This window comes from Sus scrofa, chromosome 7 (genome assembly GCF_000003025.6).
Source record: "Sus scrofa isolate TJ Tabasco breed Duroc chromosome 7, Sscrofa11.1, whole genome shotgun sequence".
Taxonomy (NCBI): domain Eukaryota; kingdom Metazoa; phylum Chordata; class Mammalia; order Artiodactyla; family Suidae; genus Sus; species Sus scrofa.
The window spans coordinates 7297994-7369501 of NC_010449.5; the positions used below are offsets into that span (position 1 = coordinate 7297994).

At 47.3% G+C, this 71508-nt stretch overlaps 2 protein-coding genes and 1 pseudogene across 2 annotated transcripts; all 3 read left to right on the forward strand.

Moving 5' to 3' along the window:
* On the forward strand, positions 7873-30800 carry LOC110261698 (annotated as a pseudogene).
* Positions 29654-31799, forward strand: LOC110255306 (N-acetyllactosaminide beta-1,6-N-acetylglucosaminyl-transferase-like). Its single transcript, XM_021100001.1, has one exon. The coding sequence runs from the start codon at positions 30846-30848 to the stop codon at positions 31797-31799; it is 954 nt and encodes a 317-aa protein (XP_020955660.1). The 5' UTR covers positions 29654-30845.
* Positions 61434-63736, forward strand: LOC102157807 (N-acetyllactosaminide beta-1,6-N-acetylglucosaminyl-transferase-like). The gene has a single exon (XM_005665563.3). It carries the CDS (start codon positions 62810-62812, stop codon positions 63734-63736), a length of 927 nt encoding a protein of 308 aa, XP_005665620.1. The 5' UTR covers positions 61434-62809.

The following is a 71508-nucleotide window of genomic DNA, read 5'->3' on the forward strand; positions in this document are numbered from 1 at the left end:
CTACAGCAACACGGGATCCTTAACCCACTGAGCGAGGCCAGGGATAAAACCTGCATCCTCATGGATATTAGCTGGGTTCATTACTGATAAGCCACAACGGGAAGTCCTCAAGATTCGCTGGAGGACGGGAACAGAAGAAACTGTACCAAGCCAGCTTACATTGCTTCAAACAAGGGATGTCCTTCTCAGCCCATAATGTTCAAGAGCCTCCATCATCAAATGAACAAATAATGTTACATACCTCCTTAGAGAGATGGTTTAACACAGGACCAGAACTGAAACATTTGTTGTCAAAACAGGGTGGGGCGGGGGCAGGGGCAGAGTTCCTGTCGAGCCTCCACTGAAGCGAATCTGACTGGCATCCCCAAAGATGCAGGTTCGATCCCCGGCCTCACTTAGTGGGTTAAGGATCCGGCGTTGCTGTGGCTGTGGTGTAGGCCAGTGGCTACAGCTCCGATTCGAACCCTAGCCTGGGAACCTCCATATGCCCCTGGTGCAGATCCTAAAAGAAAACAAACAAACAAACAAATAGGGCTGCAGAGTTCCTGCATGGCTCAGCGGGTTAAGTATCTGGCATTGTCACGGCTGTGGCTTAGGTCGCTGATGTGGCGTGGGTTTGATCCCTGGCCTGGGAACTTCTGCATGCCACGGGCACGCCAAAAAACCCCAAAACAAAACAAATAATACAGGGGGGGAGATAAAAGCATGAAGGGCTGGCTTACATGCCTTCCCGTGTCCACACTCAGCAGGAGGGTGCCTCGGGCAGAATCCACACCGCAGAGATTCCTCCACTCTGGGGGGAATATGGGGGAGGGGAGGGGGGAGGAGGCTGGTGCAACTATATAATTCTTCCCACTGTCAGCTCAACTTTTTTTCCCATTTGAAGCCGTGGTCCAAGGATTAGGAATGCAACTGCAGGTGCTAGAAGCAAGCATGTTTCTTGAGCAAGAAACGGTATCTTTAAACCTGTATATCAAATTCCTAAAGGGCCGATAGTGTGGATTGTGCCCCCCCCACCACCTAGAAAATTCAAAGTGACAGCGAGTGCTGCTCTGTTGCCTCAAGTTCTGCCTCAGTGTCCCCCTACTCTATATGAATCTCTCTATGACAGGGAGGGGACTGAGGGGGTGGCCCTAGCTGGATGAGTATTGCTGCCAGCCATCGGGATCAGCACAGAGGCTGAAATGAAGGTCCCTTCCAAAGGTGAAAACGTCTGGGTAAAAGAAATGCCAGGAGTTCCCGCTGTGGCTCAGCAGGAATGAACTTGACTAGTATCCATGAGGATGCAGCTTCAATCCTTGGCCACGCTCAGTGGGTTGGGGATCTGGCGTTGTTGTGAGCTGTGACGTAGGTCGCAGACACGGCTCAGATCCCACATTGCTGTGGCTGTGGTGTAGAGTGGCAGCAGCGGCTCCAATTCCAGCCCGGGAACTTCCCTATGCCACGGATACAGCCCTAAAAAGCAAAAAAAGGAGTTCCCGTCGTGGCGCAGTGGTTAACGAATCTGACTGGGAACCATGAGGTTGCGGGTTCGGTCCCTGCCCTTGCTCAGTGGGTTAACGATCCAGCGTTGCTGTGAGCTGTGGTGTAGGTTGCAGACTCGGCTCGGATCCCGCGTTGCTGTGGCTCTGGCGTAGGCCGGTGGCTACAGCTCCGATTCAACCCCTGGCCTGGGAACCTCCATATGCCGTGGGAGCGGCCCAAGAAATAGCAACAACAACAAAAGACAAAAGACAAAAAGACAAAAAAAAAAAAAAAAAAAAAAAGAGGGAAATTCAACTTTGCATAAATACTTCTAAAGAGGCTCAGAGCAAGGGATTAATATCATCTCTTAGCACAATTACACCTTGTAAAGCTATGTTTGCCAGGACCAGCTCAGCTTTTGGAAGCTGACAAGGTCAAAGACAGCCTGCGATCCTGAATGGCATCTCTCTGGGAGACGTTCTGGTCATAAGACGTGATAACGACCTAGACCGATGGTTAATGACTAAAGGGACTCTAGTTAATGACTAAGTGGACATCACCTGAGTCCATTTGTCACTAACAGTCCAGTTTGGACTCCAATTTTTTGACTCTCTTTTTTTGCTTTTTTAGGGCCATACCTGCAGCATATGAAGTTCCCAGGCTAGGGGTTGAAATGGAGCTGCAGGGGCTGGCCTACGACACAGCCACAGCAATGCCGGATCCAAGCCACCTCTGCAACCTACACTGCAGCTCACGGCAATGCCAGATTCTTCGCCCACTCAGTGAGGCCAGGGATGGAACCCATGGATACTAGTTGGGTTGGTTACTGCTGAGCCATGACAGGACCTCTCTGACTCTTCTTTTTAAGCCTACACTTATAAGGAATTTAGAAGCACTGCTATCTTCTGGGATTGCAAACCATGCGGTGTACGGCTCCTACTGGGCTGATCTCTGTAACCATGACCCTTGACGATCGAATCCTTAGAAAGGTCCCTGGTTAGAGTGGACACAATACGAGGGGCTGAATCTGAGCTGCAGCTACAACCTATGCCACAGCTGTGGCAAAGCTGGATCCTTAACGCATTGCACCAGACTGGGGATCTAACCAGCCCTCGGCAGCACCCATGCTGATGCAGTTGGATTCTTTATCCACTGGGCCATAGTGGGAACTCCAACACTTTGGGGTTTTTGCGGATGGAAAATGATTGAACAGAATAGGGAAAGCAGAGGGGAGTTCCTGTGGGGGTTTAGCGATTTACAATCCTGACTAGTATCCATGAGGATGTGGGTTCCATCCCTGGCCACGCTCATTGGGTTCAGGATCTGGCATTGCTGTGAGCTGTGGTGTCGGGCGCAAATGCGGCTTGGATCTGGCGTTGCTGTGGCTGTGGCGTAGGCTGGCAGCTGCAGCTCCGATTCAGTCCCTAGCCTGGGAACCTCTATATGCAGCAGATGCAGCCCTAAAAAGAATAAGAAAGAAAGAAACTTAGGTCCAGACAGGTTGAGGATGAGTGAATGTTGTTTTACGCTGCTACATGTTGGGGAGGTTTGTTCTGCAGCCGAGGCTAACTGATATCAGAGCTTTCCAAAGGACTCTGGGCCCCGGCTGTGGCAGGAAGGCACATTGGCCAAAGATGGCACAGCAGGTAAATGGCAGAGCGAGGCTTTAAACCTGGGAGTCTGATGGCTGAGCCAGCTGTGCTCTCCGGAGTCTGGTATGGGGTGGCCTGTGCACCTGTGCCTGGCCTCCATCCCACTCCCCTGCCTTCCCACATGCTGTTTGCACCACGTCCTCGTTCTCATTTCCAACCTCACTGCGGGTCATGCGCAGAGCCGTCCTCTCCCCGCCATCCTCTCATCAGTATCTGCCCCTCTTCTTGCCATGATGGGGCCAAGAGGAAAAAGAGGAATCTCAGAATAGTGGAGTCTGATTTCCTCCACGGGAAAACCTCCACCTGACAGGGCTGATGGGCGCTGAAGGAGTCGGGGCCAGTGAAGCTGAAGGTATATGGCAAATGGCCCCAGATCACAGGCAGCCGATCCCAGGAGTCCTGGGACCTGGACCTCGGAAGCAGGATGCCACGGAGCCCTCCCGGAAGGTTTGAGCATCAGGGAACTCCTGGTGCAAAACTCAGCGCCCTGAAACTCAGCAGCTTTGTTATCGCACACAGTCCTGTGGGTTGGCTGGGTGGCCCCTGACTGGCCGGCCCTGCAGGGACCAGGATTGGCTCACTCACGTGTTCAGGGCCCAGTAGGACTGTTGGGGTGATGGGGTTCATTCTCCACGTGATTTCATCCTCCAGGAAGCTAGCCCAGCCCCCACGTGGCAGGGGAAGGGTCTTTGGCAGCAAGAAAAGGCAAAACTGGGTACACAGACTCATTTCAGACTTCTGATTTGGCACATTGGCTAACGCCTCATGGGCCAAAGCTCATCAAGGGGCCCAGTCCAGGTCCAGGGGTGGAGAAACAGTCTCTGTCTCTCTCTTTTTTTTTTTCTAGGGCCACACCTGCGGCATATGGAGGTTCCCAGGCTAGGGGTCGAATTGCTGGCCTATACCCCAGCCACAGCAACACCAGATCTCAGGCGCGTCTGCAACCTACACCACAGCTCAGGCAACGCTCAATCCTTAACCCACTGAACGAGGCCAGGGATCGAACCCGCAACCTCATGGTTCCTAGTTGGATTCGTTTCTGCTGCGCCACGACGGAAACTCCCAAACTCTATCTCTTGATCAGAGGCAGGAAGTGCAAGGCCACATTGCAAAGAGGCATCAGTGTCCCCATAGGAAGGAAACTGCACCCTGTTTGCAATCTACCACAGCTTCTGCGCTGAACAGCCACAGCCAAGTACTGCACAGAACCTGGCAACAATGCCATATTCTGATTACTTTACGTGGCATTGTTTTCCTTTAAAGTGGGGAAATAGAAACCAATTCTTAAGCCTGAAATACAGCCACTCCGGAATCCTAGTTCCCTTGATGGGAGATTTGGGTGGATGTGGAGAAGGAGGGGCTCACAGTATCCATCTTAGAAAGAATTCCAAAGCCCATGAACTTGGCAGGACCAGCCAGAATGGCAAACGTTCAGTCCTCCAGGTCGAAAGAGAGGATGAAGCCCTGCGAGGCGAGCCTGCTGGTGAGGGTTAGGATGGGCGCTCCAGTTAATTGGCCTCTTCTTCCTTAACCTCTTCTGAGCATGTAGCCCCTGTAAGGAGCAGCCTGGGGAACACGTGACCCCATCTCCCCGTCCATAAATGACTGGGTCAGAGGCAGATGCCTGACACTCAGCCTGGTCCACATGCAGCTGAACTGAACCAGGGAGAGCCACAGAGAATCTGAACCCAGAGTTCCCATGTGGTGCAGTGGGTTAAGGATCTGGTGTTGTCACTCCAGCAGCTCAGGTTACTGCTGTGGTGTGGGTTCTATCCCTGACCTAGGAACTTTACATGTCACAGGTGTGCCCCCCCCCAAAAAAAAAGAAAAAAATCTGAACCAAGAGACAGAGATTTCGGGCAAATGACAGGGAACATTTGGAAGAAGGTGGCGGAGAGCTCGGTCCGAAAAGCTATAAGCAAACTCAGATGGTGTGGGATCAGAAATCATGAGCAAGCCTAGCACATGGGTGTTCAGAGAGGAAAATGCATTAGCTGTGCAGCAGTGAGCATGTTTATTTTCTGCTCTGCTGCCCTTCCTGGCCAGCTCCTGTTAGCTCTGCTGTGGACGTGGCTTTCGTGGTTCTGGTTCCAGATCCACAAGACCTTCCAGCTCTAGCACCTCTGAATTATGGATTTCGTGCCTCCATACCCCTGCTCCACATTTTCAAAAGACTCTGGTCCAGTTCATCTTTCAAGCCAGGTCACCATTGCCGTTGGACAGCCAGCTGCGGCTCCTGGCAGCTCTGACCACGGATGAGGCTGGGGCTGAACAGACGATGGCAGGCATGTCAGGTGGATGGCTTCGTTCATAATTGTATGCTCATTTACATGTCATTCATACATTCATTTCTGAAATAAACATTTACGAAGCATCTTTCCCAATTCTTCTACAAATTTCCAAGACACCCCACAACCTCACAACCATGTTAACATTTGTATTCCTAAGCCCGGGTTCATTTCATAGAGCTGGTCTGCCTGGAATGTTTCTCTTTTCCACAAGCAAAGCTCGAAGAGGGTCGCTTCTGTTGCCCCACACTCTTAGGAGTTTCCCCTGACACACTGTCCCTCTGTAGGCAGATGTATATTTTATAAGCCAGTCTTGGTTTTCTTAACCTCCAGGTCGTGATATCTTAGCCCATGTCCCAAGCCCCCACATTAGCAGCCAACTAGCACCCCCCCCCCGTGTGGTCCAGATCCAGAATCCCTTCCCCTGTGCCAGCAGCTCCCAGAAGGGTATTGAAGCCTATAAAGAGGAACCAGAGGAGTTTCCGTCATGGCTGGGTGAAAACAAATCTGACCAGTATCCATGATGATGCAGGCTCCATCCCTGGTCTCACTCAGTGGGTTAAGGATCTCTCATTGCCATGAGCGCTGGTGTAGGTCGCTGATGTGGCTCAGATCTGGCGTTGCTGTGGCTGTCCTATCATCCGGCAGCTGTAGCTCTGATTCTCCTCCTAGCCTGGGAACCTCCATATGCTGTGGGTATAAAAAAAGAGGAACCAGAGATTCTAGCTGCTGTATTAAATCTGTGTTTATTCGAACAGATAAGACCTCCATCAATGCTACCTTTTCATTTCTTCTGTGTCTGCTGTTCTTGCTATTGAGTGTTTGAGTGTCCATTTCCTCTGTCAATTTCATCAGGTAAAAGAAGTTTGGGAACGGAGTTCCCTGGTGGCTCAGTGGGCTAAGGACCAGCATTGTCACTACTAGGGCGCAGTTTCAGTCCCAGGCCTGGGAACTTCTGCATGTCATGGGCCTCGCAAAAAAAAAAAAAAAAAGGTCTGGAGGAGGAATGAATTCAGGCTGGGAAGGGAGTGCTGCTCATCACTAATGTTGTTATCTCTGTTCTAAGCGTGCTCAGCTAGAGCATTCTGGAGGTAAACTTCCCTCGAGCACTGTAGTCGACAAACTGATGGATGATGGTCCCCCTAAAAGTCCTGGGACCTTTGACTGTGTTACCTTTCACGGCAAAAAGGACTTTGCAACTGCGATTAAGCTAAGGATCTCCAGGTGGGGAGGTTATCCTGGTGGCCCAGTGTAAACACAAGAGTCCTTTCAAGAGAAAGAGGGGGGGTCAGAGTCAAAGAAGGAATGCGATGAAGCCAAGGTTAGATCGATGCTCTTTGAAGATGAAGGATGGGGCCACAAATCAAGGAAATGGGCGGCCTCTGGAAGCTGGAAAAAGCCAAGAAACAGATTCTCCCCTGGAGCCTCTGGAAGGAAATGATTTGTGCTGTGAGTTCATAAGATCGTTCAGAATTCTGGGCCTCAGAACCGTAAGATAATGAATTGATGTTAAGTCACTAAGGTTGTGTTGATTCGTGTAGCAGCAACAGGAAACCTATACACCAGCAAGGTGTCAGGACAGAGCATACATGTAGACATCTTTTTTTTTTTTTTCCTGGCTGTGTCCACTGAGGTTCTTGGTGGCCAGCAACGAAAACCCTGCTCACCAGCACAAGCAGAGCAAGAATTCATTTGTACACTCTTGGGAAGTCCACAGAATTGATAGAAAATCCAAAGGTCCAGGCTTAAAACTAGATGAGACTCAAGGGAGGCCAGGCAACAGGAGTCACGGCCAAGGTCATGATACAGAGAGGATCAGATAAGTGCCCTGGACCAGAACACAACTGCTGCTGCTGTGAACAATTTCTGATGGTCTTTGCACTAAGGATTCACATTACTCAGCGGGAGCATCGAAACCGAAGCACTTGAATCATTTGTGTGGGCTCTGGCTGACACAATGGGCGTCAGAAGCTGTCACACATCAGTTTCTGTAGTGGGTGGCAGGGCATCGATGTGTCAATGCCACAGAGAGTGTGCACAGTCGGAAGGAAGTTTGCCCCAGATGGCCAAAGCATCCAACAAATTCCTGATGCATCAGCCTCCCTGACCTGCTCTCATATTTTCTTTTCTATGTTTCTTTCCTTTTTTGGTCACCCTACAACAGATAGAGTTCCTGGGCCAGGGATCAGATCTGAGCCACAGTTGCAACCTATGCTGCAGCTGGGGCAATGCCAGATCTTTAACCCACTGTGCTAGGTCAGGGATGGAACCTGTGTCCAGGTGCTGCAGAGACACGTCTGGATCCTGTTTCACCACAGTGGAAACTCCGCTCTCATATTTTCAGTGCACCCAAAAGAGAATTCTGAGGGTACAGATGTAACCAGGTTCTGACGCCCAAGGGAGTGAGCCTAGGCAGAGGGCAGAGGTAGGTGGGAGACAGTGGGGAGCAAGGTGGGCACCACCGCTTGATGGGGGAACAAGCCCAAGTGGATTTGATCAGACCCAGCTTAGGTGTTGCTGCAAAAGTATGTAATGATGTGATGGTCCCTGATGTCGTCAAATCAGTTGACTTTGCTTGTTGGAGAGCATCCTTCGTAGGGTAGGTGGGCTACATTTAGTCAGATGAAGGCCCCCAGGAGGAAAGAGTGAGGTTTCCAGAAGAAGCACTTCTGCCTCCAGACAGCAGCATAGAAACCCTGCTGAGTTTCCCACCTGCTGCCCTGGAGGCATTCAGACTTCAGACAGCAACTCATTTCTTCCCTGAATTTTGTATCCACTATCAAGTGAATCTTCAGCCCGACAATCTGCCCTACAAATTTCAGACTTGCCATTCCCCACAATCATGTGAGCCAATTCCGTAAAAATAAACCACTTTCCTCTCTCTATTTATTTTTATTTTTATTTATTTATTTATTTTGCTTTTTAGGGCCACACCCGTGGTACCTGGAGGTTCCCAAGCTAGGGGTCAAATCAGAGCTGCTGCTACCACCTTACGCCACAGTCACGGCAATGCGGGATCTGAGCTGCAGCTGCGACCTACACTGTAGCTTGCAGCAATGCTGGATCCTTTAACCCACTGAGCGAGGCCAGGGATCAAACCCAAATCCTCATGGATACTAGTCGGATTCTTCGTCTGCTGAGCCACAATGTGACTCCTCAGTCTCTCTTGATATTGATCTATCGAAAGAGACAGAGAAGAGAGAAGGGGGAAGATACTATTGATTCTGTTTCTCTGCAGAACCCTGGCTGATACACAGAGTAAATGAAAACTAAAGGCATTAACAGTTTGTTCCAAAGACCACAGCTTTCGAGGGCCAGGGATGGGATTCAAGCCCAAATCTCTTTGTGCCTTGCTGCCCAGCCCTGAGCCCGTCCTGTGCTGGGGAAAGAGAAACCCAGGCTGTCATCCCTGGCCCTGTACTTCCGAGAACCACAGCGTCTGGGCACCCACTTTAGGTCAGGGTCAGAATGGCTCTTCCGGGCACCCATTCAAATACGTAATACACATAACAGCACATGTACTATGTACACACGCTCCGTGAGCTCTCTGCCCGTCATCCCCAAAGCCAAGTGCAAGGGCTTGTTCCTAATTCACACAGAGATTCACCCCCCAGGGAGTGATGTGTCCATTATTTTCCTTTCAAGATCACTCTCAGAGCAAGATCCAAATGAAATCACAGGTTGGGAATCTGTACTCATGGGAGTGCAAATCAGAGTCGGCTTCTCCAGTCTCCTGCTGTGATCGGGAGACTGTGATGCGTTCACAGATGTTCTTGCCAGGCGCTCACTAGGCTCTGAGGAGGCTATGATCCTTGATGCCATATTTTTGCCCTCTTTACAAGGATGGGCACTACCCTCTGGCTGCCTGATGTTTCCATGCAGAGGTTGTGACACCTCCAGAGTTTGCAGCCCTGCAGAGGCTCGGCTGAGCCAGGAGGGCAGCAAAAGCCCTGAATGGGTCCAGGGCCAGGCTCAGCCCCTTTCCTTTACTATCTCAATGTCTCAATATGTTGACCTGACGTTTATGGAAAATAAATGATTCCAGAAACAAAGACAACAGAACATAGGCCTGAGAGGCCTTTGAGAACCTTTGGTGCCCCTTCTTTCCCAGGCCACCGATTTTGATTCTGATTCGGGAAGAGAGGGTGAGCGGGCCAGGATTCTTGGTGGCCGCCCGACCCAAGAGGCAGGAGCCAGTCAGTAATTTTAAGAGGGAGAAATGTAAATGAGTGATTGTTCCCAAAGGCAAGGTTCAAACTGGGGCAAGACCCAACTTCCTCCAACTCTCTGCCCTGTGACTTCCTCCGCACCACTAGGGGACAAGGGACCGTGCCCTGCCACAGGCTCTGGGAGCTGGGGCTGCTCCCCCGGGGGGTCTCAGAGAGAAGTCCCATCCAACCACACAAAGGCAGGGGACCAGGGTTTGAGTGCTCCTCGGCCAGCGCGAACATCTGTCTCCATGCGCGACGCAGACCGCCGCCGGGTCTGCTTCCTCAGCTCATTAGAACTGCTCGCTGGAGTGGCATTCCAGACCAAGACTGCGAGATCATGATGGTGCCAGGGCCACCCAAGACCAGCTTGTCCCCCCTTTGATGAATAATGGTTTTTTTCACTCCAGAGCCAGTCCCAGTGCAGTCCTGGAAAATTCTGCAGTTCTGGAAAATTCTGCATATCACTAATGCAGGGCGGGAGGTGGGGGCTAGCTAGTAAGGAAAGATAAAGGAGGGAGTTTGCCCGGAGATTAACCCACGAGGACTATCTGTGTGTGTGTGTGTGTGTGCGCGCGCGCATGTGTGTGTTTCTGTCTCTCTCTCATCTAGGCTTACCTCTGAGTTCAGAATCTTGATCAAGTTCACACAATAAGGACCAGCATCAGAGCTCTGCTCTTCTTACCAGAGCAGCAACTCAATAAGAGGATTGTGTGTGTGTGTGTGTGTGTGTGTGTGTGTGTGTGTGTGTGTGTGTGTGTACTTTATCCCAAACTTTTCCGGAATGTTATCAAATCAGATTATCGATGGATGCCACCATTAATGAAAGAACACGTACCCGTATTCTCGTTAGGGACACCTAGGACCCGAGGTCACTTTTCCACTTAGCGCCGGGTTAAAGCTGTCAATGTTTAAGCTCCCCTAACAGAGTGTTAAAGTTAAGCCAGTTGGCACTTTAGACACTCAGGGCTCGTGCCGGCAACGTGGCTGCAGGAGCAGACTCCACCAGCAATGCAGGAAGGTCCAAAAGCCAGGCTGCCTCCCCACCTCCCCAAGTGTTTCTTCCTGCACAATAAGGGTCTAAGCTCTGCTTTTTGCCTGAACACGAGCTGTGAATTAGATATTTTTCCCCAAAGGCTTTTTTCTTTTTTTTAATGATTTTCATTTTTTTCCATCATAGCTGGTTTTCAGTGTTCTGTCAATTTTCTACTGTACAGCAAGGTGACCCAGTCACACCTACACGTATACATTCTTTGTTCTCACATGATCACCCTCCATCATAAGTGACTAGATATAGTTTCCAGTGCTACACAGCAGGATAGATTTTTTTTAAAGTACATTTTATTTTGGAATTATTTTAAATTTACAGAAAATTTGCAAGGAAATTACAGAGAGTTCCTATATGCCTACCATCAGGGTGGGGGAAATACCCTACCTCCTGGGGCGGGAGTAATTAGGTGTGGGTCTTTTTTGTTTTTTGGGGTTTTTTTTGAGAACTGAGGCTCACTCTCCTCCATGCCCCCCCCCCATTTATAATTTGCTGTTTCTTTATACTGAGTGAAGGCAAATGTGTGTCATCTAGTAGCTGATTTGGGGATTAAATTGGGGACATGGGACATAGTGGAGGTTCCTAGAATGGGCAGATTCAGAGAAACAGGGAGTTCCTGTGCTGGCTCAGCAGGTGAACAACACGACATAGTATCCACGAGGTTGTGGGTTTGATCCCTGGCCTCCCTCAGTGGGTTAAGCATCCGGCATTGCTGTGAGCTGTGCTGTAGGTCATAGATGCAGCTCTGATCTCGAGTTGCTGTGGCTGTCGTAGGCCGGAGGCTGCAGCTCTGATTCGACCCCTAGGCTGGGAACTTCTATGTGCCTCCGTGCAACCATAAAAGGAAAAAAGAAGAATATTCAGAGGGACAGAAAGTAGACTAGAGGTTATCAGGGGTTAGGGGGAGGGGAGAGTGAGGAGAAATTGTTTAACAGATGCAGAATTTCTGTTTGGGGTGATGACAAAGGTCTGGAAATACTGCTGATGGTTACACAACTTTATGGGTGTACGTGTTCCGGGGAATCATCCATGAAAATGATACGTGTTTATGGCCATAATAAAAAAAAAGTGCCACAAAAATGAGTTTAGGCAATACCAGATTAAAGAAAGCCAAATGGATTTCTTTACTGATGGCATTTAAGAGTCTTCAATGAGCTAGTTAGAATTGCCTTCGAGGAGGAGGGAGAGGTTAGTATTCTCAAGTTTTCGTAATGAAAGTTGATCCATAATGAGTAGACATTAAAACTTGAAATTTAGGAGTTCCCTTTGTGGCTCAACGGTGGTTAACGAACCTGACTAGTATCCATGAGGATGTAGGTTCCATCCCTGGCCTCACTCAGTGGATTCAGGGCGTTGCTGTGAGCTGTGGTGTAGGCTGGCCAGTTGCAGCTCCGATTTGCCCCCTAGCCGGGGAACTTCTATATGCCATGGGTGCATCCCTAAAAAGAAAAAAAAAAAAAAAAAAAAACCCTTGAAATTTAAGGCGTTCCCACTGTGGCCCACTGGATTAATGATCTGGCTTGTCTCTGTGGCAGCACAGGTTCAATTCCCGGCCTGGTGCAGTGAGTTAAAGGATCTGGAGTTGCCGCACCTTCAGAGCGGGTCACAGCTGTGGCTAAGATTCGATCCCTGGCCTGGGAACTTCCATATGCTGCTGGTGCAGTCAAAAACTTAAAAAAAAAAAAAAAAAGGAGTTCCCGTCGTGGCGCAGTGGTTGACGAATCCGACTAGGAACCATGAGGTTGTGGGTTCGATCCCTGCCCTTGCTCAGTGGGTTGACGATCCAGCGTTGCCGTGAGCTGTGGTGTAGGTCGCAGACGCAGCTCAGATCCCACGTTGCTAGCCTGGGAACCTCCATATGCTGCGGGAGCAGCCCAAGAAATGGCAAAAAGACAAAAGTAAATTAATTAATTAATTTAAAAAATTTGAAATTTATGACAATGAAACAAAATAGAACAAAACATCGATCTGGAATTCTGTTTTGATTAACCTACTTATGATGCCATTTTATAAGCATCTGGCCCCGGGAAGCTGTTCAGTGGGGTGAGGGCCGTGTATTCCTTGCTCAGGATCCCGGAGGAGGAGGAGCAGGAGGGCAGATGGAGCATCCGGAGGACGTGATGCTTTCTTCTCCCCGCCAGTCTTTCCTGGGTCTGGAAAGGATGTATTGACAGCACAGTGTTTAACTTCTTCCTGACTAATCACTTGATTTCATTAAACTGAATCAAATTATCCAGGACACAGAAAAGCACCTCATACAACTATAAGCTGCCATTTCGTTTTTCTTTTCAGTAACACAGGCCGCTAAGAAGTCAGCATTTCTCTTAGGAATTTCAGATCTGCAGTCGTTTTCAAAACGCTGTCCTTCTGCAAGATGCCCATGTGTGGCTTCCACTTGGACACGTCTGAATTCCAGGATTTACTGCTTGAAAATGAGACTAAACAAAATATTTTTCCCATGAATAAAAGCAGTGCATACTCTGGGGTGGCGTGAAAGTCATAAAAATAATTCATAATCTTGCAACGCAGAGGTAACCACAGTTAACATTCTGATGTATACTTTCTAGTCTTTTCTGTGTACATGAGAGAGAGAGACAGAGTGCGCGTGTGTGTGTGTGTGCGTGTGTGTGTGTGTCTGTGAGTGTGTGTGTCTGTGTGTGTCTGTGTCTGTGTGGCAAAAATAATTCTTTCACTCCTGTATCCCAAGCTCAATCCCTGGTATAGAGAACGTGTTCAAAAAATAGAACTAGGAGTTCCCATCGTGGCTCAGTGGTTAACGAATCCAACTAGGAACCATGAGGTTGCGGGTTCGGTCCCTGGCCTTGCTCAGTGGGTGAAGGATCCGGCGCTGCCATGAGCTGCGGTGTAGGTCGCACACCCCGAGTTGCTGTGGCTCTGGCGTAGGCCATCGGCTACAGCTCCAATTCGACCCGTAGGCTGGGAACCTCCATACGCCGCGGGAGCGGCCCTAGAAAAGGCAAAAAGACAAAAAGAAAAAAAGAACTAAATATTTTGGCCTGAGTGATCATCAAATTACACATATTAAAATGTATATCATATTCCATTTTTGCCAAATGCACAGAACAGGAAAATTTATAGAATCAGAAAGTAGATTAGTGGCTGTCAGGGCCTGGGGAGGGGGAGGTTAAGGCGGTGACTGCTAATGGGTCGGGTACACGGTTTCTTTGGAGTGTCATAAAATCTAGTGAATATCCTAAAAACCACTGAGGTATGTATACATTTTAAGTGTATGACATACGAATCATAGTTCATTAGAAATAGTACTGAAAAATGTCTGTCATAATAACAGTGAGCTGCACGTGTGACACGTTCATACTTTCAAAGTACTTTTCTTTAATTATATAATTTTTATCTGGTTAGAACCCTGGAAGGTACACAGGGCGGGTTTACTGACCTCTCCCCTACAATGGATGCACTTGAGACCCCGAGAGACCGACTCAGTGATTTTGTCGGCAAGTCAGAGGTGGAACCAGATTTAGAATAAAAACGGTACGCTAGGCATCCAGTGACTATTGTCCAAGACCCCGTGAGTGAGTCATGATTAGTATCTGTTTTATCAACATCATATCCTTTATATAATATTATTAACAAGCAAGAACTCATTCATTAAGCACTGGTAAGGTGCCAGAAATTAATTTATACATTAATTACTAGCTATTATACAAACCTTATAAAGTGTATGCTGTTAGCTTCATTTTACTGCTTTTAGAAGTTAGCTTATTTGTCCAAGGTGGGCCCTCAGGGGACATGTGGCAAAGTCTGGTGACAATTTTGGTTGTCACTACTTGGGGAAAGGGATGCTACTGGCATCTGATGGGTAGAAGCTGGGGAGCCTGCTAAACATCCTACATCGTTCAGGGCAACCACCACAGCAAAGAAGGTTCAGCCGAAATGTGAGCAACCCAGCTTTAAATGATAACAGAAGGGGAGTTCCCATCATGGCACAGCGGAAATGAATCCGACTAGGAATGATGAGGTTTCGGGGTTCGATCCCTGGCCTCGATCAGTGGGTCAAGGACCTGGCATTGCCACAAGCTGTGGTGTAGTTTGCCGATGTGACTCGGATCCTGTGTTGCTGTGGCTGTGCTGTTGGCCGGCAGCTGCAGCTCCAATTCAACCCCTAGCCTGGAAACCTCCATATGCTGCAGATGCAGCCCTAAAAAAAAAAAAAAAAAATTAAAATAAATAAATAAATAAATGATAACAGAAGGAATAGCTGTGAGGGGTGTCTACAAACCCAAACTAGTTTTTTTTTTATTATTTAGCAAATAGATTTCCTGCCAGAGTAAGCCAGCCCTAGGCCCTCTGCTCAGTGCAAACACCACCATGCCGAGTGAAAGAAGTCAGCCACAGAAAGACAGATCCTGCCTAAATGCACTTGTATCACAGTCAAAACTCGGAGAAAGAAAAAGCAGAATGTGTTGCCCAGGGCTGGGGCTGGGGGACATGGGCGTTGGGGTTCACTGAGTAGAGACTTTAGTTACACAAGATGAGAAAGTTCGAGTGCTCCCTGGACCACACGCCTCTGTCTATGGCTGCTCCACTGCACCTTTCAGGAGGGTTAAGGCGACGAGTTCTAGGTCACATACGTATCTGCCACCACAATTTTAAAAAATGCTTTAGCAAGTCTGAGAGTGATTAGGGGTAGAATTTGAATTTTCCAGGTTTCAGATCCTGGGATTAGGGACCAGACGAGGAGTGTGTGTTAAATTTTCCTGTGTCGTTAGTGCCTCTGATTTAAAGCTTCCCTCATATTCTGATTTGACAGAAATGCGATAATATGTCAAATGCTGAAGGACGGGGTGGAGGCGATGGAAGAGAAGAAGAGGAAAATATCCGCCATAGACCTCAGGGTAGAGACGCTAAGGGCTTGGGTGTTGCAATTACCCCTTGTGGGTTGGTTGGTTTGTGTTTTGCTATTTTAGGGCCGCACCCGCAGCATTTGGAGGTTCCCAGGCTAGGAGTCCACTCAGAGCTATAGCTGTCAGCCTACAGCACAGCCACAGCAATGCCAGATCCAAGCCACGTCTGCAGCTTATGCCATAGCTCAGAGCAACGCCGGATCCTGAACCCAGTGAGTGAGGTCAGGGATCGAACCTGAAACCTCATGGATACTAGTTGGATTCCTTAACCACTGAGCCATGAAGGGAACTCCAGTTAACACTTGTTTTTATGAAAAATAATGTACTTACAGAAGATAGCTAAGGATTTAGAGGACATTCATAAATATAAATGTTATTAGAATTAGACACTCTTAACAGGAGCTTTGAATGAACCTGTTGGGTTTGGTCACAAAGTTTCCAAAATTATCTTTGTTTTGCTTTGGAGGTATTGACCTAGTCCTGCTGAGACGAGCCAGAGTAAGTGTTATCACGCCGTGTTTCAAAGTGCAGATAAACGTTATCAGCCTCTTTTATGAGCACAAGTATGCAGAGTTCCCATTGTGCTCAGTGGGTTAGGAGCCTGATGCAGGTTTGATCCCTGGCCCTGCTCAGTGGGTTAAGGCTCCAGCATTGCTGTGAGCTGTGGTATAGGTCCAGACGTGGCTCAGATGTACGTGGCTGTGACTGTGGCCAGCAGCTGCAGCTCTGATTTGATCCCTAGGAACTTCCATATGCCATATGTCACAGGACAGGTTCGGCCCCAAAAAGAAAAAAAAAAAAAAAAAAAAAAAAACCAAAAACTCCCAAACCGAAAAAACACAAGTATGATATTTGATGGCTTCTCGTCTATCTAATCTAATCTGTCTCTTGTCCCATGTTTTCAGAACCTCTGTTGAATGTCGTTTTTTTTCCAATGGCTTAATGACATGTACAGAAGTTAACGTTATGTCACTTACTTTGAATAACTCCCTTAAACAATTTGCCTCCTTACGAGACATCCTAAAAGAGATCGTGGCCAGCTGGTGGAGTGCAGACCTTGGCAGAGGCAGGTATTTCCGTGCCACTCAAATGCCACGTTAAGCCCTCCTCCTTAGGTCTTTGAAAACATCTTCTTCCCTCCAAGTTGAACCCAGTCTAGTGGGAAATAAAATGCTGTAATGGCACAAAAATTCTCCCTCTCTGTCATCCGCAAGATTTTCAACCACGTCAAGCAATGCTGTGCAGGACCACTGTGTGGCAGCACCACATTTTGCCAAAGTTTGGGCCACAGTGGGCCAAAAGTATTTTCTGGAGTTCCTGGAGTTCCCGTTGTGGCGCAGCGGAAACGAATCCGACTAGGAGCCATGAGGTTGCGGGTTCCATCCCTGGACTCACTCAGTGGGTTACCAAGCTGGCACTGCCATGAGCTGTGGTGTAGGTCACATACGTGACTCGGATCCGGCGTGGCTGTGGCTGTGGCGTAGGCCAGCGGCTACAGCTCTGATTCAACCCCTAGCCTGGGAACTCCATATGCCACGGGAGAAACCCTAAAAAAAAAAAAAAGGGGAAATAAATAAATAAAAGTATTTTCTGCAATTCCCATGGTGGCTCAGCGGTAACAAACCCGACTAGTATCATGAGGACCAGGGTTCGATCCCTGGCCCTGTTCAGTGGGTTAAGGATCCAGTGATGCCTTGAGCTGTGGTATAGGTTGAAGACATGGCTCAGATCTGGTGTGGCTGTGGCTGTGGAACCCCTAGGGAGAGTCCTACAAACAAACAAACAAAAAGAACAGGTGGAAGGGCTCCTGACCCAGACTTGGGAGGCCGGGAAGGGCTGCCGCATGGGGATCTGATGGATGGAAGAGCCCGTCAAGAAAAGACGGAGAATATTCCAAGTAGAAGCCCTGTTAGGTTGAGATGCCACCATGAACTCATCATTAACCCTTAGGCAAGTCGGTGCATATGTGGGCTTCCATTTCCTCTTGAGCAAAATCGGTATCATGTCAACACTCACCTCCCCGGCTGTCAGGGAGAAAACAGAGCCAGGGGGGTGGCAGACATCAGTGACAGTTCATTTTCAGGATGCTCCATTTGTGACTTATGCCACTAGGTCCCAAGAACCTGCACGATTCCTTCCGATTCTGCATCTCTATGAATGACCTCTTTTTTATCTTTAGGTACAAGAGAAATTTAAGCAATTCTGGGTGTTGTCAGCATCAACATCAGTCCATGCTGGTGGTGACCCATCTCATGACAACTGAGCTGCATAAAATTGAAGAAATATACACTGTCTCTTGGGACCCAAGATGACATCAGTGATGGTGACAAATCCTTCTCTGGGGCAAAAGGGCTGTGAGACGGACGTCCACTCTACCTCCTCCCCATGGGGGGCCGCCCTGAGTCGGCAGCTCTGACATATTTGTCAGGACCTTACCTTGAGGTTGACCTTGACCAAGGTACCCAACCTTCTCCATGCTGGCTCCATCAGCCAGAGCGGCTCATGTTCTCAGATCTACACAATCCCTTCATTGTAAGAGAGCTTCGGGCTTGTGGTTGATTCCCTGTTGCCTAAGCATGTGGCAGTGTTTCTGTTCTTGCTCAGAATACGAAGGGAGACGAGATACCCCAGCCATCTGGGGTTGGACCTGGAGACTGACTTCAGCAAAAGTATGAAGTCTGGCAAGTGACACCCACAGAAGAGACAGCGGGAAAAACGAAGCTGAAAGTCTTCGAGCTTGCTGTAGGGCTTGTGGCCCTTTCTATCTCTCTTCTGTTGTTCTATACCAACAGTTTAGTCCTGCCAAAACACCTGCCAGGGGAGAAAATCTCATACTCTTTGGTGTTTGCCGAAGTCTGTGACGTGGTCATCACAGGAAAGAAAATCTTGGAGGGGAATACACCAGGGACTCCGCTGAGAAACGTAACTTGCCAACAATACACGACCCAGAATCACTACATAATGAAACCTTTGTCCAAAGAAGAAGCCGAGTTCCCTCTGGCATATGTCATGGTCATTCACAAAGACCTTGATACATTTGAGAGGCTCTTCAGGGCAATTTACACGCTCCAAAATGTCTACTGTGTCCACGTGGATGCGAAAGCTGCCTCAGCTTTCAAGGATGAGGTGGGAAGGCTACTGAGCTGCTTCCCAAATGCCTTTCAAGAGGGAGTCTGTGGTCTATGCAGGGATTTCCAGGCTCCAGGCGGACCTCAACTGCATCAAGGATCTGGCGGCCTCGGCGGTCCCGTGGAAATACGCCATCAACACCTGCGGGCAGGACTTCCCCCTGAAAACCAACAGGGAGATCGTTCAGTATCTGAAAGGGCTTAAAGGGAAAAACATCACCCCGGAGGTGCTGCCCCCTCCTCATATCATCAGAAGGACCACATACGTGCACTTGGAGCAGAAGTACCATTTCTGTTCCTTCATGCTGTGGACTTGGATTTAAAAAACGCCCCCTCCGCACAATCTCACCATTTACTTTGGCTCCGCCTACGTGGCCCTTACAAGAGAATTTGCCAACTTCATTCTTCAAGACCCGAGGGCCACTGATTTACTGGAGTGGTCGAAGGACGCCTACTCTCCTGATGAGCATTTCGGGGTGACCCTAATAGGATTCCAGGTACGTGAAACGATTTCTATTCTACAGAAAGTCTGGAAGCATTGTGTGTGTGTGTGTGTGTGTGTGTGTGTCTGTGTGTCTTGTCTGTGTGTGTATTTTACACTTAGAAAATGTCCTTAATGGCATCACGTACATTCACCCACGTTTCCAGACTTTATGGATACCTGATAAGCTGTTTTGTGTGTCTCTTTCAATGGAATTCCTATAACAAAAGTTACGCTTCCTTCATATCAATAAATATACTGTTTGTTTATAGAGTCAGCTTATTAAATTTTTATTGCATTCAATGTCACAAATCTGATATGACAGGTGAAACTGGCTTTCTGTCTTTTTTTTTTTTTTTTTTGTCACCACCAAAACATGGGAAAGTTCCCAGGCCAGGGATGGAACCTGAGCCTCAGCAGTGGCAAGGCCAGGTCCTTATCTACTAGGCCACCAGAGAACCCTGAAACTGTTTTTTTTTTAGCAATTCTGATTTGTTGTTTAGGAATTCAATTGTCCTTGACATGGACTTTATTCATTATGGTTTCATTTGATGTGAATTTGAACTGTACATCCCGCACAAAGAGAACAATTTGAAATAATGCCACCTCTCCAAATTAAATTTTTTAACTCGTCAAAAATTTCCAGCATTCAGCACTGTCACGCACATGAACACGAGGCCACATTTAGGCCTGACCACGTGGCAGCCTTGCTTTGGTGAACAGAAACTCTGTGTCCTTGCTTAGCTCTGTATCCTGAGCTTCCCTTTGTGGAAAATTTGAGAATGCAGAGTTAGCTTTTGATGAGCAGAATATTAAAAAACAATGTTTTTCTCATTATAAAATACAATTCTTTTGTTTAAAAAAAAAAACCTGGGAAATAAAGAAAAGCATAAAGTAAAATTGTTAAGTAGAAATTACAAGAAAATAAAAGAAAGCAAAAATTATACATTATACCAACTGAGAAGTAATTGCTGTGCATATATTTGCACTATTTTTTTCCTTCTCCATGTATTGCTTTATGTGGTTAAGTCACACTGATTTATACAATTTTGTATTCTGCTACTTTCACTTAACAATGTATCAGAATTGGGGAGTTCCACCATGGCTCAGTGGTTAAGGAACCGGACTAGACTAGCATCTATGAGGACAAGGGTTCCATCTCTGGCCTTGCTCAGTGGATTAAGGGTCTGGCATTGCTGTGAGCTGTGGTGTAAGTCACAGAGGTGGCTTGGATCCGGTGTTGCTGTGGCTGTGGCATAGGCCGGCAGCTGCAGCTCCAATTCGACCCCTAGCCTGGGAACCTCCATATGCCGTGGGCATGGCCCTAAAAAGACAAAAAAATATATATGTCAGAATAATTTCCCTATCTTCTGGAAAATACATATGTCAGAATAATTTCCCTATCTTCTGGAAAATGTGGTACAATTTCTTTTTCAAAGTATGGATGCACTATAATTTGCTCATGAGTTCCTCAATGGTTTAACATGAATTTTTTTTTTTTTTTTTTTACTATGTAAAAGACCATTACAATTAATGCTGAAAATGTCAAAAGTAAGGAACATCTTTTTTTCTTTCTTTTTTTTTCTTTTTTGGCCGCACCCTGGGTCCATGGAAGTTTCCAGGCCAGCTGTCTGATTGAAGCTTCAGCTGCTGCTGGCCAGCAGCACAACCACAGCAACGCAGGATCCGAGCCGCGTCTGCAACCTACACCACAGCCCATGGCAATGCTGGATCTTTAACCCATGGAGTGGGGCCAGGGATCCAACCCGGGTCCTCATGGATGCTCATGGTTCGTTACTGCTGCGCCGCAATGGGAACCCCATACTTTCTTTTTTAAATATTATGTTCCATCGTGGTCTATCCCAAGAGGTTGGATATATTTCCCTGTGCTATACAGGAGGACCTCCTGGCTTATCCATTTTATTTATTTATTTATTTATTTTGTCTTTTTGCCTTTTCTAGGGCTGCTCCTGCGGCATATGGAGGTTCCAGGCTAGGGGTCTAATCCGAGCTGTAGCCGCCAGCCTACACCACAGCTGGTGTATGCCGGATCCTTAACCCACTGAGCAAGGCCAGGGATCGAACCCACAACCTCATGGTTCCTAGTCAGATTCGTTAACCCCTGAGCCACAACAGGAACTCCGCTTATCCATTTTAAAAGGCATAGTTTGTATCTACTAACCCCAAACTCCCCGTTCATGCCACTCCCTCTCCTCTCCCCCTTGGCAATCACAAATTAGAAGCTAAAAGTAAATTTTAAAAATGTCTATTCAACCATTTTTTCTTTGTCCTTGTGGGTTGCCAGTTGTCTCTGTGGTGGGTATGGAATTTAAACGTTCTGTTGTTAATTACGGACAAGAACAGGTTGAGGGGGTCAGTAGGAGAACGGAGAGGGTCCTTAGAGAAAAGAAGGGAACCCAAAAGGAGCAGGGAAAAACAGGTGATTTTTGAATGGCCACAACCCTGTTAAGGGCTGTAGTGACATAATTAGGCAATTGCCAAGGAATGGACAATCAACTCTTGCTGAGATGCTTAGGCTTGCCTGGCTCTTTCGGAATCAGAGGACCCAGTCTTTAGTCTTCAGACCTGCTGCTTCTTCCCCCTCATCTCCTCCTTCACATCCCGGCAGGGTTTGTCAAACACTGATGTACACAGATATACAAGTATCTACTTGATAATTTCATTCCTTTCTTGGTAAAAGACGCAGCATCACACAACGTATTTAATTCACCTCTCTAGCAAAATTCCTACGGACTAGTGTCTATTTTTTACACTTTTGCAAATGATGCAGAATGCCAGGTGGCCAAAGGATTGAGGACGCTGGATGCTAATGAGAAAGCTGAATTGTGGATCCCCCTGGAGCACCGCATGGGATGAGGGGAAACAGAGCCAGTCGAGGCCAGTAGAATTTTTCCTGTCCAGTTAGAAAAATAATTCATGACCATTTTAGAAAATATGGAGAGCAGGAGAAAGTAGATAGACAACAATCATTTTTCATCATCTCGAGACACAGAAGAAAACTGTTTCACGCAAGGTAGACTCCTGTTAGTCTTTCTAAGGAATCAGTCATTTCAAAACGTGTTAACTTGCTATTCCTTTGGCTTCTCTTGACGCTCCTCACGTAAATTTTGTTTTTAAAGCCCCAGTGAATTTTATAAATTATTTCTAACCATTTCTGGGAAGAGAGGAGTCTGGATAAATGCATAATAGCCCTTAGCTTGTTCCTTGGAGCATGAATCATAATTCATTCCTGGAAGAGTATGTGACGAATAGGCTCTCCTGGTTGCCCAGCCTCGGAGGAAGCTGAGGTTTGGAGATAATCTGACCAAAGAATGTATATATATATATATGTATGCCTTTGCTGTTCAGCAGAAATGTATATATAGAAATGTATACATATATATAGAAATGTACATACAATGTATGACTTTGCGGTACAGCAGAAATTGATAGATTATTGTAAATCAACCGTAATTTTAAAAATTTAAAAATTTTTAAAAAATTTTAAAAAAGAAGTGACTTGCTCAAAATATATAGCTTGCATTACAGAAGCTAGCATCTGGCCTCCTAACTTCCAGCCCAGGGAAGTGATCCTGCTAAATCCTAAATGTAGGAGGATTTTGATATTCTGCTAAATCCTGTGGTCCCCTTGTGATCTCCCTTCCTTAGCAAGGAGGCCTTTGGGAGGAACTCAGGTCTAAGGCTGTTCCAGGTCGCACCAGGTCTGGGGCTACAGGATTTCCCGCCTGGGACTATGTTTCAGGCTGACCCTTAAGCACAAAGAATCTGGGAAGAAAATGCAAGAGTTCTTTCCCTGGGAAAAGCAACCTCTGAGGAGGTAAACTGGACAGGAGGCTCAGGGAAATACCAGAAAATAATCATCTCTGGCTCTTCTTATATTAAAGCATCCTCGTGGGAGCTCCAGTTCTATCAAGAGCATTTATTTCCCCCCTGCAAACGTCTTTTAATTTTTCCGGAGGTGGAAGCGTTAGGTTCAAAGCCTCCAGGCCTCTGCAGGGACGGGATCGGCTGGTATTGGGTAGCACCTGGACAGCGGTAACCTGAGCCAAGACTCCAGGTACCACTCGGTCTAAAGCTCGGTCTTCGAGACGCTAAAGGACAGATCTTTGCGGGGGGCGGCGGGGGTGGGGTGGGGCGTTTGTCCAGCGGAACTTTGCGCTTCCACATTCCAGCTTTTGTTATTCTACTTTCTCCCTGCAGGGTTAGCCGCCTCTGCCTTACAGGGAAGGGGAGTTTTCGCTGCAGGGTGCTGCCAGGCAACTTAATCCTCCTGGGAACCGAGCGGGAGAGAGGGAGGGAGGGGCCGATTTGCCGGAAGAGCAGAGGAGAGAGGAGATTAAAGGAGCCAGACGGCTTCCAGAAAACATTACCTCTATTTTGTTTTAATTGAAGAATCGTCGCTGTACAATTCTGTGTTAGTTTCTGGTGTACGGCAAAGTGATTCATACATATATATAAAATGAATATATATGTATGCTCTTTTTCTGGTTCTTTTCTATTATACTTTATTACAAGGTATTGAATAGAGCGCCCTGTGCTATATATGCCACAGGATCTTGATTATCTATTTTATTTACAATAGTTTGTATCTGCTAATCCGAAACTCCCATTTTGGAATTCCCGTCGTGGCTCAGCAGAAACGAATCTGACTGGGAATCATTAGGCCACAGGTTCGATCCCTGGCCTCGCCCAGTGGGTTAAGGATCCTGAATTTCTGTGAGCTGTGGTGTAGGCCACAGATGCAGCTTGGATCTGGTGTTGCTGTGGCCGTGGTGTAGGCTGGCAACTGTAGCTCCAATTTGACGTCTAGCCTGGGAAGCTCTGTATGCCAAGGGTGCAGCCCTAAAAGGAAAAACAAACAAACAAAACTCCTATTTTATCCCTCCCTACCTCTCCCCTTTGGTAGCCACAAGTTTGTTTTCTATGTCTGAGCCTATCTGGGTTTTGTAAACAAGTTCATTTGTATCATTTTTTAGATTCCACATCCAAGTGATAGCCTATGACTTTTGTCTTTCACTGTCTGACAATTCACTTAGTATAATAATCTCAAGCATGATAATGAAATAGCATTATTTTATTTTTTTAATAGCTGAATACTCTCCCGTTATAAATAAACAGTGTCTATTTAGGTCTTCTGCCCATTTTTTTGATTGGGTTGTTTTGTTTTTGTTTTGTTTATTGCTATTGAGTTGTATGAGCTCTTCGACTATTTTGGAAATTAAGCCCTTGTTGCTCGCATCGTTTGCAAATATTTTCTCCCGGTCTGTAGGCTGTCTTTCTGTTTTGTTTACAGTTTCCTTTGCCGGGCAAACGCTTACAAATTTGATTAGGAAACATTCCTCTATTTAATCCCCAATGGCAATTTAAGATCCAGTAGGCTTGTACTCATTTGGGCTACATTTATGTTTTATATTTCCACAATCTAGCATAGTGACTGGCATAAGGTACACAAAAAAGGTTGAATGCGTAAATGAATCATTGCGATTTTCTGTTTCTAAAGGTTTTTCAAAGCATAGCACTTGTTGTATATTGTTGCATATTATGTGACATACTTACTGGGGACCATGATTTTTCATTTGTCTTCTTAAGCCATTAGGATCCCAATATATATATCTCAGTCACAACTTTAACTTTTTATTAAAGGATGATGTTTGTTTCTGACTTAATGGTTTGCATCTTCAGTCAAAGAGAAAATGTAGCCAGACTCTAATAAAGTACTTGGCACTGTCTCGTGTTTAAAACAGACCTTATTGAATTACTCAATCCCTGCAATGTTCCTGTGAAGTATGCACTTCCTTTGATCAGGTGCAAAACTGAAAAAGAAGCCCTGGACCAGCTAGAAAAGTGATGAGGTTGTTTTGCCAGTAGTTTCTATGAAAATCCATCTTCCAGAATTAAAGGCAGACCTACAAAGTGAATTCAGGTTTTGCCAGACACAAAGCTATTTTTCTATCTTCCTTGCTTTTTCAGTTTGGCTGTCGTCCGTCCTCTCTTACAAAGAAGGTCTTTCCCCATCCAGTGGTGGGTTGGCCAAGCACTGCATAGGCATTAAGGATTTCCTGGTAAACTGAGAGATTTGAGAAGAAATGGGGACACCGCAATTCCAGCAGCTACGGACCCTAAGATTAGGGGATCCCTCGCTTTGCCCTGTTCTGATCGAGTGGAGCATGGCAGGAGGAAGGATGTCCCGGGGCTGGGAACCCTCGCTGTAGAGATGAGTTCCCATAACTTCAAAGTCAAGTCAAGGGCTTCGTGAAGACCAGAGTGGAGGAAGGAAAGAGCAGAGGTCAGGAAAGGTGAAGGCACTCAGCTGCACTGGAATTGGACCCTTGTTCCACCTTCTCCCCTTGACACCCAGCCTCTCAAACCCAGCCGGGTCTAAAGCTGAGGATATTGGAGCAGAGAGGGATTTGACTATGAAAACCTCTGGGCTTCTTGGGTTCGGCCTCCCCCCTTACCCTTTGCCATTGGAAGCGGAAGGATGTCAGGTGTCTTTTCAAGGGCCAGTGCACCTGGAAAAAGGCTCTGGGGACACAGAATCCTCCTAACCTTGAGGTGCCGTTCACCTGTCAGCATTTTGCCAAGGCTTTGGTTGCCCCCCTGATATTTAATTGACTGTTTGATCAGAACCAGCTTTTTCTTGCATTTTCCTGCTATCCTGTTTTGTAGTCATTTTATGGTAAACCATTGCAACCCTCTCTATTTCCTTCCCACTCTTTTTCTTTCCAATGGCTCCCCCCTCCCCCCAACATCCGAAATTAGCTCTGCTGTCTCTGGCCAGCTCCCAGCTGGGTGCTTTCTGTATATTACTTCTGGAATCTTCCCAGCTCCACTAGGAGGTTGATGTTGGAAAAAAAACTGAGACTCTGAGGTATGGTATCCTGGCTGGGAGGACGCTGCCATTGGAGCCCCGCCACCCTAGTAACAGCTGGAGTTTTTTTTTCTCAAATTTGCCCCAAAGGAAGCTGTGAGGTATGAGATCCAATGACTGCCTCCAGGGTCCAGGCTGTCAAGAGTGGCTGGGACCCAACCCTGGACCTTCTGACACACAATCCAGACCGTGTCATCCCCCACCCCCGCCTTCTCTCTCCCCTTCTCTTTTTCTCACATCACCCTCCAGAGCTATTTTAAGCCCCTGTTTCCTGTGGTTAAAAAAAAAAAAAAAAAAAGAGGACGAGGGTTAAACAGACTTCAGCAATAGTAAATACATAGAGAAAGAAACAAGAGGGAGAGGAAAGAGAGCCCGGGTAGAGAAAGAGCTGGAAGGAGTGAAAAAGAAAAAATGTCACATGCACTTAAAACCGGTTGAACCCAAGCTGCTCTTTCTGCCTGACCTCTGTGGCCTCTGAGAAAGTTTCCATTCGGTCTTCGTGGTTTTCTAACTGAGGCACAGAGGTGATGTCATGATGAGATAAATAGGTGATGAGGACTTCGGGTACCACATGGCCCCAAGAATAAGTAAGACAGGATGATGGGCAGAGGATCCACATCCCCGGAAAGGAGCCCTTCTCTCCCTTTCTGCAGGCGTTGCGATTACACTCTCAGTGCCGTTTTCTTAGTGGAGTAAAAACTAGTTTCCATCTCGGGGTGAGAATTTATAAGCGTGTACATTATGCAGAAATAAGCAAGTAGAGGTTGAACGCTGGGACATCACCTTGCCATTTACTGGGTGGCCAAGCCGGGCGTCCGCACTGGTTCTCAGCATCTTCAGAAGTCTATCCTACCCAATCACTGCCTCCAAGTTAGCAACGGGGGTAGTCATTTTGATCCAATGTTCAGGCTGGGATGAAGGATTGCCATTCTTTTTGGAGACGCATTACCATCTCTTTCTACTGTTTTGCACAAATGCTGAGAGCATTGTGTCCAGGTGTAGAAGAATGATGAGTGGTAGATTGCAAAGAGGGTTCAGGAAAACCAGGAGGATCAGAAGAATGAGCGTTTCCCATGGGACCACCGAGAGCTAGCACCGGGTTGATGCAAAAAAGAAAAAGATACGGATACTAATTCTTGTAAAAATGTCTAGCATTGTCCAAATCAAAAAACCCTCGAAGCATTTCGGGTGACGTACAATTAGGGACTCCCCTGCAGCAAAGCACCAACTTGCAAACGTTCTTTACCCTGTAACTGGAAACTCAGGGAGTTGTCAATTCAGAGAAGAAAAGGCAAATTATTAGAGATACTTCTATGCATGAAATCTCTGCAGGGAAGCAACTGTGCCAAGAATAAGGAGATATAGCCCAAAGAAACAAAGGAAGGGGTGCTGTTATCATCCGGATATATTGGGAGAAAAAGCTGGAAGAATTATTTGACTTGTTTAGACAAGGGTAATTAGGCATTGATGGCTCCGTTTATTCATCCTGAGAGTCAGTTTCATTTGATGCGGACAGTGGCTGCCTAGGGGAGATATTGAAAATAAAGTAAAAATTAGCAAAATTTTCGTCATTTCAGAAAAGATTGCGCTTGTATGAATACTATACGGAAGAAATGATTTGTTCTAAAGAATTCTAGGCAGATACATGAAAGACAGTTATGTAAATAGGTATTTAGGTTGAGTGAATTCATTTGGGGTCATACAGACTAGTCTGCATGCACCTGAATCCTGCTGTAGAATCCGATTCCTAAAACGAGTGAAGACTGGAGATCCCACCATGGCACAACAGGATCAACAGTGTCTCTGCAGCAGCAGGGATGCAGGTTTGATCCCCAGCCCAGCGCAGTGGGTTAAGGAGCTAGCATTGCTGCAGCTGTGGTGTAGGTCACAGCTTCAGCTGGAATTTGATCCCCAGCCTGGGAACTTCATATGCTGTGGTGCAGCCACAAAAGAAAAAAAAATTTTTTTAATTTTAGATAAATAAAACAAGTAAAGAATGACCCTCCCAGTTGTGGCGAATTTCACTGGGTCCTTTCTTTTCTCTCTCTCTCTTTTTTTTTTTTTTTCTGCTGTTTGTTTTTGTTTTGTTTTGTTTTGTTTTGTTTGCTTTTTAGGGCTGCACCTGAGGCATATGGAAGTCTTCAGGCTAGGGGTCGAATCGAAACTGCAGCTGCCGGCCTACACCACACCCATGGCAACTCTGGATCCAAGCCTCATCTGCAACCTAGACCACAGCTCACGGCAACACTGGATCTCCAACCCACTGAGCGAGGCCAGGAATCAAACCTGCATCCTCATGGATACTAGTTGGATTCATTTCTGCGGCGCCATAATGGGAACTCCTCACTGGGTCCTTTCTCAGCATTTCGTTTGCTCCTGAAAAGTACAAAACGAGAGTTGGCAACCATCTCGTCGGTAAATGCATTAGCCTCCACGTGGGGTGGGAAAACAACTGCAACAAATAACAGCTCCAGTCTTGGGTTCTAAGGTAATGGTTGTGAAGACAATGTCCAATGAAAGCAGGATGGGAAACGTTATGCCCTGACCGTAGGTGCAAAATGCAGGATGCACATGTGCATCTCTCCTGTTCCTGGTAAAATCAAATCGTGTATGGCTATGGCCGAGAGGGAAATGAGAGTACAGGACGTGAAAACATTTGCAAACTATCTGTAATATGTTGTTCCTTTATAATTAAGACGTATTGGAATAAAATAGGTACTTTGAATGTCCCCACGTCCACAGATGCAAATACAGATGACCACACATCACAAAATGTACGTCACAAATATAGGACTCTCCCACCAATGTAATCAGGGAACAGAGAAAAGCAAACTATCTCTCTACACTCTGTCAATAAGTATTTGATTGCCTAGTATGTGCAGACAAGTGGTGAGAGCTGGAAAGAGATGAGCCACGTGTGAGCCCAGCAGTAACCGCCCCCCATGTGTCCGCACAGTTTGCCGGTCACCTCTGTGTAAATAATACCAAGTAAAACAAAGCTGATCAGTGTTATTGTAGGCGTGCAATCTAACCAGGGCATGGCCTCAAAGAGGGAGGAGAAAGGAAGAATAAGAAGGTGGCAAAGAAGTGGTAATTGTGTTTTGTCCCCCCTACGGGAGAGTTGTGGGGGAGGGGCTTTTGTTTACCCTTCTCTCACAGCCCCATTCATTGCTGGGCAGGAGATGGACTTTTTTTTTTAAGTTGAAGTATAGCTGATGTATAATGTGGCAGGTGTATAGCAAAGTGATGCAGCGATACATACCTGTGCATTCGCTTTCATATTCTTTTCCATTATGTTTTTTTCGCAGAATATTGACTATGGCTCCCTGTGCTGTGCAGTAGAACTTTCTCGTTTGTCCATCCTATATATCATAGTTTGCACCTGCTGCTCAATGTATATAATACTTTGCACCTGCTACTCAATATATGTAATACTTTGCACCTGCTACTCAATAGATATACTTTGCACCTGCTACTCAGACTCCCAGTCCATCCCTCCCCCAACCCCCTCCTTTGGCAACCACAAGTCTGTTCGCTCTGTGAGTCTGTTTCCGTTTCGTAGATCATATGTTTGATTCCATATGTAAATGATAGCACACAATCTTTCTCTTTCTCTGTCTGACTTACTTCCCTTCGTAGGATCATCTCTAGGTCCCTCCACGTTGCTACAAACCGGCCATGTACTCTTGATAGCTTTTCTCATTTTATTCTCAACCTATGAAGATGGTAGGATTATTCTCATTTATTACAGATAGAGAAACTGCTTTGGAAGGATTTATACATCCGCACCTAAGAGCCTCTCTCCCTAAATTCTAGAACATCCCGAATTGAGATGGCTCGCTCTCCTCACTCTCCAGGCACCAGGCTGGTCCCCCGACATCCTACCTGGGCTTGAGTGAAATAAAGTGGACAGTCACTAACTTCAGCCTTAGCCTCTATGTGGGTGCTAATGGGCTTTTAGGGTTTGGGGTTTTTTTTGGGGGGGTGGCTTTTTTTTTAATTAGCCTTTATTCATAATGATGTAGTAAGTTAGATGGTGAGGTGGGCTTGCTAACGTGCCTTTCTAAGGACCTTCACTTATAGCAGAGAAAGATTAAGTGCTGGAAAGAATCTGGCTCAACAGCCAGTCATATGCTGCGCTTTATAGCACAGGCGGCCAACCCGGGGTGGAGGGGAGGGGCGTGTGTGGAAAAAGACAAGGTTAAGCGATTAATTTTTAAGCACTAAATATTTATTGACAGACTCTCTCTCCAGGCAATGTTCACATGCTTAGAACTGACGCTTTTAACTTGGCAGCGCCGTTTAAGCAAACAAACGCAGTCGGTTGAACGCAATGATTAATAGGAAGTTGGAGAGCTGACACAGGGGCCACTCTTCTGGGCAGGAGAAGAGGCTGGGGTTAAAGTCTCAGAGCAGTGACTTGCAGAATGGTGGCTTCACCCCTTGGCGATTTTCCTGAGGGGAACAGCAGACCTGTTGGAGTCAGAAGCTCCCGGAGGCAACGTGTTTTTGTGTAGAAACAGGTGGCAGGTTAGAGGCGGGACGGAGCAAAGCAAATCCAGAAGAGTGGCTTCAGAAACGTGGTGTCAAAGCAAAGTGGAAATGCAACTCGGCGGCCAATGAAGAAGGAAGGAAGACAGAAGGAGGACGGCCACGGTCCCCTGGAAGTCACGGAGCAGCCGATCAGAAGGGCATCTGCCAAGACCACGGCCGTGGATGCTGGAGAAAATGTAAGTTAAATATATCCACGGGCTGAGCGGATCTCCAGAGGGTTTGTTTACTCATTTCCTGGTTTGGAAGGATGGGCTCTTGGAAGCACGGTCTTTTTTGTGTATCTCTTGTCACCGTCCTGATTTGCGTATTCATTTACAATAACAAGTTGTGGCCGAGAAAAAATGTCTTTCGAGCATCCTTGGCCAATGCATCACTGTTGGCAGAAGCCTGTCAGCAGATTTTTAAGGGGAAGGTTTTTTACACAACAGAGAATGCCCTGAAAATGACCCTCCATGAAACGACCTGTTACAAGTACATGGCTCAAAGTCACTACATCACAGAAACACTCTCGGAAGAAGAGGCCGGCTTCCCTTTGGCGTATGTGATGACCATCCACAAAGACTTTGGCACCTTTGAGAGGCTCTTCAGGGCGGTTTATATGCCCCAAAATGTCTACTGTGTCCACGTGGATGCGAAAGCCACCACTGAATTCAAAGATGCAGTGGAGCACCTCCTGAGCTGCTTCCCGAATGCCTTCCTGGCTTCCAAGACGGAGCCCGTGGTCTACGGCGGGATTTCCAGGCTCCAGGCGGACCTCAACTGCATCAAGGATCTGGCGGCCTCGGCGGTCCCGTGGAAATACGCCATCAACACCTGCGGGCAGGACTTCCCCCTGAAAACCAACAGGGAGATCGTTCAGTATCTGAAGGGATTTAAAGGGAAAAACATCACCCCGGGGGTGCTGCCCCCCGCTCACGCCATTGGACGGACGAGATACGTCCACCGGGAGCACCTGGGCGAAAAAAATTCCTTCGTGATTAAAACAACGAAATTGAAAACCCCACCGCCTCACAACATGACCATTTATTTTGGCACTGCCTACGTGGCCCTCACGAGGAACTTCGCCAACTTTGTGCTCCAAGACCAGCAGGCGATTGACTTGCTGTCCTGGTCCAGGGACACCTACAGTCCTGACGAACACTTCTGGGTGACACTCAATAGGATTCCAGGTATGGCTGTCTCTCTATTTTGGTTTTTATGAATGAATCAACATTGCGCGGCCTATACGGAAGAAACTGCTGAGAACTCGTTTAAAATGAATATTGTAGGGAGTTCCCGCTGTGGCACAGCAGAAATGGATCTGACGAGCATCCATGAGGCGGCAGGTTCGATCCCTGGCTTCGCTCAGTGGGTTAAGGATCCAGCGTTGCTGTGAGCTGTGGTGTAGGTCAGTCTCGGCTCAGATCCCGTGTTGCTGTGGCTGTGGTGTAGGCCAGCAGCTGTAGCTCCGATTGGACCCCTAGCCTGGGAACCTCCATATGCCGCAGGTGCGGCCCTAAAAAGAAAAAAAAAAATGTAACGTTTTAAAGATCTTTACAGTTTCAAATGTTCATTTAAAAAAAAAAAAACTTTATAGGAATTCTAGTTGTGGCTCAGCAGTAACAAACCCAGCCAGCATCCATGAGGACGCAGGCTCAATCCCTGGCTCGCTCAGCAGGTTAAGTATCTGGCGTGGCTGTGGCTGTGGTGTCGGCCGGCAGCTGCATCTCGGATTCGAACCCTAGCCTGGGAATGTTCATATGCTAAATATGCAGCCCTTAAACCATTTTTACAGTAACTCTATTCACAAGGTGGGCGATATAGCTCAGCTTCATTTTACTGATGAGGAAACGGAGGTGCGGCGGTTAGCAGGGCCAAAGTAGAGACTGACTGTGTGGTTTGATTTTGCTGATACACCAAGCTGTCTTTCTGAGCCCATAGACGCACTTCGAGTACGTGCTGTAGTCTTGAGACATGGCGAGGCACTGAGGGAACACTGGCTGTGCAAAGGGAAAATTAAACCCAGTTCTCCTTTCAATGGGATGGCGTTTAAAATCAGGAATAGGAGGCCATGGTGCGGTGGGTAAATGGGTAAAGAATGTGACCGTAGCAGCTCGGATCACTGCAGAGGCTGTGGGTTCGATCCGCATCCCTTCGGCATAGGTTGCAGCTATGACTCAGATTTGATCCCTGGCCCAGGAACTTCCATATGCCGCCGTGTGGCCATGAAATAAAAATAAAATAAAATAAAATCAGGAATAAATAATATAAATTAAATTTGAGAGGCCATTTGCACATGTGTAATGATACTTTTGCTTCTGTGAAACTCCCATAGCTAAATTCACATGCTTTCAAAAGGAGAGCAGGATACGACATTCAACTTTCAAATTTCCTTTGACGGTTCTTTCCGGGAATTGAATCTGAAATTTAGAGCATCTTAAAGACTCCTAGACCTTTATTTTATAGACAATGAAACTTCAGTGTGTTTGCGTGCCATGCGCCAATTACCCAGCTAGGGAGCGAACATGCCAATGATAAACCAGGTTGCCTAAGCTTGATGTTCTTTTAAGTTGATTTTCAATTAGGTCTCAGTTGTTCCCTGATGAACTCCACCTCTCAAATGACTTGAATGACCCCGCGTTGTTTATAGGGAACCAGTTCGCTTCTGCTAGTTCAATTCGAAATAAAAATCCAGATTCACAGTTCAAAGGAAAAGTAAGTTGGACCCACACGGGCGTCGGGGTCATGGTTTCTTGAGATTTAGTGGTTCAACCCCTGATGCATATTATAGTCGCCTGGAGCTGTTAAAAATACATTTCCTGACTTCCTGGGTGGATGTGGGCTTCAGTATTTGTTCAGCCTCCAGGAAATTCTCAGGAACAGCTTGGGCTGTGAAGCATTGTGGATGCTTGTTTTTGATGTTGCTGTACAAAGCTTCCTAGACTTAGATTGCTTTTTAAAGCTGTGGTTTTCCCAGAGCAGGAAAGGGTAATGTAGAGATGAAAGAAGTCAGGATAAGGCCCTACTGTACAGGACAGAGAACTACACTCAGTATCTTTGTTCATGGAAAAGAATCTGGAAAAGAATCTGAAAAAAATCTATACATCTCTATATCTGTGTCTGTCTATCATCTATCTATCTATCTATCTATCTATCTAGATACAGATGAATCACTTTGCTGTACACCAGAAACTAACGCAACATTGTAAATAAAGTGTATGCCAATAAAAAAATTTTTAAATAAAAATGAAATAAAATGGGAGTTCCCACTGGGTCTCAGCAGGTTAGGAACCTGACTAGTATCCATGAGGATTCAGTTTCAATCCCTGGCCCTGCTCAGTGGGTTAAGGATCCAGCATTGCTGTGAACTGTGGTGTAAGTTGCAGACGCGCCTTGGATCCTGCGTGGCTGTGGCTGCGGCTGTGGCTGCGGCCGGCAGTGGCAGCTCCTATTCGACCCCCAGCCTAGGAACCTCCATCTGCTGCAGGCGTGGCCCTAAAAAGCAAATAAATAAATAAATAAATAAATAAATAAAATGACCTCTCTTGGCAGAGATTATGGTCAAAAAAAAAAAAAGAAAAAGAAAAGAAAGAAAGAAAGAAAAAAGAAAAGAAAAGAAAAAGAAAAAAAATCAGGGCTCAAGAGGATGACATGAGGGAGTGTATGGTACTGTGTGTACGAAACTGTGGTGCCAGAATCAGGGAGGTCGAAGCCCTGCTTCCCTCCTACGTGGTGCTTGGACCGAGGATGATGTAGCCCGTTCCCATCTGGGCACCGAACTTAAGGGAAGACATTGACAAAGCCGATTCCCAAGAGAGCAGCCGCAAGGGTCAAAAGGCCAGATCCCCTTTCCTTTCGCTTTAGAAAGAACCAAGATAAACAAAAGGATATTCAGTCTGAAAAAGACTAGAAGAGGGATCACTGCATTCCGTCATTGAAATGTTTGCTCCCGAGACAGAAATAGAACCAACTCTGTAGTTTTGAAAGAAGAATCCAGGGTCAGCTGGGGGGAAATCGAACAAGCTGTCCACCTGGGGATTCCTCGTGATGAGCAAGCCAAAGGGATGTGCAGAAGCGAAGGCTGGAGAAGTGCTGTAGAGGGAACTCATTTCTCACGTGTTGGACAAGGTGGCCTGGGAGTCTCTTCCACTCTGGGGTCCTGGGTTCTAACTGACAATTCTAATCAGGTTATTGAACAGAAGCATTGACTTCTCAACCCAATTTATCTCTTGGAACCGGATTTTTACACCTCTGGTAAAGATCAGCTGTTACAGGTCAGAAACACAATGGAAAACAAAGGGATCGCCCCACACCTTTCAGAAACTTACGAGTGAATCCTTGAACTCCTTTCTGGGTTATGGGTAAGGAGGATCCTTGCCAGAGGCCAGGGGCCCTTCACTGGTCCAGCCAACTCTTGCAGGACCTGGCGCAGGCCTGAGTGTATGGCTTAGTCCTGAGGAGGTGAGGGAACTAGCAATTTTTTGGTGTCTGTCTTGTTTAACTGTTCCTCCCAATGTGAAAATCTGGGTCATTTCTGTTTTCAGGGGTCTTCTTAGCTGGTGTGAGTTCGTTGGTTGTTTGTGTTGGAGATTTAAGATTGTTCTAGGAGTTCCCGTTATGGCTCAGCAGGTTAAGAACCCAACTAGTATCCATGAGGATGCCAGTTCAATCCCTGGCCTCCCTCCGTGGGTTAAGGATCCTGTGTTGCCGCAAGCTGCAGTGTAGTTCGAAGATGCGGCTTGGATCTGGCATTGTCGTGGCTGTGGTTGCAGCTCCGATTCGACCCCTAGCCTGGGAACTAACATATGCCACAGGAAGTTCTTTGGTCCTAAAAAAAAGGCAAAAAAGAAAAAAAAAAAAAAAGACTTCTCAAGGAAGTAATAGGCCAAGGGGAAAAAAGATCTCATGGAAGAAATGACCTGATGGAGTTCCCTTGTGGCTCAGCAGGTTAAGGGCCTGACATTATCACAGCGCTGGTCACAGCTGGGGTGTGAGTTTGATTCTTGGCCCAGGAATTTCCACTTGCTGTGGGTGCAGCCAGAAAAAAAAGAGAGAGAGAGAGAGAGAAATGACCTGATGGAGTTAGCACACCCCATCAGTGGGAGCCAGTAGCATAATTTTCCATCTTCTACTGGCCACATTAAAGAAACGAAAATTAACAGGTCAAATGAATTTAAATCATGGGTTTTATTGAACCCAATAGGCCCCGACTACCTCTTGTACGTGGGGCTGCTCCTAGTAACATGGAGAAATTGTTCACACTCATGCCTCGCGCCTTTACCTCTGCTTCTGCGGCTCTGCGGACTCTGCTCTTACCTTATCTGAAAAGTCTCACCTCTGCTTCAGAGCCTCCGTTTGCGGGCGGGCCCCCTGGCTTCTGCTTTCAGTGTCTTCCCCTCATGTGGCCAGATTCTGGGCTGCTCTGTGAGCCATAGTTCTGCTGTCTTTCTTTCAGATGTTCATTCCTAGAAAATCTTCTCATTCTTTCTTTCTTTCTTTTTTTTTTTTTTTGCTGCGCCCACACATGTGGAAGTTCCCAGGCCAGGGATTGAACCCACAGCCACAGCAGTGACCCGAACCACAACAGGGACAATGCTGGATCCTTAACCCTCCGCCCCACCAGGGAACTCCTCCTGAGACCTTTGCTGGGGGTTGTGTAGTCGCCGAACACCGAGCATCCCGGTTCTCTTCCCAGGCTGCAGCTGACCTCTCTGCGGACACGCTGCCTGCCCTTCTTCGAGGCCCCAGGCAGCTCAGGGCCAGTGTGGCCAGGGTAGCAGGGTCATGTGGTTTAAAACACAAGACAAAAATGTGGTCCCCTAGAGTTCCCGTGGTGGCACATCGGTAACAAACCCAGACTAACATCCATGAGGATGTGGGTTCGATCCCTGGCCTCACTGAGTGGGTTAAGGGTCCAGCGTTGCCATGAGCTGTGGTGTAGGTTGCAGATGCGGCTGAGATCCCACGTGGCTGTGGCAGCTGTGGTGTAGGCTGGCAGCTACAGCTCCGATTAGACTCCTAGCCTGGAAACTTCCATATGCCTTAGGTACAGGCCTAAAAAGAAAAAAACAACAAAACAAACAAACAAACAAAGTGGTCCCCTAATACATAGTAAGTCCCTCCAGAGGCGGCAGTTCCTCTGGAAGGCTCTCAGAAGGTGAGGATTCCTGCATGGGCCACTTCTTATGTTGTATGGAAGTAGAGTTGATTTACAACCTGATCATTTCTGCTGCACAACAAAGTGATTCGGTTATACGTGTACACACACCCATTCTTTTTTTTAGGGCCACACCTGCAGCATATGGAGGTTCCCAGGCTAGAGGTTGAATCGGAGCTGCAGCCGCCAGCCTCCACCACAGCCACAGCAACGCAGGATCTGAGCTGCATCTGTGACCTACACCACAGCTCATGGCAACACCAGATCCTCAACCCACTGAGCGAGGCCAGGGATCGAACCCGCAACCTCATGGTTAATAGTTGGATTCATTTCCCCTGTGCCATGACGGGAACTCCACACACATCCGTTCTTTTTTCAGATCTTTTCCCACATAGACCATCACAGGCTATTTCCCACTTCTTTCTTTTCTTTTTTCTTTTCTTTTCTTTTTTTTTTTTTAATGTGACTGTCTTTAGTGTGATATGCTCTTTTTTCAATTTTATTTTTATTTTTTTATTGCCCACTTCTTCTTAAATCCAGTTCCCAACAAGATGGCAACCTTTGGTGGATCATGACTAACTCAGCTGTGGATGGTTTGCAGTTGGGCAAGAGACCCTTTTATAGGCTAGAGGTGCAAGGTCATGGCCTCCGATTTTGCTTCTGAGTTTGGGGTCCTGGGCCCCTCTGGGCTGCATGGTTCTGCCTGGGGGAGGGACTTCAAGTGGCTTTGCTTCATTCGTCACGCGCTCCTTGGATTCAGGGATGTCAAAACTGACCAATGGCTTCAGCCCCACTGGCTACAAAGGAATATTTCGAATATGATTCAGTAGGAGCTTATTTCAAATTCATATTAATGTCTGAGAAAAGAGGCTTTCCTCTTTCCTCTTTCTGGAAAAAAAAAAAAAAAAAAAAAAAAAAAAAAAAAAAAAAAAAAACCTGAGAGCAGGTTTTGTTGGAGATGGGAGGGGAAAGGAATGCCAAGGCATCTGAGAGAAGAAAATTGGAGATCATGGCCTTTGGAAGACAGATTCTATTTGCCCCCCCCCACCCCCTGCCCCCTGGAATCAGCCTGTGGACCAGCCCTGCTGTTAGGCCCTGTCACACACGGTCCCCTGCGCCCTTGAAAAGGGGGGCGTGTTGTGTTTCTGCTGTAGAGTCCATGCTGGCCTCTGTCATTATTGTTAGAGGCTGGCTACTGGCTTTAGTCCCTTTACAGGTGCAGATGCACTGCTGAGGTGCCAGGCGCTGAAACCGTGAGCGATGCAGGGAAGAGCAGATCTCAGTCAAGCCAGGGGTTTGGCTGGCACCGTGCTGCCCCCAGAGGGCATTTATGTTTCTCAAGTGCGGTATCCTCACAGGGCTGCTGGGACCACTAGGTATATGGGCAGACTTGCAGGGGAAGGAAATTCAGCCATACGTTTTCTTATTAGTTTGAACAATCTGTTTTTACATCTGTTAGAAATACCGATTTTTGCCAATTGCACGGGAAAGGAAATCAGCGAGTTGAGATGCTTGTGATTTTCCTTTCAAGGAAATACCATCTGAGACTTCCCTGATGGCTCAGCCGGTTAAGGACCCAGCGTTGTCACCCCTGTGGTGCTGGTTGGCTCCCTGGCCGGGGAACCTCCACTCAGAGTCAGGGGGTACCCCCCCACCCCCGCCAAAGGAAATAGTGTCTCCTCAAAACATGTAAAATAGAATTACCATACAATCCAGCAAGCCCACGGCTGGGTTCTTATCCAAAGAAAACAAAAAGACTAACTCAAAAACATATATGGATCTCTCTCCTGTGTTGACTGCTGCATTATTTTTTTTTTCATTTTTTTAATTACTCAAATGAATTTATCACATCTGTAGTTGTGATTCCTGCATTATTTATAATAGCCAAGATATGGAAACAACTTAAGTACACACACACACACACACACACACACACACACACACACACACACACACAGGAATATTACTCAGCCAGAAAGAAGAATGGAATCTTGTCATTTCTGACAACATGGGTCAACCTAGAGGGTATTAAGCTAAATAAAACTAGTCAAATACCATGATAATATGGAATCGAAAAAAGAACAAAGCGCACACAGAGTCGTAGATACAGAGAACAAACAAGTGGTCGCCAGAGGGGACAGGGCGGGGGGTAGGAGAGAAATAGGTGAGGGAGATGAAGAGGTACAAACTCCCAGTTATAAAAGAAATGTCACGGGTATGAAATACCCAGTGTGGGGAATAAAGTCAGTAATTATTCTAACATCTTTGTGTGGGGATAGATGGTGATTAGACTTATCTGGAGATTATTTTGACATGTACAGAAATGGCAAATCACCATATTGGGCAACAGGAACTAACAGGGGGTGGTAGGGCAATTATTCTTCAAAAACAAACTCAGAGATAGATCAGATTACGGGGTTGGGGGAGGGGAGGGGAGATGATAAAGGAAGCAGAAAAGGTACAAACTTTCAGTTATAAGATAAATAAGTATTAGGGGTGTAATCTATATCATAATTAATATGATTAGCACACTGTATGTTTTGTTTTTTTTTCTTTTTAGGGCTGCACCTGTGGCATATGGAGATTCCCAGACTAAGGGTCAAATCAGAGCTATAGCTGCCGGCCTGCACCACAGCCATAGCAACATCAAATCTGAGCCACATCTGTGACCTACACCGCAGGTCACGGCAACGCTGGATCCTTAACCCACTGAGCGAGGCCAGGGATCGAACCCGCAACCTCATGGTTTCTAGTCGGATTCGTTTCTGCTCTACCATGACGGGAACTCCAGCATGCTGTAGATTATGTATGAAAGTTGTTAAAAGAGTAAGTCCTACAAATTCTCAACATGAGCAAAAAGTATTTTTTTCTTTTCCTTTTGTGTCTATATAAGACGATGGCTCTATACTAAACTTACCGTGGTCATCATTCTTGATGAACCTAAGTCCAATCATTTTGCTGTGCACCTTAAACTAATACACTGCTGCATGTCAATTACGTTTCAGTAAAGACTTTTTTACATGTCAAATCGAAATTCAAATTTCTCTAATTGAATGAAAATGTTAATATTTAATATTCAGGAATATTTCTTCCTATGGTGACTTATCCTAATTTTCCTACCAAAAATAACCCCTAAAAGTAGGAGTTCCCATTGTGGCTCAGCAATAACAGACCCAACTAGTATCCATGAGGATGTGGGTTCAACCCCTGACCCAGATCAGTGGGTGAAAGAGCCGGTGTTGCCATGAGCTGTGGTATAGGTCGCAGATGCAGCTCGGATCCTGTGTTGCTGTGGCTGTGGTGTAGGCCAGCGGCTGCTGCTGATTCAGCCCCTAGCCTGGGAACTTCCACATGCTGAGGTTGCTTCCCAAAAAAGACCAAAAAAAAAAAAAAAGAGCCCCCCAAACTGTAAAAGTAGATGGATGAGAAAAAAAAAAACAAAACAAAAAACTAATAGGCGTTAGGCCCAACTGAACTAAAACCAGCGGTCACCGGTTACAATGCATTTCAGGTTAAGCTACTGTAGAGTATTTGGCATAAATGATCTCAGCAAGGAACTGTTTGCTCTGTTGAGTCAGATGGTGGCTCCCTATTTGCGGGTGGGACTTAAGAGCAGACCGTCCGAGCCCTGCCACCTGCCATCTGTGTCGTTCAGGGCAAGATGCCCAATTTCTCTGAGCCTGATTGGTCATCAGAACATCCCCTCGTCAAACTGTGGGAAGGATTGGCCAGTACACATGGTACTGGTACCGACGGGAAAAGAGACAGGAACAGATGCGCGTCTGAGAGGCTGATTTTTGAGTATTCATTCAAAAACATGAATATTTCGGAGTTCCTACTGTGGCTCATGGGGTTAAGAACCCGACTAGTATCCGCGAGGATGCAGGATCAGTCGCTGGCCTTGATCCGTGGGTTAAGGATCTGGTGTTACTATAAGCTGCAGCAGAGGTCATAGATGCGGCTCGGATCGGGCGTGGCTGTGGCTGTGGTGTAGGCTGGCAGCTCCCCTCCAATGCGACCCCTAGCCCGGGAACCTCCATCTGCTGTAGGTGTGGCCCTAAAAAGGAAAAAAGGAGAAAACAAACACAAAAAAACCCCAAACGTGAATATTTGGCTTTGAAGTTTGCAGGGATAATTTTTTTTTGTTATTTTATTTATTTTTTTCTTTTGCTAGAAACTGAGTATGAGGCCCAGAGGCTACCCCTCAGCTGTTCCTTTTCTTAGCAACATCCCAGGAGTTGTCTTTTTTTTTTTGATAGTGATTTTTATTTTTTCCATTATAACTGGTTTACAGTGTTCTGTCATTTGTCTACAGCAAGGGGACTCAGTCCCACCTACATGTATACATTCTTTTAGATATAGTTCCCAGTGCTACACAGCAGGATCTCATGGCTTCTCCATTCCAAAGGCAATAGTTCCAGGAGTTAAGTCTTAAGCAGCTGGATTCCTTCCCTCTTATTAGGCCGTGGCCTCCTGTGACCAGTTGAGAGCCTGTGCCTGTGCCAAGCTTCTGTCATCTAGATGGGTCTGGCGATTGCCGGGCCCTTTCTTGTGCTGGCCCCTCATTCTGAAATGCTCTTTCCTCTGGCTGCTCACTCTGGTTTCCTCTCTCCTTGAAATGTCACTTCCTCAGAGAAGCTTCTCGGCTCCTTCCCCTCTCGCAGAGGCAGCCGCCCTCCCCACCCACACGACTTCTCGACTTCTCGACTTCTCGCTTCTGTCCTAGAGTCACGTCTGTGTCATCTTAACTGTGCGTGTGGATCTGGGTCCCCCTCCACCCCGCCTCCCTGCCCCCACCTGCCCCCTGCACCCCCAAATTCAGCAGGTGCACTGAATGGTGGGCACCAGGACCTCGACTCTTGGCCAGCTTCATCCTTCTGTGGGGTTCCAGTAAATGCTGAAGGAGGAACAAAGTGAACGGGAGAGAAAAGAATCCTATTCTGCTTCTTCAATATAATGTTTTCTACAAACGAAGGAAATTCTTCAGTTTTGCGAAAAGTTTGGTGACTTTCAGTTCTAATTCAGCTTTGAAGTGCCCTCCCCCGCCACCCCCAGGAGGGGGTGAGTCCTGCGCCCCACTTCCTTTGCCAAAGGGCAGATGTCTCTGCCACTTGTGTTAAGTGTGTCGGAAGACTTGGGGGGTGCGGTGGGTCTGTGGTTAGTAGTCCTGTGACTGCTGAGGTCAGCATACATGACCATTTTTATGCATTTGAAGGGTTGACATTTTAGTTCAGGTCTATAACGTCTATAAGGTGAAGGAATTTGCCAGTCATTTTGACCCTGAAAGACTTTGATTTAAAATATCCAGAAAGGAGTTCCTATCGTGGCTCATCAGAAACAAATCTGACTAGTAACTATGAAGACGCAGGTTTGATCCCTGGCCCTGCTTAGTGGGTTAAGGAACCAGCATTGCCATGAGGCAGGCTCGGATCTGGCATTGCTATGGCTGTGGTGTAGGCCAGCCGCTACAGCTCCAATTCATCCCCCAGCCTGGACTCTATATGCCGAAGGTGCAGCCTGAAAGAAAGAAAAGAAAGGAAGAGAAAGAGAGAGAGAAAAAGAAAAGAAAAAAATCCTGAAAATGAGAGTTCCCCAGTGGCCTAGCGGTTAAGGACCTAGCATTGTCACTGCTATGGCACAAGTTGGATCCTTGGCCCAGGAACTTTTTCATGCCAAGGGCACAGCCCCCCAAAATCCAAAAAATGTAGTTAAAGTGCTTTATCTCCCTCCTAGTTGAATTCCTTGTATAATAGCTAAGCCCCACACAGATCCCTCCGCCCTTATTCCAGTTTTTCCTCTAGGCTCTCTGTGCCTGGAGCAATTCTGATTATCTCTGAGGGCTCTGCTGAGCTATACTGAGCTCTGAGCACCCACCACCCCCCGGGCAAAGTGAATGTTTGTCCTCTGTGCTCCCTGGTAAGCTTTTTTTCTCCCTGGTAACCTTTATCTTCTTCCTAGGGTTTGTTGTTGTTTCAGTAGCTGTGGAGACAGACAGAATACAGAGTCTTGAACGGTCAGAGTGAGGTTTCTAACTTTGTGAGTCTCAGCCCTCACCGAGCTGGAGGCCAGACTGAATTCGATTCACCAGTGTTGCTCCCATAAGATGAATGTGATGTCGCTTTATGCAGACTCGTAAGTCTTCTACTGTCCAAATGGCTGACAGCCTACAAGCAACGCAGGTTGTAGTGGCTACAGAAGGAGACAGTCACCGTCCCACGTGTCCTTGCTGAAGTCAGGCCCTGGACAAACTGCCACCTTTTCTTCTCAGTTAACAGCTTTATGGAGGGATAATTTACACACCACAGAACTGAGGTATGTCACTCAGGTATCAAATTCACATATCGTAAATTCACCTGTTTCGAGTGTGCCCTTCAGTGATTTTGAGTATATTTACAGGTGTATCGCCAATGACCCCAATTTAGTTTTATCACCTCCAAAAGAGCTCACGCCCACTGACAACCACTTTCCATTTCCAAAACCCGCCCTCTGTTTTCCCGTCTGTGTCGATTTGCATTTTCTGGACATCTCATAGAAATCCAGCCGTAGCTATGTTTTTTCATAGCTGGCTCCTTCCGCTTCGTGCAACGCTTTTGAGGCTCATCCATGCTGCCGCGTGCATCTGCACTTCACTCCTTTATACAGGTGATTGTTACCTGCTATGTGGCTAGAGCACGTTTTGTGTACCCATTCATCCGCCGATGGACATCTGAGCTGTTGCCACCTTGGGGCCGTTCTGAATAACGCTGCTCTGAACAGGCCTGGGGGGGTCCTTCTACGGACCCGTGTTTTCATTTCTCCCAGTGAGACTGCTGGTCCATGCAGTAATTCTGTGTTTAACATTTTGAAGAACGGTCAGCTGGCTTCCACTGCAGGTGCAGCACCTTGCGAGCCGCGTGTGAGGCTTCCAAATCCTTGGCATCCTCGCCAACACTCCTCTTTGCCTACCTTTTTTCACTTTGCCCATTCTAGTGGGTGTGCGGTGGTATCTCCTGTGGTTTGATTTGCATTTCCCTAATGAGCACTCATGTTGAACATCTTTTCATGTGCCTGTTGGCCTTTGATCTGGCTTCTTAGAAGGGGACTGAGTGCCTGTGGGATATTATTGCTTTTAGTCTCGGTACTGTTTTTATTCTCGATTTTACAGATGTGGAAACTGAGGTATGGGGAGTTTGTGTCACTTTCCCAAGGACACCCAGCTCATTACGAGGCAAGGTCAAGACACCTAAGTTTATTTTGAAGGTGGGGTGGATTAAAAGATGAGGAGTTCCTCTCATGGCTCAGTGGGAAGGAACCCAACGAGGATCCGTGAGGATGCGGGTTCAATCCTTGGCCCTGCTCAGTGGCTTAAGGATCCAGTGTTGCTGTGAGCTCTGGTGTAGGTCACAGACAAGGCTTGGATCCTGCGTTGCTGTGGCTGCGACATAGGCTGGCAACTGCAGCTCCAATTCAACCCCTAGCCTGGGAATCTCCATATGCTGTAGACGTGGCCCTAAAAAGCCAAAAAAAAAAAAAAAAAAAGATGAAATTGCCCAACGTTGCATTAAGGACACACTGCATGGCTAAAATGTTAATTCAGGTTTCTTCTGCCTCCTGAATCCTCTGACGAAGCAACTAGCTAAGACTCCCTTAAAACAGAAGTAAGAGGAGTGCCCGTCGTGGCACAGTGGTTAACGAATCCGACTAGGAACCATGAGGTTGCGGGTTCGGTCCCCGCCCTTGCTCAGTGGGTTAACGATCTGGCATTGCCGTGAGCTGTGGTGTGGGTTGCAGACGAGGCTCGGATCGCATGTTGCTGTGGCTCTGGCGTAGGCCGGTGGCTACAGCTCCGATTCGACCCCTAGCCTGGGAACCTCCATATGCCGCGGGAGCGGCCCAAGAAATAGCAAAAAAAAAAAAAAAAAAAAAAAACAGAAGTAAGAACCCGTGTAATCAAGCTGCTGTCCTGATAGGTCGTGATTGAGATGTGACCCCTTTCCTTGGTTTTATTCAAACCATTGTTGCTCCTCCTTTGAAGAATCTCCTGGCTCCAGTGCCGGTGCTAAAATAACCTGGTTCGCTCTCTCTCGCCTAGGCATGGCCTTTTCCTCCCAGCTCTTCAACAGCGAGACAAGGCTTTGTGCCAGAGTCCTGGTTAGTGTTTTTTGTGGCTTTTGCTTTGTCTCCTCCAGTTCGCAGGAAGTGCCCCGGGCTGCGTTCCCCGTGGGTGGGTGTGCCCACTGATCTGTGCGATGGTTCTGCTTGCCCACCTCGACTCTTAGCACAGGGGTTGTTCCCCGCTTTGCGTTTCAAATTCTATTTCTGGTGTTAGGGAGGTTGACAGATGCAGGGCAGTGTCTGACGGGGTTTCGAAACCATTTGTTTTAAAGGCCGAGGATTCATAAGCGTGTGCTCCTGCTTTTCGCCTTATTAGGAGAAAGTGAACTGCGAATTCCTATAATCTTTGCAATCCTGACTAACCTCCTTTTGGTCCTGGTAAAACATCTGAACAATTTTTATGGAAGGTAAGTCAACCACCCTGGTGGCATTTTCCATTCAAAGCCTGAGCTACATGCAGCTGTTTTTTCCAGCTGCTCTTTGTGACTTTACAGGGCTCAGTCCTGCTCTCTTAGACTCCAAGGGCTTCAGTCTTGTGAATCCGCAGAAGCTAGGTGTGGGCTTTGGCTTTTTAGCTTCAAAGCCATAAAAGGGAAGGTTAAGATGGGAGGGGATGGGACTTCCCTGGTGGCTTAGCAGTTAAGGATCCAGCATTGCCCCTGCTGTGGCGCAGGTATGATCCCTGGCCCAGAAACTTCTGCATGCCGTGGGCGTCGCCAAGAGAAAGCCATGAGAGGGGAAATGAAATACTGAAATTAAGAGCAAGAAAGGATTGGGAATAAAATGAATTGCAGCAAGAGGTCACTCTTGACCAGACGTGGAGTCTGAGAACAGAAGCCTGGACTTGCTCTGAAGGTCGGAGGGCCCAGCATAGCCTCTTCCTGACTGCAGCTAGAACTCACTTTTCTAGCAGCCAGAAACCTACACTTTCCCCCAAGTGTATGGCGTGGTTTTACTCGGTCCCCACACCGTTTCCTGGAAGGGCACCTCCTTCCTTATTGTTCTTCTTGCTCTTTGGGAGCTGTTTTGCCAGCAGGGTCCGTGCCAGCTGCTCTGCCGGGAGTGGTTGCCAATTGGCTACATATTGATTCTGGCAGCCTGTGTGACACACAAGGCCCAGGACCTCTGGAACCCCTTGACCAGACGTGGATGAGAGAACTTTGACCATTTTTTTTTTAAACGGGTGCCAGACAAATGACTGTTTTTCTTGGTGGCCTGAAAACTGTTGAAAACCACTTCCTTAATATACCACCCCACACAAAAACCTGACTTCAAAGTCTCAGAGGGACGAAGTTTCCATTGAGTCAGGAAGGGTGGGCAACAGTTGATTCCACTCGTGATCTTTAGGCAGAATTATCTCCCTATGTTAATTCTACAGACGGGCAATTTCCACGACCTAGACTCTAGGCTCCAATGTTGGTACAGTTTTGCCCATGCAGGGAACATAAATTTTTTTATCTAAAGAAGAGATTCTAGAGAACAAATGTTTTCTCAAGGAGAGAGCAGAGGAGTTCCCGCTGTGGCTCAGCAGGTTAAGGACCTGACGTTGTCTCTCCGAGGATGCAGGTTCGATCCCTGGCCTCACTCAGCGGGTTAAGGATCCGGCCTTGCCACAAGCTGTGGCATATGTAGGTCCCAGATACAGCTCCCATTCGACCACTAGCCTGGGAACTTCCACGTGCTGCAGGTGCAGCCCTTAAAAAAAAGAAAGAAAGAACGGAAAAAAGAAAGGAGAAAGCAAAAAGACTTTATATGGATGCTTCTCTTGATTAAGTCACAACACCTCACGGAACTCCTCTGGAGGAGGTCGAGATTATTATCTCAAATGCATAGATGAGACAACTGAGGCTTTAGAAGGTAAAATGACTTAACCTCGATGTATTTGATGCCGTAATTCACAATCAGTCTAATCCATCAGTCCGCTTTTTAGACCTTCCTGTGGCTTAAGTTATGTCCTTTGTGATTCACTACGCCTTGAATATCTAGAAAATGTTTTAAGGTCTTAATGAGTTTTTAAGCTTTTATTTTCATCCACTTCACAATAACTACACATAATACCCATGTACTTTATAAATAGTGTGAAGGGCCTCCTCTACCCTTCACTCACTCCCCGACCTGTAGCACATTTGCCTTATTCCTTCTTTCCTGCATCCTGTCAGCACCCTCTCCCTCCCTCATTTGCATTTTTCCTAAACCATTTGCAAATTACCTCTGACTACGTCAAAATATATTTTCTAACAAAGACGCTCTCCCTCCAGAGCTACAGTTTTTTTACTCTTTAATCCACAGACACTATTCCACGATCACCGGTTAGAATAATAATGGCCAGGCGTTCCCCTCGTGGCACAGCGGAAACCAACCCGACTAGGAGCCATGAGGTTGCGGGTTCAATCCCCGGCCTCCCTCAGTGGGTTAAGGATCTGGCGTTGCTGTGAGCTGTGGTGTAGGTCGCAGATGCGGCTCGGATCCTGCGTTGCTATGGCTGTGGCTGTGGTGTAGGCTGGCAGCTGTAGCTGCTATGAGACTCCGAGCCTGGGAACCTCCACGTTAAGGTGTGGCCCTGAACAGCAAAATAAATTAATTAATTAATAAGTAATAGTAATAGTGGTGGCCTTCATAAATCTAGAGTAAGGATCTCAAGCTACACTTAGCTGTCACATCCCCTCCAACTTAGAACAATTTCTCAGTCTGAGTCTTTCAAGATCTTATCATTTTGGAAAGTGCAGGTCTGATGTTGCCTTATGAATGGTTTCAAGTGATACCTTTTAGGCAAAGATATCAGAGAAGTAGGACTGTGGAAACCTGAAAGGTTGATTTCTTTTGATGGCCGCGATGTTAGCATTGACCCTTGGTTAGGGTGGTGCCTGCCAAGTTTCTCCGCTGTAAAGTAAATCTGTAAGTATTTGGAATTTATTACTAAGCACATGATAAATACTTTGTGGGGAGAAACTGCAACTATGTCACTATCCTGTCCTTCAAACGTTCCGGCCCCAGTCGTACCACCCACTGGTCTCAGTTTTACACCCACCAGTGGTTCCTCTTCTCCTTTGCTTTTTACGGCTACATCTGTGGCACCTGGAAGTTCCCCGGCCAGGGGCTGAATCAGAGGTGCAGTGACCCACCTACGCCACAGCCACAGCCACAGATCCGAGCTGCATCTGTGACCTACACCACAAGTTTTGGCAACACCGGATCTATGACCCACTGAGCAAGGCTAGGAATAGAACCCACATCCTCACAGACACTGTGTTGCATTCTTAACCCACTGAGCCACAACGAGAACTCCCCACTGATGGGTCTTATCCGACTCTATCATCGTTTGGGTTGCCAGCTCCAGGCTTCTCGATGGATGAGTTGACATTCATTTATAACGTTCAGCCTTCTCTTCTCCCCATGCATGTGTTTATTCATATTCCTCTGAGCAAGGATTCCCATTTTAGCCGGTGGGCTACAGTCCACTCCTAGTTTGACTTTTCTTGCTACTCAAATTGTCCTAGACTTGGCCCGAGGGGGCCCCTTCAAGGGGGTCCCTTCAACACCTCGCCGTCGTTCTTCGAGCACCCCCTTACTTTCTGGCCCCAGGACGCCTTCCAAGCTGATCTTGTACTGAACCTGCCCCAGTGCTGGCGTCTGCCACTTCCTCCAGAGAACCCTGGTTCTATTTAGTATAGGTTGGTGTTTAGATCCCAAACACTGGGCACTCAAGGGCATTATAACTTCTATGCCCTTTCAGGGGTCAGATCCAGGAAAAGAAATATATACGTATGTGTTCACACAATGTCTGTATACACGTGACACACACATACACACTCACCCAGGAGCATCCTGAAACACATACGCCACCTCATTCACACATTATCTCATACTCGCTTCACACACACACACACACACACACACACACATCTATCTACATATCTGTATATCTATATCAGTCAAGCCAACTCCCTATCATCCATCTATCTTTTTTTTTTTTTTTTTTTTTTTTTTTTTGTCTTTTTGCTTCCCGCGTCATATGGAGGTTCCCAGGCTAGGGGTTGAATCGGAGCTGTAGCCGCCAGCCTACGCCAGAGCCACAGCAACTCGGGATTCGAGCCACGTCTGCAACCTACACCACAGCTCACGGCAACGCCGGATCCCTAACCCACTAAGCGAGGCCAGGGATCGAACCCGCAACCTCATGGTTCCTAGATGGATTCGTTAACCACTGCGCCACGAGGGGAATGCCCATCTATCTATCTATATGTTAAAGCCCACAAATTGACATGTTCTCCAGTTCCAGCCCAACAACAAAGGCTTTATTCCTTTATTCTTCCCCCCACCTCCCTGACCCCCCCAGTGAGGGACCTGACTCCCATCAACCCAGGTGTGTTCGCTTATTTTCTCCATCACACTCCATGTAATCAGGCTTGTCCGTGGTGCTTAGCTGAAGTCCTGGCCCCAGGACATCCTGGTGCCACTTCCTCTGCCTGTAGCCTTGGCCCCCAGAAGACAGAAGGAGCTTGGAATGAATTTTGATACCATTAGAACTCCATTTGCCTTGGGAGACAGTGAGCTATATAAAAACATCAATTCAGAGTTCGGCTCTAATTGCTACCTGATTTCATGACCTTCGGTCGTGTGCTGGATCTTTCTAAGTCTCACCGGCTCATCTGCAAAATCAGGATAAGAATTGTGCTACTTCACACAGTGGTTGTGAGCACGAAGTGATAACCTACATGAAAATCGGGGAATTGCTCTCTGCAAAAAGAGAAGTGAGAGGTGTGGTTCACAGGGGCTTGGCCGCTCAGAGTCTTTTCAGGCCTGGTGAATTATTAATTCAAGGATCCGGCCTCAAAAATCCAGTTCAGCTTGGAGTCAGGTATTCCCCTGGATCAGGCCAGAACCTGCAGAAATGCAATTCCCTAAAGAGGGGCTGGAGAGGTGGAATTAGAAGTCAATTATAGCAGGAACCTATGAACCGAGAGGAAAGGATTTGTCCACATGGTTTTATGAGCAATAAAGAAGTTGGAAGGAAAGGAAAAGAAATTTCAGAGTGCCTCAGGCCCCTGGTGCATTCTGGATTGAAAGTGAGAAAAAGAAAAACAGGAAAGTTCCCATCGTGGTGCAGCAGAAATGAATCCAACCAGTATCCATGAGGACACGGGTTCAATCCCTGGCCTCGCTCAGTGGGTTAAGGATCCGGCGTTGCCGTGAGCTGTGATGCAGGTTGCAGACGCGGCTTGGATCTGGCGTGGCTTGTGGCTGTAGTACAGGCCAGCAGCTGCAGCTCTGATTGGACCCCTAGCCAGGGAAGATCCATATGCCGCAGGGGTGGCCCTAGAAAGCAAAGCAAAAAAAGAAAGGAAGGAAGAAAAAGCAAAAGGAACATTGGAGAAAGAAATTCATGTGTCTTAGTGACAGTGCACCTAGCTCTCCTTAGTTCTGGTGTTTCTTCCATGATGCAGAGCTGGGGGCTGACACTGAGATGTCCCTGGGCCTGCTAGAAGGGCTCGGGTTGGCACCGTGGCTGACAGCAAGAGCTTGGAGCAAAGCTGCTCGTCTCTGAGTCCTGGGTCTGTGCTCCTGGCACAGTGACCCTGGGCTGGGAGGTCACTGGGAGACCAGTGACCTGAGTTGAGACTCAGCATTTCCTCATTGAGCACATGGGGGTGACAGCCACTGATGCTGGCTATCAGCTGTGTCATTCACACCTCTTGGTGCCCTGCTTTTAAAAAAATTGTTGTTGTTTGTTTTGTTTTGTCATGCTTTGTTTCTTGGCTGCACCCACGCCATGCGAAGATGGCATGTGGCCACAGCAGTGACAACCCAGGATCCTTAATCCTTAGCAGACATTCTGCTTGTTAGTTCGGATTTTCCCTCCATCCTTATCTCACTAGATCACAAGTGCCTTAAGGCTGGCACTCGGTTTTGTGCTGAGGAGCACAAGGGGTCATTGAGTTTGGACCTCCTGTTCTGTTTTCTCTTGGCTCCTTTTTTGGAGGGCATGGGAAAGGCGGTTGGGTCGGGGTGAAGGAGCCTGCCGTGGGCTCTGGTATGTGGATACCGCCAAGTATGTGATAAGTGAGAACCCTAAGTACTAGTTCTTCCAGGAAGATGCGTGATCCCCACTCTCTTGGAAGAGTATTTCTGCGAGAAGGACTTTGACTCATTTTATTCATTTATTCATTCATTTCTGATGAGATGTTATGTAACAGAGAACCGTTTATCATGAGTTCAGCTTGATGCAGTTTCAAACTAGACACAGCCCCGTAACCAGCATCAAGTCACCTAACATGACCCGCTTCCCAGTCACAGCTTTGAGGTCTCACAGCATTGATACTTTCACTTGTTTTTGTCCTTTATTAAAACAGAAACACATAGCATTGAAACTGACAAGGCTTATGACTTGAACGCAGCCAGAACCCAGACTGGGACTTGAACCCACGTGCCAGGACGCGAACCAAGCCAAAAGCCAGATTGGGACTTGAACCTCCGGTTTTTAAGTCAGAATCACTCACCCGGTATTTGGGCTAAGTTCAGGTTCTTTGTGCCTCAGCGCAGCAGGAACTCAGTGAGAGACAAAGTGATAGGCAAGAGATGGATTTATTAAGATAAGACACTTGCAGAGTTCCCGTCGTGGCGCAGTGGTTAACGAATCCGACTAGGAACCATGAGGTTGCGGGTTCGGTCCCTGGCCTTGCTCAGTGGGTTAAGGATCCGGCGTTGCCGTGAGCTGTGGTGTAGGTTGCAGACTCGGCTCGGATCCTGAGTTGCTGTGGCTCTGGCGTAGGCCAGTGGCTATAGCTCCGATTCAACCCCTAGCCTGGGAACCTCCATATGCCGAGGGAGCGGCCCAAGAAATAGCAACAACAACAACAAAAGACAAAAAAAACAAAAACAAACAAACAAACAAACAAAAAGATAAGACACTTGGGAGAGATGCAAGCGGGGAGGCGAGAAGGCTCTGTCCCCCGGATCTGGTGGGCTACAGTTTCATCACCCAAGGAAAGGCGGCGGGGGGGGGGGGGGGGGGGGGGGGGGGGAAGACCGCCTCTTCCTCTTTCTCCTTTCCAAACAGACGTCAGGCTTATGTCATTAGCTCCTCCTTCGCATCCGGTAAGAGAGTATTTGACCCTATAAGGTCAAACTAGGATGGTGGTGGTGCTTATTCAAATCAGCAGAAGGGCAGTAACACCTGCTAAAATACACTGACTCATTCCAGGTTTCTGTATAAGGAGGGTCACCTACTTTGGAATGTCATCTGTCCCTTAAACTCCTGTTCTTGGTCCTAAGGATCATTGTCTCGCTGAACTTGAATGCAGGTCTCGTTTTCCCTTTCACTGAGTGACCTAAGGCATATCTCATGCAGCCAGCCTGCTTCGTTCTCGTGGCTTTTTTTTTTTTTTTTGTCTTTTTGCCATTTCTTGGGCCGCTCCCGTGGCATATGGAGGTTTCCAGGCTAGGGGTCGAATCGGAGCTGTAGCCACTGGCCTACGCCAGAGCCACAGCAACACAGGATCCGAGCCGCGTCTGTAACCTACACCAGAGCTCACGGCAACGCCGGATCGTTAACCCACTGAGCAAGGCCAGGGACCGAACCCGCAACCTCATGGTTCCTAGTCGGATTCGTTAACCACTGCGCCACGACGGGAACTCCTCTCGTGGCTTTCTTGAGCAATGGTTAACGTAGCTGTGATCTCCCCAAGTTCCCTGGGCTTCCCTTCTATCTTTTATCCTCTGTTGGGGCTTCTCCAACTACCTGTGTAACTATCCCCTCCATCCCTACCAGCAGGTGCTTTTTCTGTCTGCCTTTTTTTTTTTTTTTTTTTGGCTCCATGTTCTCTTTATGAAATTCCATTTTGTTGTTGTTGTTGCAGGCACTTCTACTGTATTCTCACTGCTGTGTAGAGAGACGATATGTGACGTGTTGGGGCTGGCTGGGGACGATTTCGCTCCCCAGGGGACATTTTGACAATATCCGGAGACATTTTTGGTTTTCACAGCTTGGCCAGGAGGGGGCAAGGGGTGCTGTGGCATGTAGATAGAGAGTAGAGGCCAGGGGTGCTGCTAAACATCTCACCAGCCACAGGACAGCCCCCACAACCAGGCATCACCAGCCCCCCGAGACCAGTAGTGCCAAGCGGGAGAAATTCTGCTGTGCAGCCACTTTGGTGGATGCTTGGGTCTCTTAGGAATACGACTGCAGTGAAGGGTGAGCCACGGGTCCTTTGAAAATACGTGGGAATGGAATTGCTGGGTGGGAGGACGTGTCTGTGCTCAGCTGAGCACACAGCGCCAGCCTTCCAGAGTGGTCCTGATTCAGTAATGCGAGAGCGTTCCAGTTGCTCTGCCTCTGCACCATCATTTTCTCTGACTTGTTTGCATTTTAAAAAATTTGGGGAGCTTCCTCATGGTGCAGCAGGTGAAGGATTCAGCGTTATCCCTGCTGTGGCTCTGGTCACTGCCTGACATGGGTTCGACTCCTGGCCCAGGAACTTCTGCATGCCATGGGCATGGCAAAAAAAAATAAATAAATAAAAATTTTTTTGTATTCTTCTCTTCCACCCTTCTCCATTTCAGCTACGACACACTAGATACTCAAAACACCACTGTTTGACGGTAAATAATCCCAGTCTATATTTTGTGAAAGACGGATTGTGCACAGGTGTGCGTACTGTGTCCAGGTAATTAGAGAATGCGTTCAGGGCGGGGTGACTTGCGACTAGGGTTTCTCTTATTTAAATAACTCGCACCAGGAGTTCCCAGTGTGGCTCTGTGGGTTAAAAACCCAACTGGTATCCATGAGGATTTGGGTTCCAGCTCTGGCCTCACTCAGTGGTTAGGGTGCTGCTGTGAGCTGCGGTGTGGCTCATAGATGCGGCCCGGATCCTTCAATTGCTATGGCTATGGTGTAGACAGTCAACTGCAGCTCCAATGTGACCCCTAGCCTGGGAACTTCCCTATGCCGCAGGGGTGGACCTAGAAAGCAACAACAACAAAAAAACAAAAATACAAAAATAAAAAGCACCTTTCTGTATAACCATGTCCTTTCATTCTTAAAAGTACCACTTAGCTTTCCATAGTGAGTTTTATTCCAGGGCTGAGATTATCCACCACTTGCATTCATGTTTATTAAGTACTTCCAAATTATACAGTAATATTTATCTTGAAATATTGGCTCTTTTGTTTACAGTATTTTTCTTTGTCCTAGAAAAATAGATCTAGAAGGGTCCCGGAGGGAGAAAAAAAATCTTAGAAGTTGGTATCTGATCCACCACTTCTCAAACTTTGGTCTCGGGACCTTGTTAGAAATACAGATGATTAAATTCCACCGGGAGTTTCTTGGGATGGAGGCCCTGAGCTCCATATTTTAACAACCCCTTTAGGTAATGAGATGTTAAACAAGTGCACACATGTTACGTCTAAATTATCCTTAACCTCAAGCCACAGGCACACCTCGTTTGGCTGAAACCATGTGTTTTGCCAAAACCATGAGTTAGCTCTTCTTCCAAGGCTAAGCCATTCTTTTCCGTAGGTAAATTCGGTGGTAAGATTCATCCTGAGATGTAATTGGCTGTGACTTATTTGGGGGGGTCATTGATTTTTTTCCCTTTCTAAGCCCCCCCAGTTTCAAGCTCTTCATTTCCTAATGGCCACCTTTCTGCTACCAGAAGATCACCTCCTGTCTGCGCAGGCTTTGACATTCACTTATAGGAATTTGTGTCCACTGTCTTTTGCAAATAGCATCCTTTAGCATCCAGGAAGTGTCTCCCCAATGCCTTTGCTCCATCAGAAGCAGCTCGCTGTGGCTCACACTACCATATGCTATGACCAAGCATGACCACCTTCTCGATCTGCCACCCGGGCCTTGAAACTTCTGTGTATTAAACGTCTTCTGAAAAAAAAAAAAAAAAGAAAAGAAAAGAAGAGAAAAGAAAAATTCAAAAAAAAACAAAACAAAAAACTTCTTCCACCCTGTGAGATGAGCGTTTGAAATCTTGCTTTGGGTTCTGTGATCTAGACAACAACCACCTGCTGCTGCTAATTAGATGAATGGTATAGGAGATCAAATGATTGGGTCCCAGGAGAAGGTGGATTTTCCCCAGGGAAGCTCCACGGTAGACGACTCCATTAGGGTAGAATTGTTGTCTTAAAGACATGCTTTGGTAATGTCTCTGTTCTTCTCTTTAGCATCATAATTATTTTAAGAGAGAGAGATAGGTAGATAGAGAGAGAGAGAAAAAGTAAATGAAATACAGATGTGATCAATTCATTTGAGTAATAATAAATTAAATTAAAAAAAAAGTAAATGAAAGGCTTCATTTACCCACCATCTGGCCAGTCAGAATCACCTAAGTGGCTGTCCAGAGTGAATTGGACTGTCACATTCCCTACTTTCTCATGAAAAACTCTTAGTTGGGGGGTGAGGGGTGGAAATCCCTATAGGTTATCAAGAACGAATCCCTGGGAGTTCCCTGGTGGCCTAGTGGTTAGGATTCGGTGCTTTTACTGCTTCAGGCCACGTTCAACTCCTGGCCTGGGAACTGAGATCACAGCAAGCTTCTGCACAACATGGCCAAATAAAAAAATTAGTCCCTGATTCATTCGACCCGCTTCAATAACAACACAAACCAAAAGGGCCTTCCAAAGACCAGTCATCAGGGCGCACTTGCCTAAGCTTTTCTGCCCAGAGAACTTAGCCCCTCAAGGCCACGTCAGTGAACTTCATCAGACCCCGTCCTTTCCGTGCCCTTGGGGCTGTTATTTAATATCATCAACCTGCTGTTTTTGCTCAAGCCTGTGTCTCCTAAGTTTCTTTCCCAATGACAGGATGGCAGTTAATTGAGAATGAAAAAACAATAATTCCCAGAACAATTATGCAAGTATAATGAAGTTTGCCTTCGTACATGCAATTAAACCGAGGTAAGATGCACGAGGAAAGAAATCAGTGCCTTGCTGAGGTGGAAGAGAGAAAAAAGCACTATTTGTACCCTCAAATGACACCTCCCGATACCTAGAAATTGACTTTAAAAAAGTCACCATGGGTGACCCTCCTAGCCTATGCTTTTTTGTTGTTTTCTGTTTCTTTTTAGGGCCGCACCTGAGGCACATGAAAGTTTCAGGCTAGGGGTCGAATCAGAGCTGCAGCCACCGGCCTACACCACAGCCACAGCAACGCAGGATCTGAGCCGCATGTGTGACCTTCACTACAGCTTAGGGCAACCCTGGATCCTTAACCCACGGAGTGAGGCCAGGGATTGAACCCACATCCTCATGGTTACGAGTTGGGTTCTTAGCCCACTGAGCCACAGTGGGAACTCCCCTATGCTGTTTTAACATGTGGAATTAAAACCATGGGCAGACATGGGTTTCAATATTCCTTCTTCCATAGTTGAAGAATGGCCCTTTCAAATGCCCAGATGATTCTGGACCCATTCAACAAGTGTCGGCCACAGTATATGCCAGGCCCTGGTCGCATTGCTGGGCTGTGGGAGGAACAGGGGGCAAAAGTCCCTGCTGTCCCAAGCTCCCCCTCTAACCGTGACTGGTACGTTGAGATCGGAGTTCACTGATGGAAAGGTTTTGATCTCTGGATTTACCACTCTGCCTGGGGAAGTGTCTCCACCTGGGCTTTCTTGTTTTTGGGTCCTGGCCCGCTCTCTCGTCGCTTCTCCACTTGCAGTGCCATCTCTGTGCTCTGAGCATCCACATCGAACCATCGGAACCCCCTTGTAACCACCCAGCTCCAAGGAAGCCGTTTCTCCTCTGAGCTTCTGTAATGTTAAGTGGACGTCCTTTTGTTTGGAATGATCCATGGTCTTCCCTGTTTTGTTGGTTATCTTTTCAGCTGCATGTGTTTCGTTTTTTGTTTTTGTATTTGGCTGCATTCGTAACATATAGAAGTTCCTGGGCCAGGGATCAAACGTGCACCACAGCAGCGACCAGAGCCACTGCGGTGACAGTGCCAGATGATTCTGGACCCATTCAACAAGCATTGGCCACAGGGCATGCCAGGTCCCTTAACCCCTTGAGCCAGAAGGGAACTCTCAGCCTCATATATTTTGAATCCTAGCGAAGATATACTCTCCTGCAGGACGGGATCCTAGTTCCTGGAAGTTGTGTTGCTTAGCAATTCACCTTATACCTAAACGGTAGCTCATTTTTAAAGGCTGGAAGGGAGACGAAAAACAACTTTTTATAAAGATGGAGCGGGGGCCTAAGGTTACACTACTGGTCAAGTGCCCAGAACTCAGGCCCTGTTAGTAACTGTGACAGCTAACGGTGACCCTTCCTTGACACACAAGAGAAAGCCCATCTTGCATGATTTCCTCCAGAATTTTGATTAAAAGTTGTGTTTTTAAGGTCAGTGAATCTATCTGGGCCATCAGTCTGGTCAGAGTTTTTGTTTGTCAGAAAAAAAGATACCCGTTGCTCTGTTCCCACTTCTGGTTAAAAGAACTTTTACTCCTGGGCATCTGGAACTATGGGGGATGTGAACTCCATTCAATCATTCATTTATTCATTCAGGACATATCAACAGGTGAATAAATAACATAAGTAATATATATATATCATACCTATTTCTACATGACAAGGTTGAAGCGGTAGAAGAATGATAATAGGCTTTCAGAGCTTCTGTTGTGGCTCAGTGGGTTACCAACTTGACTAGTATCCCTGAGGATGTAGGTTCAATCCCTGGCATCACTCAGTGGGTTAAGAACCCCAGCATTGCCACAAGCTGTGGCATAGGTCACAGATGAGGCTCCGATCCAGCATTGCTGTGGCTGTGCTATAGGTCTGCAGGTGTAGCTCCGATCCAAACCCTAGCCCGGGAACTTCCATATGTTGCAGGCACAGCCATGGAAGGAAGGAAGGGAGAAAAGAAAGAAGAAAAGAAAGAAGACTTTCTGTTCATTTCCAGTCCATGAATTCCTTAGTGACTTGGGACTTTAAATCGTGCCCCATCTTTATTTCTTTAAGAAAAAACTCAGTGCAGTATCCGATGTTCTGTAAACACCTATAGGACTAAACCCTCAACCATAAGAGCCTTGGAGTTGTTTCTAGGAAATGTAGTTAATTGAGGCATAGCTAGCTCCTGTCCCTCAGACTTTAAGAGGCTTTATTTATTAATAACACTATTATTATTATTGTTGTTGTTATTATTGTTGTCGACGTGTGCCTTATGCATTCACGGGCTGACGTGGACTCTCCCCATGACTCTTGGTCCTCCTCCAGTCGGCCCGCCTGGGAGCTCCTCCACCCAGTGTCTTAGGTGCTGTTCCTTTGGCCACAAGGCGAAGTCCGCATTTTTCAGCTCAACAGCAGGCAAGGTCTTTTACGACCAGTGGCCACCTCCCTCATGGTGTGACAGCCTGGTGGCAGCAAACTCCTCATGTTGCTCCCTCAACCCATCCTTCTGCAGGTCTCCCAGCACAAGCAGGTGTGACCTTGCCCTTTTCCACAGAAAAGCCTAGGGGCGCCGAGGCTTCCTTGCCCTCCTTTGATTGTGTCTTTATTTCAATGAAATACCGAGTCTTGTATCATTTTACAGGAAGGATGCCCTCTTCATTTTGGAGCGGTGCTCTAGAGAGCTTTGTAATTGGACTTTTTTTTTTTAATTGAAGTATAGTTGATGTGCAAGGTTTCAGGAGCATGGCAAAGTGATTCAGTGATACATATGTTTATTCTTTTTCTTTTTTTGATTTTTTTTAGGGCTGCACCTGTGGCATGTGGAGGTTCCCAGGCTAGGGCTCTAATCGGAGCTGTAGCCACTGGCCTATGCCAGAGCCACAGCAACACCAGATCCGAGCCGCATTTTTGACCTACACCACAGCTCTCGGCAACGCCGGATCCTTAACCCACTGAGCGAGGCCAGGGATCAAACCCACAACCTCATGGATGCTAGTTGATTCTGAGCCACAACAGGAACACCCTACAAGTAACTTTTCGAAATAGAGCTGTTGTCTTTTCTGGGTATACGCCCAGGAGTGGGAAGCTAGATCATATGCCAGCTCTGTTTTTACGTTTTTAAGGAACCTCCATACTTCTTATTGGCTGCACCAGTTTATATTCCCAGCAACAGTGTAGGAATAGTTCCGGAAAAATTTCTTCAAAGATGTGCTGAACAATAAAGGCTTCTGAGTGGAAGAAAGAGCACGTTTTTAAGCTGGCTCAGGGGAGGGTACACACGTCTAGCCTCATTAATGGGCTGGTTCGGGAGTAACTGCTTCCAGAGTGGGCCATGAGTTGCAGTTGCAAGGCCTGCACTTGTCAATCGTATCCTCGCCTGTAATCACAGGCAGCGAGAGATGGCTGAGCTGTTTAGTCTCAGCAGGAGGAAGAAAAAAAAAAGAAGGGCCTGATGTCTCTTCTGGATAAACAGGTCTCATGGCCTAATAGGAAGGAAAGGGAGCAAGTACCAGCTTTCCCCTGTTACAAAATTTTTTCCTTTGTTTTTTTTTTTTTTAATTCTCCTATAAGGATTTGTTAATACCCAAGGACAGCGAAAAGGGCAGACAGGAAAAACAGCTCTATTTCCAAACCATGCTGTTTTAAGCAACAGAACGAATACCAAAAAAGGATGATGAAAGATCCTAAGTTGGCGAATGTCTATATTTCTCAATATAGTGACATTATTAATGTCTGTCCCCTAAGCCTGTATAAATTTGAACTCCTTCGTCGTTGGCCAGTTGGGTATAATAATGTAAACAGGCTCTGTTGGCCGAATTAAGTCATGTATCTGAACACACTGTCAAACTGCAGATATTTAGAATATTTTAATCTTCGTTCCAAGCCAGAAGGCTTTGCCAAACTAGATACTGAAATTACCTTCTGTGGTGTTCAAACAGGATATGCAATAACCTAATATTTGAAGGTATTGTTTGGAAGAAAAACGAAGCTTCGGATTGATTTTTGCATTATCATGGATGTTAAGTCACCCTCTTTGCTCCCTAGGCACACTAAAAGTTGGACTGATCTGCTCCATTTTCTGTTTCCACTTTAAGAATACAATGGTGGGTTCTATAGAGAGTTGACTTGTGGTGCATCTTACAGAAGGAGGAGGATTTCTCAAAGGAGAGGGAAAAATAATGTCCAAGCTGGAAACATGAATAATGGAAGCAATGAACGTTAGAAAGAAACTCATCTGTGGTTCAAGAGGTGGTGTGTTGGGAGTTCCCGTCATGGTGCAGTGGTTAACGAATCTGACTAGGAACCAAGAGGTTGCAGGTTCAATCCCTGGCCTCGCTCAGTGGGTTAGGGATCTGGCGTTGCCGAGAGTTGTGGTGTAGGTCAAAAATGCGGCTCAGATCTGGTGTTGCTGTGGCTCTGGCATAGGCCAGTGGCTACAGCTCCGATTAGACCCCTAGCCTGGGAACCTCCACATGCCGCAGGTGCAGCCCTAGAAAAGGCAAAAGGACAAAAAAAAAAAAAAAAAGAGGTGGTGTGTTGTTCAGGCAGAATATAGATGGATGCCTTGAATCAGGGGGCCATGGCACTGGTGTTCTAACTCTGGGGAAAGCGAAGGAATATTGTTCTAGGAATTTCATTACTAGCAGGGTAGAGGTTTCTCCAAAGGGAGGAGAGGAAGAGCATTTAAGGCCATTTTTTTCTTCCTGGGGTGTTGGGGGGGGGGATGCTCAGTCTCTCCTCTACAGGATGGGAGCTCAGAGGGGTTACATTTGACAGGTGAGGGGAGAAGAGAAGGCATGCAGTCATTGCACTGGTGTTTTAGAAGTCATTTGTAAATAAAACATGCAAGTTCCCACTGTGGCTCAGCCAGGAAAGAACCCAATGTAGTGTCCGTGAGGAGGTGGGTTCGATCCCTGGCCTCCTTCAGTGGGTTAAGGATCCAGCATTGCTGCAAGCTACAGTGTAGGTCATGGATGTGGCTTGGATTCGGTGTTGCTGGGACCTAGGCCAGCAGCTGTGGCTCCAGTTCAACCCCTGGCCCCGGAAGGAAGGATGGACGATTTTAAAAGTAAAACATGTTGCTCTACATTTTAAAAAGAGAGCAGGTGTTAAGAAAGAAAGATTGAAAATAAGAGCATTCTAAGTTAAAGAGCCTGATGCGCTTCAGCTAAAACACTGCAATTTACCAACAGGGAAAAACAACATTCCTTTCCCACTTGGCTCAATAAGCTTGACGGGCAGGTATAAACACTTCTCTGAGTGTGTTCTCTGAGTGGTGACAACCTGAATGCCCTTTAGCTCCCCAGATCTGAATATCATCTGTGCCAGGATTCATGTGCTTCCCAGTGAGGTTTCAAGGTCTCAGCTAAATTGGGGGATGGAGGTCAGGATTCGCTCCTGTGACTCGGCCATCCTGTGATGGAACCAAAGTGGGGTCCACTCACCCCTGCTCAGAAGAGTCCATCTACTGACACCGGGTTGTGGTGAAGAAAAATGCAGCAGTTTCTGCACAAGGAGGACAGGCGGTTTGTGCTCAAAAGCCTCAAACTCCGGGAAGGTTTGGGGGAGACCTTTTTTTTTTTTTTTTTTTTTTTTTGCTATTTCTAGGGCCGCATCCGCGGCATATGGAGGTTCCCAGGCTAGGGGTCGAATCGGAGCTGTAGCCGCCGGCCTACGCCAGAGCCACAGCAACGCGGGATCCAAGCCGCATCTGCAACCTACACCACAGCTCATGGCAACGCCGGATCGTTAACCCACTGAGCAAGGTCAGGGACCGAACCCGCAACCTCATGGTTCCTAGTCGGATTCGTTAATCACTGCGCCACGATGGGAACTCCGGGAGACGTTTTTTATAGGCAGAATTTGGGGCGAGGGGCTGCAGGGTGTGTGATTGGCTGGTGGGGGGGAACAGGGCGTTGCTCCACGAATCAGGCGCTTAGTGGGAAGTTGCCATCCTCCGCCTGGGTGGGGGCTTGAGTTCCAGCAGAAGAACTCAGAAATATTGTCATGTATATTTCCTGAGGAGGAACCAGAACCCTGCCCCAAGGCTCTGAGATTATTTCTTAACTGCCCCCCCCCTTTGTTTCTACGTTCCCTCCCTTCCCTGATTAGCAGCTGTGTGCATCTGCCCTTTGGAACTCAGGGGAGGTCAAGGGGGTTGGATGAAGCCTTTTTCCTTCTAGGAAAAAATGGGGAACACTGAAAGGATTTCTACCAGGACCCCACTGAGTCCTGCTCCGTGTCCATCTTATGACAGGCACCATGGCGGACGCTAGAGGTGGAAGGAGAGGGGCTGTCACCTCATCTCTAAGTCACAAGACCAGGAGCCCTGCAATTTCAGATCCCCTAGGACTGGAACTCCCGTAAGCTCCGGCTTTAGAAAAGAGTAGGGCGGGGCTCAGAAGCATCACAAAAGAGCCCGATGGGTGAGGTTTTGTTTTCTATCTTGTCACCTCCATCACTTTTCTCATCCAAAGGGCGTATTTGAGAAGGGAGGCTACCGGTGCCCTGTGGAGTGTTCTGGAAGAGTCGGGGGACCCGGCTGTGGCTCTTTGCCAGGAGCAACCAGCCGGGGTTGGGGGGGGCGGGGAGCACCGCAGCCTGTCGGATGACTAGCCGGAAATGGCACGCCTGCCAGAACACATCATTTCAACTTTGCTTTACTGTACTTATTCCCTGAATGACAGTAACGGGGGGGGGGGGGGGAACCTTGGGAAATGAGAGAAAAGGGATCGGAGAAACTAAATCTGCGAGGGAAAAAGGAATTACCAGAGTTTTAGTGGAACAGCCAGCCCCTGCGAGCTGGAGCTGGAGGGAGGGAAAAGGCTGGGCTTAAGCAACCTGCTATTGGGATTTAGACAAAGGCGGTTTGAGAGGCAGAGGACGACGAGGCGGGATCAGTTGCTAATATCAACATGGGGAGAAAGCCAGCTGCTGGACTCCGGGGGATGACACCGAATCCGATCACCGCGTTTCCTTCAGCGCAGGAATTGCTGGAGTATGTACCAAAATAAGAACTCAGAGAAAAAAGTAAGTTTGGGAAAGGACTTGCAGATTCTGACAGTCTTTGAAATCTTACTCCTCTTGGAGGCATGACTTCATTGATGCGTTTCCTCTTTATAGCTTCTGTCTCTTGTGTAATCATTTTTATCGTGTTCTATGCGTTTCATTTTGGGGGAGAGCAAAGCTTCCAGAGGCTAAATAACTCAGACCCTCTGATGCTGAGTCAAGTTTGCACATCCTCCATCAAAGGCAAAACACCTTTCCTCTGGAGAGACAGACTAACGATCTATGAGAAGTCTTCTTGCAAGGAATACCTGACCCAAAGCCACTATATCACGGTGCCTTTATCTAAAGAAGAAGCTGACTTCCCCTTGGCCTACATCATGGTCATTCATCACAATTTCGATACCTTCGCAAGGCTCTTCAGAGCTGTGTACATGCCTCAGAACGTCTACTGTGTCCACGTGGATGAGAAAGCCACCACTGAATTCAAAGATGCAGTGGAGCACCTCCTGAGCTGCTTCCCGAATGCCTTCCTGGCTTCCAAGACGGAGCCCGTGGTCTACGGCGGGATTTCCAGGCTCCAGGCGGACCTCAACTGCATCAAGGATCTGGCGGCCTCGGCGGTCCCGTGGAAATACGCCATCAACACCTGCGGGCAGGACTTCCCCCTGAAAACCAACAGGGAGATCGTTCAGTATCTGAAAGGGCTTAAAGGGAAAAACATCACCCCGGGGGTGCTGCCCCCCGCTCACGCCATTGGACGGACGAGATACGTCCACCGGGAGCACCTGGGCAAAGAGCTTTCCTATGTGATAAGAACCACGGCGCTGAAACCGCCTCCTCCGCACAATCTCACCATTTACTTTGGCTCTGCCTATGTTGCTCTGTCCAGAGAGTTCGCCACCTTTGTTCTCCAGGACCCTCGGGCTGTGGACTTGCTCCACTGGTCCAAAGACACCTTTAGTCCGGATGAGCATTTCTGGGTGACCCTCAATAGGATTCCAGGTATGTGATTTCCCATTTCACGTGAGGATGAAGTGCAAGGGCTTTTCAAGAGAGCGCTCCTCTTTACTAGAAGGAGAAGACGCAAACTGAAATAGAGAGTTTTCACCCCAATCCTTTCTGAATTTTCAGCGTCTAAAGAATCGTGTTTCCTTGGGTGATAAGGCGATATTTCTAAAAGAGTCAGTGGGTACCGTTTAGCGGTGTTGCATTGCAGTTCATCGTGTTCTTTGGCATTCATCATCTTAGGAAATCAGTTTGATAATTAAATATGAATAAATAATTCCTGTTTCCCGCAACCGGTATTAGCGTTCTCCCTTCCCACGGGAGGGCTTTATCTCCCCCGGATTCATCAGACCTGCTGTAACTCCAGGGCCCTTGGCTTGGCCCCTCCCCCAGGCTGTCACAATGTCCTCTTTCCAGCCCAATGCCATCAACCCGGAGAAACTGAGGTGACCCCCCCACCCTTTTCCTTCAAAGAGTTTCTGTCCTCTCCTAGAAATATCCTTCTTGCTTATTTACATGGACCTGTTCTTGGCCCTCTGTGCTTGAGCTCCATGAAGTTGAGTCAACGCCTATCTTGCTAACCACTGTATCCTCCATGCATAGAACATAGAGTAAATGCTCAATAAATATGCATTCGATGAATGAATGAATGAGTGGGTGAATGAATGAATGCATTGCAAAGCCCGAGGCTCTACTATGGCACCACAGCTGTTTCCCTAAGATCCAGTGAGTGGGGAGATATTTGGACTCGTGCATGTACTGTACCATCGGTGGAGAGGGTTCTTAAAAAAAAAAAATCCATATTTTTGTTTAACTTCGGATAAATCATGAAATGCCAGGAGAAGCTCCTTGCTTTCTCCTCGAAACAGTTCTACCTTTACTAATGGCCCGGCCCAGGTCTTTTTAAAACGATATAAAGCACAATAGGCTCTCTTCCGAAGGAAACAGCATGCTTTGGACTCAATGGAAAACACAAACTGGATCGCCGATGAACTTGACACAGCATCATTACAGCAGGAGAAAAGCAATCATTGTACTGGGTTTTGGGGGGCTGCCAAGTTGGAAACAGTGGTAGGTGCTCTCAGGCTGCAGGGCAGGGCCTGCTGGGCGATAAACATGCCAGCATTCTCTGGAAAAGCCCTTGTTTGGTCTCTGAGTCCCAGGGTGACTGGCCTGGTGACCAGGGCTTGCTTGGCATCTGTGCGTTCCCGCTCTCCTGACCCCGTCTACCTGGGCACACTGTCCTTTCTCCGCTTATCAGTTGTTTCCATCGTTGGCCCCCAGTGAGGGAGCCTAAGGTACTTAGAGGCTGCTTTTCATATTTAAATATTTATTCTCTTTCTATTTTCGCTATTCCCTCAAGATTGGACAAGGTTCGGTACCAGCCGTGCGGCTCCGTAGGCAGCATACAGAGATGAAGGCATTTCGTAACTTCCCAAAAACCTGACAGGTGGTTTCTCAACAAAAACATGGGTTTGGGTTCGTGTTAAATGGCTCCGGTTGCCTTGCAGAAGCATGGTCAATCCATGTCAAATTAATTTAAGGTAATCAAGGCGTTCTCTCGTGGTGCCGCGGGCGAAGGATCGGGCGTTGTCACTGCAGCGGCTCGAATCAGTTCGATCCCTGGCGCTGGGACTTCTGCATACCTCCAATTCGGCCAAAAAAAAAAAAAGAAAAAGAAAAAGGGAAGGAAAATCAATTAAAAAATAATCTTTTACCTCCCACCTCCTCTTTTTCCCCTTAGCCCTTCTCCTTTCCAGACCTAGTGAAATAAACATGGTGGGACATCAAGAATGATAGATTTTTTTTTTTTTTTTTTTTTTTTTTTTTTGCTTTTTAGGGCCTCAGAGTTTGGTCTGCGGTGATCACCCTCTCTCTGTCTCTGTGTTGGCTTTACTGGGGCCGGTCCTGAATAAAGACCAGCCCTACACGGTGTCAGAGGAGGGAGAGGTACTTGCCGCTCTCAGCAGACACTTCTGGGAGGAAAGAAAGGGGTTTTCGCTCGTCGTTCCAGCAGCAGCTCAGGGAGTCCTCGGATTGGTCGGCTTGGTCCAAACCCTTGTCCCTAAACAAATCAGGGTCATGAAGAAAGCTGACAAGCCTCTCTTGGGACGCTACTTCACCCTAAAGCTAGGGCAAGCTACAATGACCTTGGCTCCTCACAGCTATGCTGGGCAGACAGAAGCACAGGCCCAACACACGGTGGTTCCTGGTCCTGCAGGCAGGGGGCTGTCAAGGAGCATCTCCACGGTGATTAGAGGGATGAGATTTAATGAAATATGTAGCTTTCAGCACTTGGGCAATTGTAATTTGGAGAATACTAATCAAATTACTCTTGTGGATGGGAGTTTCCATTGTGCCTCGGCGGTAATGAACCCGACTAGTATCCATGAGGACTTGGGTTTGATCCCTGGCCTCGCTCAGTGGGTTAAGGATCCGGCGTTGCCTTGAGATGTGGTGTAGGTTGAAGATTCAGCTCAGAACCCACATTGCTGTGGCTGTGGTGTAGGCTGGCAGCTGCAGTTCCGATTCAGCCCCTAGCCTGGGAACCTCCATATGCTGCAGGTGCAGCCCTAAGAGGTAAAACAAACAAAAAAATTACTGTCGTGGGAAAGGCATAATCTCAATAAGCATATTTCTCATAAAAACATTAAGAGTTCTGTAGTGGTGCAGTGGTTCAGGATCCAGTGTTGTCACTGCTGTGGCTCAGCTCACTGCTGTGGTGCAAGTTTGATCCCTGGCCCAGGAACTTCCACATGATGTGGGTGTGGCCAAAGAATTTTAAATAACTATATTTTTATCTTTATTTATAAATATAAATATGTAAGTATACAAATACATAATTATTTTATATCAATATAAATTTGACTTTATGCAACATACATTCTTATTTATTCTTATTTTTACAATAATAATGATCATATTTAGACAGTACTTAGTTTGCAAAGGGATTTCTAACACATTATCTCCTTTAATTCTTATAAGAATCCTATTTAAGAGGACGACTGTTGTTCCCATTTTGCAGATGAAAACATTTGAGATCAAAATATGTGACTCGGGAGTTCCCGTTGTGGCTCATTGGAAAAGAATCTGACTAGCATCCATGAGGATGCAGTTTCAATCCCTGGCCTTGTTCAGTGGGTTAAGGATACGGCTTTGCCATGAGCTGTGGTGTAGTGTAGGTTGCAGGCGAGCCTTCGATCCTGTGTTGCTGTGGCTGTGGTATAGGTTAGCAGCTACAGCTTTGATTTGACCCCCTAGCCTGGGAACCTCCAACATGCCACAGGTGCAGCCCTAAAAAGACAAAATAAAATATGTGACTTGTATAAAGATAATTATTGCATATAACTGGTAAGATATAAGAATGAAGAGCTCCCCCTGTGGCACAGTGGGTTACGAATCTGACTGCTGTGGTTCATGTCGCTCTGGAGGTGCAGGTTTGATCCCTGGCCCAGGGCAATGGGTTAAAGGATCCTGTGTTGCCCAAGCTGAGGCATAGGTCACAGCTGTGGCTCAGATTCAGTCCCTGGCCTGGGAAATTCCTTACGCTGTGGCCATAAAATTAACAAAAAAAGAAAATGAAAAGAAATAAGAGTGAAAAGAAACATCTGGGGGGAGCAGAGGTAAGAGTCGTGGTACCCTTAGATTAAATCGAACCTAGTTTTACAAATTCTTTAATTGTTGCAATAACAGCAAGTGTTCCGAAGATGAGACTTAGCTAAATCTGAAGCTTGGGAAGTCATTAATTACATTAGTGGACCCACCCAGGAATTTTCTCTCTTGCTCTATATCATCTGGATACTCAGCCCGTTTTCCTGGAAATGTTGGTTTTTTTCATGCGAGCGGAAGGTGCAGAAAAGTTCGGGAAACTAGTGTTTCCTGAACATCTGCCAGGGGGTCTGCATTATCTCAGTTGAATCATCACGAGAATCCTGTTGGGTCGGTGTTTAAATTCACATTTTACTGCTATGAAGATGGGATCAGATCAGGTGAGCAAGGCGGCCACTCCGATAGCAGGAAGCCCAGTAAAGGAGGGTGTGCAGCAGATCTGAGGTCTACACCCGCAGACCTCCCCTCAAACTCGCCCTGGCAGGCCCCTCAGTTCAACACTGGCGTCTGTCAGCTCAGACCTGCAGGCTGGCCTCTCTCCTCACTTCTCACCACCCCCTCCCTGTCCATCCAGCTGTCCCTGGAGCTTGGGTTCCAGAGCTGGAGAGAATCGGCTTAGAGTCATGTGATGTTGGAAGCTGGACCCTGGAGCCGGACTCCCTGAATTTGAATCCCTGCCCTGCCATGCACAAGCCATGTGACTTTAGACAAGTCCACCTAAAGGAGGAGGCCTCAGTTTCCCCATCTCTAAAGTGAGGAAGTGATATTTCTTTTTCTTTTTTTTTTTTTTGTCTTTTTTTTTGCCATTTTCTTGGGCCGCTCTCGCGGCATATGGAGGTCCCCAGGCTAGGGGTCGAATCGGAGCTATAGCCACCAGCCTACGCCAGAGCCACAGCAACGCTGGATCCGAGCTGCGTCTGCAAGCTACACCAGAGCTCACGGCAACGCCGGATCCTTAACCCACTGAGCAAGGCCAGGGATCGAACCCGCAATCTCATGGTTCCTAGTTGATTCGTTAACCACTGCGCCATGACGGGAACTCCAGGAAGTGATATTTCTATCAAATCCATGAGGCTTAAATTGGCTGGTGGCCAGTACATATTGTGTTTTTATTATTGTTGTTACTGTTATTATCATATTCTTCATCTGTAAAATGGACATTCATTCAATAAATATTCATTGGGGAGTTCCCATCATGGCTCAGCAGTTAATGAACCCGACTAGCAGCTCTGATTGGACCCCTAGCCTGGGAACCTCCATGTGCCATGGGTATGGCCCTAGAAAAGACAAAAAAACACTAAAAGAAAATTTCTTTTTAAGTATTTATTGAGCACTTAGACACTGTGCTAGGTATTGAGATGAATAATTATATCACAGTGAATAAGACAGAAAGGTCCCTGCTCTCATGGAGTATTCTAGAAGTCAGAGACAGATAATAAGAAGGAGACAGCTAAGATCATTAGAGATTAGAAGGGCTATGAAGGCTGAGGAAGGGACCTACTTCTTGGTGAGAGTAGCACAGGGACTGCACCCCCAAAAGGAGGACAAGTTTCCAGGCAGAGGGACTACAGATGGCCGAGGTCCTATGGGAGCGAGCCTCCCTAGGTGCAGGAGCCAGAAGAGCAGCCAGTGTGGCCGTGGCCGAGGGAGCCAGGGTGAGGGCTGGACCTGGCATGAGGGGGGCGAGGCCCTTGTGTGAAGCAGGGGACCACCCAACCTGGCAGCACCTGGGTCACAGGGCTCTCGGCTGAAGAGGCAAGAGGATGTGTGTAAGGGCTTGGCTCATGTCAGGTACGGACCACAGTCCGTCAGCCGGATCTGACCATTTGCCCTCCTTGCTGTGTCCCGTGCTGCCATCCTGCTCCCGTCACCTCTCTCCTACAATCGTCTAATTTCTTTCTGTCTACTTTCCCGGACTCCACTCTCAGCCTGCTTTAATCCGTCCTCCAGGGGACACAATGACCTTGATGAAAATGCACGTCGGTCTCTTGATCGCTCTCCTTAGAAACCTCTGGATCCCCTTCCCTATAGCACAGCATCCTAGCCCCTTTGCTGAACGGGAGCCCACGGCAGGGTGGCTCCTTGGCCATTGCAGCACCTTCGCACATTAGGCTCCGCTCCCATCCCTGAACATACACCGTCTGTACCGACCACGCGTGGGTCCCAAACGCTCCACGTTCAGCCTCCCTGCCTTGACTGGTGCCAGTCCCACCGCCAACATGCTCTGGATGCTCTTCCTCCCTCTCCCTCCCCTGATTGACGTAAGCTTTTCTTTGAAGGTGCAGCTTTGTCACATTCTCTAAAGAGCTTTCCTAATTCTTGCTCCTGTGGGCTCAAGCCTGTGTTCCTAGCGGCTTTCTAGACTGACCTTCAAGGGTCGCACCGCACCTGCTAATTTCTGTTTTCCTTATTCCTGGCGCGATGCCTGGCACACGAGCAGGGGAGTCTTGGCTCCTCGTAGTCATTTAACTTGCACAAATTCAACTGTATTCATACACACACACACACGTAAATAGTTTTGGCTTTCCTTCCACTGCCCCTCATTCCACTCGGTGAGTCTAGGGTCCACAGTGAGCGTGAGATGGATTCATTCTGCTTATTCCCATGATGGTTCTCGGGTCCCTGGGCTCACAAATCTTAAAGAAACAGTGTGCGTCTCATAATATTGCTCCTTGGTGCTTCCTCTGGTGCTTGTAAGCAGAAACCACCATCTGGACCAGGGTTCAAGGGAAAACGGGTCCTGAAGGAATTAGGGAGAGACTCTGTCATCTGAACGTGGCATGTTCCCTGCGGATTTCTGCAGAGGAATCTTAGGTGTGTGCCGTTGTCCCTGTAGACCCTGAATCGGTGACCTAACCTTCCCTATAGGACGCATACGTTCTCTAAGTATTTGTTCAGTTTATCGATTGGCTAGTAATTGGCAAAGTCAGGGCACAAATTTGGATTGTCTCACTTCTAATCTAGTGTTCTGTTCCCTGTCTGCTCTGCCATGTATAGAATTGGTCTTTTCTAAAAGTTGTTTTTAGGAGTTCCCACGGTGGCACAATGGGATCGGAGGCATCGCTGAAGCACTGGGACGCAGGTTCGATCCCCAGCCCCGCACAGTGGGTGAAGGGTGCCACGTAGGTCACAACTGCAGCTCAGGTCTTATTCCGGGAACTCCATATGCCGCCGGAAGGCTAAAAAAGAAAGAAAAAAAATTTTTTTTAAAGTTGTTTTTACAGAAAAGGGCAGGTAGGGTAAAAGTGCCCTGAAGAGGTGATTCTCTGAAGCCAGCAGTGTTTGAACAATACGGTGTCACAGAACTCTGAGCACTGACTTCAGCATTAGGAAATAGCTTTCCTGTGATGCCAAGTATGTCATAGGGCACAGCTTTTATCATCCCTCTTCGAGAAACTTCTCTTTCATATCTGATGTTACTGACGACTGGATTGAGCCTTGGATCATAGTTGGTTCTGGCGCCCCCGTTCTCAGTGACATTCAGAGTTGAGGCGACTCACATGTTCAGTAAACATCCCCACGGGCCTCCCGTCGGTTTGCTTTTTGGCTCTTACGGTTCTTCTCTCTTCCTCGATGATCTCATCGGCCTCCGAGCTCATCTCCATCGTTTCCGCCTGATGAATCACAAGCTCCATCACGCTCCCCAGGCCTTTGGAAACCTTTTCCCGACTTGCCGCCTCTTCCCCCCACTCCCCATCAACCCTCTTCGCCAGAACCTCCAGGACCGGTACCGCCAATCTCCACGTCAGCCCCTCGCACCTCATTGGCTCAGTCTGCATTCCGTCTGTGGTGGGTGTCTGGTGACTGTCCCTCTACCTGCTCCCATCATCCCTGCCCCGCCTCTGACCCATCTTGCCAATCTTCCAAGTGGGTTGTCCGACCCGCCTGAGGGGTCTTTCTGGCCCAGGTCTCACTCTTCAAACCATTCTAAAGACACTTGACCTATTATTCTCTAAGAATAACTCCTCCAGCCTAAAAGCTTCAGTGAGTTTCAACAGCTTATTGAACGATTCAATACAAGCATCTGCACATGGCCTGTTGGGTGATGGCACATGGCCATGGGAAAGCGCATCCGGAGCACCGATTCCTTGAACTAATTCCCACAGCTGCCTTCCCTGAAAGGGACCCACCGGAAAAACCACGCCTTGTGTTCCTGCCTTTGGTACTT

Coding starts and splice junctions, on each gene's coding strand:
- LOC110255306 (XM_021100001.1), top strand. CDS start 30,846: ATGGGCTCTTGGAAGCACGGTCTTTTTTGTGTATCTCTTGTCACCGTC.
- LOC102157807 (XM_005665563.3), top strand. CDS start 62,810: ATGACTTCATTGATGCGTTTCCTCTTTATAGCTTCTGTCTCTTGTGTA.